This window comes from Nicotiana sylvestris, chromosome 3 (assembly GCF_000393655.2).
Source record: "Nicotiana sylvestris chromosome 3, ASM39365v2, whole genome shotgun sequence".
In the NCBI taxonomy this organism is placed as follows: domain Eukaryota; kingdom Viridiplantae; phylum Streptophyta; class Magnoliopsida; order Solanales; family Solanaceae; genus Nicotiana; species Nicotiana sylvestris.
In genome coordinates, this window is record NC_091059.1 from 14863182 (window position 1) to 14935270 (window position 72089).

Here is a 72089-nt window from a genome sequence, read left to right on the forward strand (position 1 = left end):
TAGTTCAACAGATGTTATACAAGTTCATATCTTAAACACATGCTTAGGGGTGTTTGACAGGTAGGACTCATGCACCCGTCGCGACCCATCGGTTTGGGTCGTGACAGAATCTCTGAAGATTGCTCTATTTTTTGGGGTATTTTTCGGTTGAGAATCTTTTCTATAATTGGAAATATAAATTTTGTGTGTTATAATTAAGTTTGTTGAGTTATATTAGGAGTCTATCGCATTAATTGATTCACTTACCGTTTTTAAACAACTGAAAACCTTTTTTCGCAAATTTTGTTATTGTATTCACGAATATAGCTCGCGAATACAATCGATTACATTCTCTGGTTAGCTGGACTCCCCTATTTTTTCTCCGAGTGTTGCTACTGTATTCATGAATACAGTAGCAAAAGTACATCGAATACAGTCTATAATAACTGAAAATATAGCTATATGAAGTAATTTAGTAAATGGTAGCTATAGCAAGCTAATAATCACTAAAACATAGTGGTTTCTGAAAATATCTCATAAAATTATTACATTCATGAAATACATGGGTCAGCACAACAATGGACTCAATCAAGTTCGAATTTAGTGGGCTACCACGACAGTTTGGCCCATTATTTATAAGGAATTTTTACATTCCTATGCCACATAGGAAACCTTATTACCCTCAAAGTTTAAGGTTTGACTTAATTACACTTAGTATACCAAATTACCAATTCTATACCATAATTAATTAAGGGTATAATTAATTGTACGTTTTTTACTCCTTAATTAAAGGAATCTGTATATCCCAGTATCCCCACTCATCCCATATTTCTCTCTCCTAACCTCTCAACCCCACCCACATTTTACCCATACCCACGTTCTTTTTACCATTTCCATCTTCTGAAACCAAATTCTCCCTCTAAATTCACAGAAAATTGAAGAAACCCTTCAACAAAATTGGTTCCCCATTTTACTCCAGTTGAAGTTCATCAACGAAGAAGTAACAAAGCTTCGAAACAAAGTCCTAAAAAATCAGCAGTAGCTGATATACCCTCATTTGATTTGGGTGTTTTATCACCAAAATCACCCAAAAAGCAAAACAAATCTCCACATGCAATTGCAGAGACTACTCATAGTTCCTCTCCCCGACAAATCAGAGCTGAGATGAGAACCAAACAAAAACATGATGTAGATGCTGGAGAAACTTCTACACCAGGCAAACAAGTCAAACGAAAAGGAAAAGAGCTTTTGGTAGATGACGACTTTGTAGAAGAGGTCCCTAATCTTCGAACAGGAAAGAAAGGAAAGGTGTCTCGTGGTTCAAAAAATCCAAAAATAAAGAAACATTAAAAAAACACCCTAAAATTGTTTGCAACCAATCATTGGTGAAGGTAAACATTTATTAGTTTCGTTTCTAATTTTTTAGTTTGGTTTATGATGGTAAAATCTATGTTATACGTGTTTTAGACAAGTGTAGAGTAATTGTCTTAATTTTGAAGATTATTTGTAGTTGTGATGTTCTGCCTTTATAGTTGTAGATATTTTGTAGTTTTTTTGTAGTTATATTGTTAGGTAACTTGTACTATTTGAAGCAGAATTGTAGTTATCTTTTGTTGCTGCCTTTTTGTAGAAAATACTTTAAATTGTAGATCTTATGTAATCATTTGTAGTTATGTTGTAGATAAAATTTAGATGAATGTATCCTTTTTATGCATTTTATTAATGTGAAATAATTTATTATTTATGCGGAATGGACACTTTTTTGCCCCACATAATATTGATTATGGGGTGCTTAGCATTCCTAGTCAGATTAAAGAGTTTCTTTCCTCAAATGGGTTGAAGCTTTTCAAAAAGACGTGTTTTGGATACTTACTGTCCCTTCCCACCATATGCATGCAAAACCAAGCCATTCATCTTCTGATGAAGTATGAATTGACCAAATCCAATGCATCATATTTTTCTATACAATTAAGGGTAAAACATTAATTTTGGATTGAGTGAGTTTGCATTAATTACTGGTCTAAGATGTGTTACCCAGGTTACTGATTTTGGTTATACTCCCACTTATGTTAGCAAAATAATGAGCAGTTATTTTCCTAACAAATTAAAAGTGGAGAAGTCTTATTTGAAACAGATAGTAACCACTGGATCCTCGGTAAACGATGAGGATGCGGTAAAGTTGTGCATCCTTTATCTTTTAGAATTTTTCATTTGTCCTTCAGACAAAGATCATATTTCTTTTGTAGATCACTTTAGGTTCTATTTGGTAGAATCTGGGCAGTATGAGTCATATCCATGGGGTATTAAATCTTTCACCCAGATGATGGAATCTGTTAGGCACAGACTAAATCCGTATGTACATTCTTATCTCATACGGGGATGCTCACTAGCATTGCAAGTATGGCTTTATGAGTGTTGCTCTATTGTCAGCACTGATCTAGCTACGAGGTGTTCTAACTCAATACCTCGCATACTAAGATGGTCAGCTAATAAGGGCAGATTTGGTTAGCTACCTTTGAAGAGAAGATGATAAAGCCTGAGTGGATAAAGGTAGAGTTTTTTTTTATGATTATACACTTACCTTCAAAATATCTACAATTATTCTACATTTTCTGTCTTGATCAAACTAATTTATTTTTCCTCATTCAGTTTACCAACATAGGTGAATCTGGAGAAGAGATTGCAGTACTGAATTTGTCCGACAAAATTGAGTACAAAGTTCAAGAAGGTGAACAAACATCTGAGGTTCTCAATGTTGATCCTCCTACATTGGAACCCAAACAAATAGATAGAGAAGAGGACAAGGAGTCCATTGCTAAAAAGATCATAAAATTAGAAAAAGGAATTGAGCAGGTAATACATATAAACTACAATATATTTACAACATATCTACATTTCATAAACTGTCTACAAAATATTTACAAATTTGTAAATTCTGATATATATATGCATATGTTTTTGAATGTATGTTAGGACATATTATGAAGTTAACAACTTACTATATTGTAACTTGTAGGTTGATGGAAAACTTGAAGATTTTAGGAAAGCTGTCTTTGTAGAACTCGATAGCCTTCGAGGGTTTATAAATGAGTTTGTGCAGACTGTTTTGCAAATGATAAACAGTAGAAATGTGCAAGATGATGCAAAGGTAAGATCTGACTTTTATTTTTATAGCAAAACAATTTAGACATATGAAAAAATATATACAAACTAACATAAAACATTCAGTTTGTTGGTAGTTCAACAAAAAACAATGACCAACAAAAAGACTTGAAAAATCAGCATTTTCAGTTCAATATTGGGGAACAAGTGCAGGTCAGCACTAGCAAAATAGGTATCTACAAAATACCTACAAAGTATCTACAATTTGTGTCAGTGTATATACAACATATCTACATTTATCCACAAATTATCTACAATTTTGATACACATATGCTACAACTTTCAAGCCATCATTATCCAGTATTATTTACCATTTTTAATTATAAAACAGAGCATGTTGAAGGTGCAGTTGGTCAAGAAAATCTTCCAGCACATGGTGATTTATATACACATTTTCAAGTTGCAGCTCATAAAGACAAAACAGGTATCATACTTTCATTCAGAGATATTTTCTTGTTGTTTATAAATTTTAACATTCATGTTAAGTAAGATAAGAATTGTGTTACAGTGATGGAAGATATCAATGCGCAGTCCCCAATTCATGGAGTGACAGTAGCAGCTCAGACAGAAGAGGTCATTGAGGAACATGACAATGAAGGTGCAGATGCACAGTATGTGGATCTAGGTGATTCAGAAGGATCAGGAGTTGAGAAGAAGGGGGTCACACTAGATGATTTTGAGTTGTCTGACAACTTATCCCAGTTGGTTAAGTTTGGCGAGCCCATACAAGATGATGTAACACCTATGCATCCGGGGAGAACAAGGCATCCGGGAAAGCATGCCCGATCACCATTTATCCCTCTATACAGTTCTGGGGGCAGCAGCTCGGTTGGACCTAAAATTTTCTACCTCAAGCACCCTTTTACTACTGTTATTGGTGAAGATGTAGATTCGGAGGTTTTAGATAACTTCAACAAGTGGTTATACCACTGTAGCGACAAAGGTTCAAAGAGGTATAAATGCATAATTTGACACTTGCATTTCAGCATTTATCTTTTACATATTTAATTCAATCTACAATTTTTTTTGACATTTATTTGTTGTTACGTGAGGAAGACTCTGTTTTCCACAAAGGATAACCAAATTAAGCCTTTGTTAGACCTTGGAGTGAAAAAAGTTGATAAGAAGGAATGGTTCTTTTCCCTGGCTCACCCTGGACAAGTCCTCAATGACTCGGTAAGTATCAATGAGTCTATTCCCAAGATATGATTTGTAGATATTTTGTCTTCTGTTTTGTAGTTTAATTGTAGTTATGTTATAAATATTTATAATATATGAAGATGACTTGTAGTATAAATTGTAGATATGATTGTAAATATTGTCTTTCTTGTATCTAGTGTAATTGTATTTAGGTTTCAAATTATGTATCATATTTGAAGATTATTTATAGTATAAATTCTATATTTATTTTGTGGACAGAATAGTTTGTTGTTGTATTTCATGTTTGTAATGTAATTGTAGTTATTTCGTAGTTTATGTAGAACATTACAAGATTAATTGTAGTATAAAATGTAGATATAATGTAGACATGATTGTAGATGTTGTGTTACATGTTTGCCCAGTAACTATAGATAAATTGAAGTTAATCTGAAGTTGACTTTGTAGTTTAAATTGTAGAGCTGTTTTTAGACATCATTGTAGATTTTTTGTTTCTGTTTTATAGTAAATTGTAGTTTTATGTAGATTATTTGAAGTTGACTTGCTGTTTATATGCCAACTATTTTTGGTTGCAGCACATTGACGTTTTAATGTATTACTTGAGGAAAAGAGGCAAGTATGGCACCAATAACAAGACCGGGTTTACCACAATGAATTGTTTGTTCAAGACTAGGATATAACAAATTTATGAAAAGTTCATAAATTCACCTCCACAAAAGAAGTATTCGGCTGTTAAACCCCAAGATGTTGTTGCAGAATATATTTTGGGGTATAGACTACTTGCCAATATTTCATGGGATGAAATTGACTATGTCATCATGCCCGTCAATTTTGTAGAAATATTCCATTGGGTGTTGGTCGTTTTCGACATTGCAGACAGGCAACTTTATGCCATGGTCTCTTCATGCAACCATCAAGTTGTTGAATCCTGTGTCAAAAAGTTCTCTGTTATTATCCCTTTGAATTTGTCATGCACTGATTTTTATGGGAAGCGTAAAGACATTAACTTCAAGAATACAAAGGCATATATCGAGAAACCTGTTACCGACCCTCTTAACATTCAGTGGATCGTTGGAGAGATTCCACAACAAAAAGAAGGGTCACTGTAAAAAATATATTCTCTCTTTCTATGCATTTAATTCTTTTTTTATTTCTAATCATTTGGTAAATATTTAAAAAAAATTGTGTTTTGCAGCGATTGTGGTGTATTTGTTGCTGCCTTTGCGGAGTATGTTAGCCTTGGAGATTTGTCAATTCCCGCAGAAGACCTTTCTGATATTGACCAACATCGTAGACGCTATGGAGCGCTCCTATGGGACTATGCTACAAAGAAGCAGGAAGATGGGTCAATCAGTGAAAGTGAGGTTACACGCATACTAGCAAGGAGGAAGGGTGCACCTGCATTGAATGAGAAAACAAGAGTCCACAGAAAGAAGAAGTAGTGTCATGTATATGTAATTTAGTTGATGGTAGTTTGTAGGAGAAGTATAGTACACAACTTTCTGAACAATTCATTTGTGTTTTTATTGTAGCAGACCTTTTGTTTTGTTAATTTCTATCTAGTGTAATAGTTCACTTGAAAATAACTTGGTGTTTTTATATCCAGTTGTTTAATATTTACAACACTTGTTCTTCATTATCTTAAACGTAGTTATTATGTTATTAGAATACAATTTATCAACAAAAAACTTCAAATTATCTACAATCTGGAAACATTGAATGTTGAGATTGTATATAATTTTATAGTTGAATATGTATATAATTTGTAGGGAATACCTCCAGTTGTATTTAATTTCTGTATATAACTGTCAGTTCAAGTTAAATTATTATTTTTTAACTTGTAGTTATATTGTAGATAATAAATATTAACTGTTATGAACAGAATGTCAAAAATGGAGGTAGATGTTTGACACAATACAAAAAAATATGTTAAAAAACACAGAAACAAATTGAAATTAACTACATTATGATCTTTAATAACTTAAACGATTACACTCAAAATTCTGTTAACTTGAACACACTAACAATTATTTTGAAATACTATTGTAACTACATGATATTTATTTCTTTTTGGGCGCATTCTTGCAAGATCTTTTGTTATGCCCTTCACCTCCACAGTTGCCACATAACACCTTGTACTTCTTTGACTTTAGTTTATCATATATTTTGTATCTTTTCTTTTGAGGTCTTCCTGGCTGCCTTTTCTCTCCCGTAGGTGGATTTACTACTTCATCAAATATATGTTGTGACACATTTCACTTGCTTTCATCAGGAAGGGAATTTACTGGTATTTCATATGTACGCAACAGACTCTCCTTTGTGTAATACGGAGAGCAATAGTTTTCATAAGTTTCATTCCTATGCCTTAAAGCTGCCAAAGCATGCACACATGGAAGTTCATCAAGTTGGAACTGGCCACAACTACATTTCTTGCTTTCAAAACACACAATGTACCGCTTCACACAATCTATCACAATATGGATATGATCTGTCAAAGCACTCACCTACAATTATATAACAAACAGAAAGAAAAATATTTACAATCATAAAAATAGATTATTTACAATTTATGAACAACTTATCTACAATTTATCTACAATCTACAAATTAACTACAATTTGTATACAATTTATATACAATATGGAAATATTGTATATTAAAATATTATTTTTCTGCACCAAATAAACAGATTAAGTTTCTTAGATAATATTCTGTTGTTCTCCAATTCTTTGTTGAATTCGGACCCAAGGAATGTGAAAGTACCCTTTGCCTTCAATAACTTCTCGTTCGTCCAACGTTCAAGAAGTGTCCTCATATACTCTAATAGGTCAAATATTGGCAGCTCTCTTGCATCTTTTGTTACAGCATTCAACGACTCTGCAATGTTTGATGTCATAGTCCAAGTTCTATTCACCGTTGCATATACTCTTGACCATCTATGATAGTCAATATCATAGAGGTATGATTTAACACGTAGGGTCTATCTCTTCAATTTACGACATCCTTTCATTAAACTCATCCAGAGTGTATGACCGTGCTGTAGCAAAGTACAATTCATTTAATTGTAGATGACCCTTCTTGAACTTTGCCCTTATATTTGTCCAAATATGCCACATGCAAGAGTAGTGTGGCACGCACGGATAGACAATTGATGTTGCCTTCATGATACTCTCATTCCTATCTTAAACAACATACATTGAAGTTCTTTCACCATATGCTTGCTTGAATTGCTCAAAAACCACTTCCACGATGCGTCATTTTCTGAATCAACCACAGCATATGCCAAAGGCAATATTGTACCTACATTATTAGTTAAAAAATAATTAACTTGTAGCTTTGAAAATGCATATAAAAACACAAATACATATAAACTTGTCACGACCCAATTCCCGAACCTGGTCGTGATGGCGCTTCTCATGAAGACAAGGCCAGCCATTCAACCCAATTCATCCTTTTAAGACAATTAATTAACACAATTATAGTATAAACATGGTTTAATAATATCCAATAGCGGAAAGTATAGATAAAATACGGAAATCCAACCCAACTCAGCCCTAACCGGAGTGTCACAAGTCATGAGCTACTACAGAGTTTACTAAAATTCTACAAAGTATGGAATTAGGAACAAAGTTTGAAGATATCATAAATAACAGAAGATAAGGGAGAAAACAGGTCTGCGAACGCCATGCAGCTACCTCGATAACTCCGATGAAAACTGAACAGCAGAAAACTCGCTCTATGCCTCAGGAATACATGTACCTGCACACATGGTGCAGGCAGTAATGTGAGTACTCCGACCCAGTGAGTAATAAATATAAATAATGACTGAAGGTAAGAAAACACGTTAAGGCACATAACATTCTATACAAAAGCAGTGAAATCATTTAAAATAACAATTCAGTGAAACATCATGTGAAATTTCTTTTAAACCAGTAAAACTGGTAATTTGGCAGTAAAATGACGAGTAGAAATCTGCCCCTCGGGTTCAATATCAAAACAACAAGTAGAAATCTGCCCCTCGGGCTTAGTATCAAAATAATAACTAGAAATCTGCCCCTCGGGCTCAGTATCAAAATAATAACTAAAAATCTGCCCCTCGAGCTCAGTATCAAAATAATAAGTAGAAATCTGCCCCTCAGGCTCAGTATCAAAATAATAATTAGAAATCTGCCCCTCGGGCTCAGTATCTCAGAACAGTATCATCCCCTCAGGCTCAGAACAGTATAAAGCAACCAGTCAATGAAATAAGAGCACATAATTATTATGGCAGATAATGCAGATAAAGAATAAATGCATGAGTGCAATGCAATGCATATGACAGTACCCTCTGGTACCCACTGCGGCGTGCAGCCCAAGCAATCCATATTTATTTATCGTCAACGACGCTCACTGGGGGGTGTACAGACTCCGGAGGGGCTCCTACAGCCCAAGCGCAATATCAAGCCATCTCGTAGCATCAAATCTAGGCCCTCGGCCTCATATCAATCTCAGTATAATCACCCAAGCTCTCAGCCTCAATATCAATGTAATCAACCAGGCTCTCGGCCTCAATATCAATATAACACTGCTGCGGCACGCAACCCGATCCATGCTCAGTCCAGAAATCATCATAAGCCCATTGGGCATTTATAAAACAGTAGTTCTCAGCCCGAAATATCATTTAAGTTTTCAAATCTTAGAAAGATGGCTGAGTTTGCAAAACAGTATTTAAAACCTTGGACTGAGGTCAAAGGATATGCAAAATATGCGAAAGCAGTGATATCAATCCCTGAAGGATTCAAATAATTGGCAAGAAGCCTACAATTGGAAACATGACTGAGGATATAAATTCTTTAACAAAATAAGTGAGGAAAACCAGTCAAAAATCCCCTAAGGGTTCTACAGGTCGGCACAAGGCCCCAAGCATGGCAACAAGCCCAATTCACAATAATAAAGTATACGTCTCAACCAAAAATGTAGTAAAATATCTCTCGGGACGGACCAAGTCACAATCCCCAACGGTGCTCTACCCCACGCCCGTTATCCGGCGTGCAAGTCACCTTAGTATAGCGTTACGATGTGAAATTCCGGGGTTTCAAACCCTCATGACATCATTTACATCTATTACTCAACTCTAGCCGGCCAAATACTACTCCGCGATGCCCTTTCCTTACGTATCGACCTCCTCGCGCGTCGAATCTGGCCAAAACCACAACGAATACATCACAATAGGATAAGGGAATATAACCCAATCGAAAAGACTCGAAAAATATCAAAAATCACGAAATTTGCAAAACCCGAGCCCCGGGCCCACGTCTTGAAATCCAGAAATTTTTACATCAAAATGTTCCTTATCTCGCCACGAGTCTATACATACCAAATTCACAAGAATCGGAGTCCATTTGACCCCTCAAATCCCAAATTTCTTATAATTTGGCTATGTTTTCATGGATTTCTAGGATGATTCTTCAATAAAATCATGTATTTAACTCATAAAACTTACCTCCAATCGATCTTAGTTGAAACTCTCTTCAATCCCCGTCCAAAAGCTCTCAAAATGACTAAAAATGGTGGAGAAATGGGGTGTTTTTCGCGAATGAATGTAAACATTCTGCCCAGAATTTTTCGGAATTACTGTTCACTCCGTGTTACTGTTCACGGATAATGTTACGGGGTACTGTTCACGGATACTATTATGGGGTACTGTTCACGGGACTATTCACTGATACTGTTACGGGCACTGTTCATGGGCACTGTTCATAACTACTGTTCATAGTGCTGTAAAAAAAATGCAACAACTTTATTTTTTTCATGCCTAAATCGATCCGTTAACCTTACGAAATACCGAGACCTCAACTAAAAGCACCAACATGTCTTAAAACATTATCCAAACTTGCTCCAATCGTCAAAACACCTCAACTAACGCCAAAATCATCAAATTATATCGAATTCAAGCCTAAGTTCTTTTAAAACTTCTAAAACACACATTCGATCAAAAACCCGACCAAACGATGTCCGAATGACCTGAAATTTTGCACACATATCCCAAATGACACAATGAAGCTACAACAACTCTCGGAATTTTATTCCGACACCCGGATCAAAATCTCACCTATCAACCGGAATTCGTCAAAATACTAACTTCGCCAATTCAAGTCTAATTCAACACCGGACCTCCAAAATTACTTCTGGTCCTGCTCCTAAGTCACAAATCACCTCCCGAAACTAACCGAACTGTCGAAATTTACATCCGAGCCCTCTAACTCATAAGTCAACGTCCGATTGACTTTTCCAACTTAAACCTTCTTAAAAGAGACTAAATGTCTCATTTCTTATCAAAATCGCTCCAAATAAATTCTAATGCACCCAATACCGATAATGAAACATGAGGAAGCAGAAAATGGGACGAACGAGACAATAACTTATGAGACGACGGGTCGGGTCGTCACAAAACTACAATATATCTACAAAGTATCTACAATTTATAAACTGCCTACAAAATAACTACAATTTTACCTGCTGCATCCATTGTGCTTGTTGTTCGCATAATCTCCCTGTAGGCTGACTTTAAGAATGTCCCATCAACCACTACTACTAGTCTACAATATTTCTAACCACGTATTGATGTACAAAGAGCAACAAATGCATATAAGAAGCATTCATCTGCTATATTCTTCAATTTAACAACTGAACCAGGATACGTCTTCTCAAGAATATAAAAATATTTTGGTAATTTGCTGTAGGAGTCAGCCGGATGACCTCCCAAAAACTGTAAAGCCTTTTCCTTTGCTCTTCATGCTTGCATGTAGCTTAGGTTCATTCCGTGTTGGGACAACATGTCAGTTTGTATGTCCTTTCGTGTGTAAACTGTCTTAGGATCACAATACTTTGGAATGATCATGCTACCAACTACAACTGCAATATGTTTGCGCTGTATGAATGTGTCGTCCATTAAGGTGCATGTGTGTTGTCGGTTGAAACTCCTGACCTTGAACATTGTCGAATCATTAATTGATGTTGCCTTGAAGTGCCAATTACAGTTTTCTCCAACGCATATAAGCCAGTAGCTACAAAAAAAATATATTTATAATACATGTTATCAATGTAGATGTAACAAAAGGACTGTTTTAACATAAAGTAACACACTATACAATATAACTACTTTTCATCTACAATGTTTGAAAAACACATATCACAAGGAAAATACTGTTTATAATGATCTATTCACCATTTATATATTCATACCTTATGTGGCTAGATCTTTTAACCCTGAACTGGTACTTGTGCATGACAGAATAGTGCTTCATTGCAGTTGCAATTGTTTGCTTGTCTTGATACAATTGTCCCTCTTCGATAACACTTTGTGTACCTTCAGTTATTATTTCACTTTGATATTCCTCTATGACGGGAGAGGCTAGCATATCAAGTAACTTTATTGTCCCAGACGAACCTGCATGAAAATAAAGATAAACAGTATTATTTCAATTTTGTAGAATCTTTGTAGATATATTGTAGATGAGAGAAAATTTTGTAGTCAACATTTTTTTTCACGTAGATTGTAGTTTAATTGTAATATAAATGTAGTAATTATGTAGATACCCTTACAATAATACTGCTTTATAAACACTTAAACTTATTTGTAGTATATTTGTAGAATTTTTGTAGAAAATTTGTAGATGAAGAGAAATTTTTTGTAGTCAACAAGCATAGATTGTAGTTTAATTGTAGTGTAAATATAGTAATTTTGTAGATAATCATGAAAATAATATTGATTTATACATCCTAAAACTGATGTGTAGTTTATTTGTAGATAAATATAGGAATTTTATAGATATTACCGTAAAATCAGACTTCCATAGAATTTGAAACATAACAAACCTGCACTTGTGTTCTCATTGGTAATAGTCAATTCCATATTGAAATCTCGTACACTTACACATAGCAGATACGATCCTAAGTTTTTATTCTCCTTTTTTTGTCTCCATATACACACGAACCCCATATCGTTCCTAATCTCCATTGGAGGACAATTCTCATTCACAATGTATTTGATTTCTACAATTTTTTTCGAAGTATCAATCATTAATTGCTCTGCAATTGTAGAAATCAATATATTGTAACTTGCATCCTCATCGAGCACAATGCCATCAACTTGAAAATCTCTAAATCTGCAATAGCTATCCCAATTCCTATTTAATTGTAGCATGATTGAGATTTTGGACATGATTGCGTGTCGTTGCTGAGGTATTGTTCAATATTTTTTTATTTTTTTTTGATTTTTTGAATTAAGAAAAAAAGATGAAGAACAGAGTATCGACATAATTGATTTCTACAATTTGACTTGGATTTGTTGAATATTTTGTCGCTTTTTTGATCAGTGGATTGAGGAAAAAAGTCGACAAACTGAGCTTTTGCAGAACTGATTTCTATAATTTGATTCGAATTTGTTGAAGATTTTGTCTTTTTTTTATTTGTGGTAGGAAAAATATCGAAGAACAAAGTTTTTGCAGAAAAGTGTCTATGCAATTTGATTTTAAATTGAAGATAAAGGATTTCCGTTTCAAATTTGATCTGAAGGTCGCTAAATCAATTAGAATATTCTGTTCCTGATTTGTAGCGCACCTAATTAGGAAGATTCAGCTACTAATAATTAGTATTTAATGAAATAATTGTAGAAAAAGTGTGAACATGGCAGATAAATTAGAAACTATGCACATATTTAATAATAAAGTTTCATATATGGTATAGGAAAGAAAAAATTCCTATTTATAATATACTTCGTGCTCATTTAGTTTGAGAATAAGAGAATATAATCATGGTATAAGTTTGGGTATTGGTTTATACAGTGTTTGATTTGTATGTTGAAACTTGACAATACATGAATTAAGTTATACGCATTAAACTAAGGGGTCGTTTGGTAGAGTGTATAAGAATAATGCTGAATATTGTGTATTAGTAATGCTTGCATTAGTTATGCTGAGATATTTCTTATCCATTGTTTAGTTTAATGTATTAATGCATTGCACAATTTCTATAAGAATTATTTGTTTCCAAAAATACCCTCATAATCAGTCCATTACTTTATCTTTTAAAAAAAACATATGTTGAGGAATGTTTTTATATAAAAAGGTTTGAAAAAATTATTTAGTTTGTCTACATATATTATAATGTAGAACTTAATATTTATTTATAAAAAAAATATGTTAAGTATTTATTTATTTACTGGGGACATAATTTTATTTATCACTTTCTTGGATTATTTCAAACTTGCTTTAATATAATAACATATTTTAATCAAGCATAAATTTTGAAGGACAAATTTATCTTTAACTAAGTTAATGCATTCATTAAAATCCATTGCATTGTTAATGTCATGGTTTCTTATGCATTAGTTATGCATAAGATAATACCAAATAGAGTGTATAACTAATATTTGCATAACTAATGTATATGTTCAAAAAGTGTACCAAACAAAGTATTACTAATACACAAAGTTAATGCATGCATTATTTTACCTAATGCATCGTACCAAACGACTAAAAGATAAAATTACATTTTATATGGTCCTCAAAACCATCATCATCAATACCTTTTATATCTCATTTTTTGTGCAAAGAACCAAATGTCTCATAAAGGATAATTTGTGCATTATAATCCTTGGATTAATAATCGTTATATTATAATCCCTGCCTAACTTATTTTTTCGACCAAATGACCCTTTCCTTATAAAGAGAAGAGGGCAAACTTAGAGTAAATTATTTTAAAAATTTCCTTAGAATATGTTAAAATACACTTTCGTATTTCTGGATAAAACACTTAATATATTTATGTCATAATTCACATTGTCAACAGTAGTATATTAAGAAGTCTATCTAAACTAAGCCTATAATAGTATATTGATTTTTCATATGTATGTCGTGTTACTAACGAGGGTGCAGAAAGAACAAAATAGATGAATACACCCCAAGATCCACAACAATAACGGAGAGAGACTTTCATTTGCTGAACTTATTAATTATAAATAAATAAGTCATCTTTATTTTCATAATAATAAAATAATTTATATGATTAAAAGATCATATCTATAATATTTATGAAAATTGTCCTTTTTTGGCAATGAATAGAGTTTAGATTATTTTTTTTTGGTTGTAATGATTCAATTGTCTTCTTTTTTTCTCTTCTAAATATAAAATATATTTGTCTATATTTCAATTTTGAACCATGCAACTTTGGTTAACTTACTTCATTAGTTTATGACATTAATCAGTACCATCTATATGAGACAATCGTTATTAATAATGATTAGTTCTGTAATTCTGAATTTTTTTATGTCTTAATTCATAATGAAATTTTCTCCGTTTACTTTAAGTTGTCCACTTTTGACTTTGCACTTATTTTACATCTTGTTTGGATAGTTGTTATATATTGTTTTATTATATATCATATTGTATTGTACTGTATCGTTTAATGTATACAATATTTAGATAGACATGTATTGTTTGTCGTCGTTTTATGATGTCATGGACCAACAATATGGAAAATAAACTTGATATTACCATGAAAAAGTGAGATATCAAGTATAATTATTATATATAAAGGTATGATAAAGAACAAAAAGAATTATTTAATAATATAGAAAGGCAAGAAGAGAGAAAAAATAGGTAATGAAGCGATAACATCAAATCGGTCATTACATAAAGTGATAGTTTTTGTCATTACGTAACGACAGATTTAACAATACGATACAATAAAATTTAAGTAACTATCAAAACAAACATTGTATGTAAAGTAATAATACGATATGACACAATAGGTAACAACCATCAAAACAAGTTGTTACGAAAAAAAATAAAGTATGTATTTTACAATTTGCCCATAATAATGATAGCATTTCCATAAAGTCTTGGTACATAATTTGGAGAATGAGTAGTTAATGACAAGGGTAAAACAAGAGAAAAAAGATTATCTTTCTCTAATTTAGTATAGCGAATAAGTAAAAGTGAAAATATATTTTTAGTATAATGGGCAAATAAAAGTGAATGGAGAGAATATATTATAAATACATAGAGATGGTTTTCAAATTATTTTTTTGAAAAAAGAAAAGAAAAGTTGTTCATGACCTATTTGGATTAGGGTCTAAATTATGAGACTTTAAAACCCTTATAAGATTTCCTTGATTTTCTTTTTTATATTTTCAAAAATATTGCAGGAGCTTTTTTCTTCACCCTCACTCTAAAGCAGACGCCGAACTCACTATCTCTTTTGCCGGCCCGGCAAAATCAATTTTGTAAGTTCTCCTCTATGTCTTCACCGCCACCAATCCCCAACCTTCTCTTGCTCTCTAGACAGAACTCTGTGGCAACTAGAACTGTTTTTTGGTATATGTTGTTAGTTTGAAGCTTGACAATTTTTGTCATTTTTGCTGATTAATGTTGTTGTGTCGTATTTTCGCTTTTCTTTTTTTTTTTGTTGGTTATATGGGTTTATAGCAAATTTGCAGTAGCTGATGTATTGATGCTATAAAAGAGCTTTCTTTTTATTATCTATTTCTATTTTTCTTAACACTCTGTTTGGATCATTGTTCCCGTCGTTTTACAATGTATTGTATTGTATTGTATTGTATCATATTAGAATTGAGTTAGAATTGAGTTAAAAGCAAATTAGGAGAAAAAAAACAGAACGCGGCAAAACACCTTTAACGATGGCAGCAGTTCCGGAAAAAAAACAAAGTAGGTTATAGGTTGGAGATTTGGAGTTAAAATAGAAAAAAAAGGTAAATGATAAAATAGAATTGTGGAGTAATAAGTTAGGGCATAATTGAAAAGAAAAATAGGAAACAATCTCAGCATACCAAATCGGTTGTTTAAAAAAAGGGAACTTTTCATTGTTCCGGAACAATGGATTTAACAATACAACACAACCAATTTTAATGAAACAATTTAACAATACAATACAACCAATTTTAATGAAACAATCAAAACAAATATTTTTTTGGGATATACATTACGATACAACGGGGAACAACCATCCAAACAAGCTTTAAGCCTTGGTCCGTAGAGTTACCCGTACCTGTATTGGTAGGAAGTAGGAGGTATCTGGTGGCAAAGGTGGAACTATGTTAAACATAAAGGGTTCACCGGCACCTGTAAACCTTGGCAAAAATTCTGTATATATATATGTGTATTTATCGTAAAACTTAAAATTTTGTATCTATATGTGTATTTATCATAGAACTTGACCCTCATCAACAAATGTGCTTGCTCAAGTGTTTTAGGGTTTCTGATAACCGGAGTTTGAACCCCAAGTCCAGCAGCTAATTTCTTTTTGACTTATGACAGTAAACAAAATCTAATTTCCTTTTTAAAGAAAAAAAATCTTTTTGCAGTCAACAAGTTAGTATAGTCAAGCTTCTTTTCCGCCTTTTCTTGTAATCAACAGAAATCCTTACCTAGGTCATGGTTCATAATCCACTCTTATCTCAGTCATATTCAACTACAGAAAGCAGTCGGCATCTGGCGAGACCCGACCTTCCTCACCCCTTGGCAGCGGCATTTGTTAGACCTATCCCTATAACTTTGTAAAGTTCTTTTCACCTCTTTCTAATGACTAATATGGATTCTACTTATTCAAGCATATTTTGACTTTGATTCTTTTATGATTTTTGTTTTTCACAAATTAGTAGGAACTAGAATTATTATTTAATTGAGTTGAATAATAAATATTACCACAATAACGAATTATTTATTTGTAAAATTGTATTAAACAAATAGTGAAGCATCTTTGTGTGGACTGTCATTGTTAGTTTTATGGGACTAATTTATTTAATAATTACATCCGATTAGTACTCAACCCTAGAACAAATACGGAAGCATCTTTGTGTGGACTGTCATTGACCAGTTTTAGAATATGAAAGCTTGTCGAGGCCAAGTATGAACAAATGCTGTATTTTTGTTATATATGTACTAAATTAATCTCATAAGTTATCATAATCTTTAAGTTTTCGGAGAGTTGCATGCCAAGCATTTTAGCTAGTAATTTCCAAAGGTAGATCTATGATTTTAACTTTGATAGGTTCGACGTTTAAGGTTCTTAGCATTTAACTAACCTATTCTTAAAATTATAGGTTTAGATCTAATATTTGTTGAAATTTTGGTTGGTTTTCACACAAAAACTATATTTTGCATCGATGGCGAAGCACTGGATCCACCCTGGTAATTGACTTGTCTAATATAAAGAAAGTGGTGCCCCGCTGCTTTCCACCTCTGCTTGGTGGAATAGTCCAGGTGAGCACAAGCTGGCCCGGATACCATACTCATAAAAAAAGTGTGATTTTTATCCTAGAGTAGATTTGAGATGGTTATAGCAGCTTCATGCCTTTTCATTTGGTTGATATTTATAACTTATGTGTTTTATTTGCTGTTCTAAGCTTACTTTAATGTTTCTTGAATTGGTCGTTTACTTCTTTGTTTCCTGACTCTGCATACTCTAGCTTTGTTATGCAAACCTCTGTTTTAAAAGGCAGAATTGGGACTCGTCCGGGGCTCGCCCCGGGGCGGAGCACTTGCAAAACGCCCCTGGGCTTATGTGTGGAGCTTAGTTCTGTGATACTTACGCCTCAGCCATCGGGGCTTATGCCCCGGGCACACCCAACGCCTAGTGTACTGGGCTCGCCTAATAGAACTTTATGCAATTGTGTGTAACTAACCTTGTAAATCCTCAAACTTTCTTAATAAATCGTTGACTATTCAAAATTACTTTTTTGTTAATCATATATCATTGAGTTGAGAGTATTTTATGTCATAATTGAAATAAAAATTATTGCACGTTATCCACTAAGACTGCTATGATAGTTAATTTTAAATAAATCTTTCATTTAAAAAGTATTTATTTTTTAACTTTTGTTACGTCTTTACTATATAATAGTCCATAATTTTTTTTATAATTATTTTTCTAAATATTAGTTTTTCCACGTTTACGAGATACAAAACTTATTAATTTAATAGCTTAGTATTAGCTAGTAACTATTTACAAGTAATTAGTTATCATGGTATTGTATGGTGACTTATGTGTCACTTTATTAACTTGTTGAAACTTAAAAATAAACGATGCTAGAGAATCATATTTAAATTAAATTGTGAATTATGTTTTTATATAAATTCTCTTTCAAATATAAAGCATATTAAATAAAAGGAGTATTTTAAGAAAAATATCAAATTATATTATCGAAATTCTTTCAAGATTCATTACTCCTTAAGAGATGCATATAAGATTTCGTATCGAATACATTACTTTTGATGTTTGAGTTGTAATGACGTTGTAGCTAATTTGCATATTATGATATATGTCATACTTTTCGTATTATTCATAGTTGAATTATAATTTATAAATATTTTAAAGAGATTATTTGTTATAATTTTGTGATTTTAATGTAATTTTTATAATTATTTTTTATTCTATACTATCTTAAATTCTTGAAATTAGTAAAATTTAATGATCCGTGGGACTTACGCCCCAGGCTTACGCCTCGCCTCATCAGAGGTAAAACGCCTCGGCTCACGCCCCCGCCTTTTAAAACATTGATGCAAACTTGATGTGGTGTCACATTTAACTGGTGTAGCTTCTAAATTAACCCTTTTTTTGTTGCAGGTGAGTGATCCTGATTATTGTTGATGGCTATTTCCTCAACATTTTCTTCACATGTATTCCATGGGAAAAGACTTGTGTCACCTCCGAGAATGAGTTATTCTAACTTTGGAGGCAATAATTTATGGTTAAAGCAACCTGTGCACTGTAAACCTACTTGTTTACTTGCCGACATGTCAAAATCACAGTTGCTACTCGCAGTTGAATTGTTTACAAAGTGCGGAAATCAATGCATTATGCCGACAAGTAGGGGAGGATTCCAATGCAGAGCATTGGAGGTGAAAAATAAGTCTTTAACTATGGTGGGGAGTAAGTTTCAACTTGATGATGTAATTGAAGCTCAGCAGTTTGATAGAGATACTCTCAGTGCCATATTTGAAGTGGCGCAGGAGATGGAGAAAATTGAGAAGAACTCGATGGGAAGCGAGATTCTTAAGGGTTATCTAATGGCCACTCTCTTCTATGAACCCTCAACTAGGACTAGGCTTTCATTTGAATCTGCCATGAAGCGTTTAGGTGGGGAAGTATTGACTACGGAAAATGCTCGCGAATTTTCATCTGCCGCAAAAGGAGAGACGCTTGAAGGTATCTCTTCATTAGTTTCCTTGAAGTAATTTTCCACTTTCAATAGGATGTTGGGTTATTACAATAGAATTTTGAATTGCAGATTCAATTAGAACTGTTGAAGGGTACTCTGACATCATTGTTATGAGACATTTTGAAAGTGGTGCTGCTAAAAGAGCTGCAGCCACTGCCAGTATTCCAATTATAAATGCTGGAGATGGCCCTGGACAACACCCAACTCAGGTTTGCTCCTATTGTAGATGCTTTCGTGGTAGGCCAGAGACTTTGAGGCTAGAATTACTTCAAGCTGTCTAGTTAAAATATATTTAACTGCAGTTATTCCTAATCTAACTTTCTTTTGGTGGATAAGCATTGGTACAACTTACAACTCAATCAATCATTTTCTTTGTCTCTTGAAACTGCATTTAAGTTGCAAACTCAATAATCTTAGGTGGCGTTTGTCCGTGATTTTGTTTTTCAAACTTGCAGAAAAATTTCCATTTGTTGTTGTTTAAGCTTAATACTTCTTATGTCCTCCTTGTACATATAAGTGCAGAGAGTTACTTTCTACTTTTTCTTCTCTTTTTATCTTTTCGTTATACCTTTTTTTTTTCCTTTTCCTTTCTACTTTTTGCTTCTCTTTTTTCTGCCATTCTCTTTTTCCTTCTCAATTTTTGTACTAGTTATTTGTTAGAATCTCTATGTCAGTGTTAAGTTTTCCTACTGTTAGGTAACTAGCCATAAGCTGTTGTGCGGGGGTGTTATTCTATCCTTTCCCCTTTGATAGATCTAGATTAGGAAACAATAACTTGTTTGGATTGTGTATTCCAGCTAAGTTTCTGGAGATAACTAAAAACTTGGGCTCTTAACTACATAGATGTGCCTGCCATGTGTTTTAGGCTGTTCTCCTGCTGTTATAACTTATAATTTATAACAAACTCTGAATAGCATATAGGGAATTAACTGGTGGAAACAACATAATAGAGTACAGAAGACATGACACGTGCGCATGCATTTGTTTGTACTGTAAGATTTTCTTTATCATATTATTCTTCTTAGACTATTTTTTTCTTGAACTGGTACAGTAATTTATCCTGATTTTATCTGAAACAGGCCCTTTTAGACGTGTATACCATTGAAAGAGAAATAGGAAAACTTGATGGTATTAAAGTTGCTCTTGTTGGTGATTTAGCTTATGGGAGGACAGTTCGTTCACTTGCTTACTTGCTCGCGAAGTACCAAGATGTGAAAATTTACTTTGTGTCCCCTGATGTAGTTAAAATGAAGGTATGACTGAGAAAAGATAAAACTTTGATTATCTTGAGCTGGTAATTAGCGTTACTTCTGATTCAGTGAAATGAACTTTTGTTCTTTAACCTCAAATGTAGTTACATAATGTTTTATTTTAGTTTGAGGAATTGTTGCAGATTAAATAAAAGATGTCTCTCTTGTTCTTAATTGTCATTTTAGGATGATATAAAGGATTATTTGACGTCAATGGGGGTTCAGTGGGAAGAAAGTGCTGATCTGGTGGATGTGGCTTCTAAATGTGATGTGGTATATCAAACTCGTATTCAAAGAGAAAGATTTGGAGAGAGGGTTGATTTGTATGAAGAAGCTCGAGGGAAGTATATCGTGGATCTAGCTGTCTTAAATGCTATGCAGAAACATGCAGTAGTGATGCATCCTTTGCCAAGACTTGATGAGGTTAATTCCGTTATATAGTTTGGCATGTGATTCCTTCTATTTTTATGTCACAATTACGCTATTTAATTTCCATGTTTAATCCTTGTAGATAACTGTTGATGTGGATGAAGATCCAAGGGCTGCTTATTTCAGACAAGCTAAGAATGGTCTTTATATTCGTATGGCACTTTTGAAGCTTCTACTTCTTGGTTGGTGACAGATGCAAAACATTTTATAACTCGAATATTGCAAACCATGTTTCTTATCCATGTGAGTGTGGATTCTGAGCTCATTGTAGAGTTTAAGAGTTTCGTTAACTTGTTTGAGCCAAAAAAATATTTGGACCTCTTTCTTTATTCATATTTTTTCCCTCAGAATGTTTACTTTTATATCTCTATGTTTTGGTACGTAAAATGGTTGGTCATTTCAATAGCCTCATTTCCTCTTCACACATTCATTGCCCTAAATACTGATAACCGTGTTGCTAATCATAGTCTATCGGAAACAACCTCTCTACCTCCCCAGGTAGGGGTAAGGTCTGCGTACACATTACCCTCCCAAGACCCCACTTGTGGGATTATACCGGATATGTTGTTGTTGTTGTTGTGTTGCTAATCATCCTGTTGGAACACAGTAATAGGTCAATTTTGTTAAGAGTCCACAGTCCATTTAGTTTGTTGTATACAGAACTATTTTGGCCCTTTCTTTTTTCTATTTCTTTTGTTTCGGTTTTCTATTGGTTAGTATTTCTGTGTGAGAAACTGTCTTAGTAGGTTGATAAAAACTTGCTGGAGATGTTCCAATGCTTTGGAACATGTCATATGAAGTGAATGGAGTTGAAGCATTTGTTGTACATCAAGTTCATTTCATAATTTCAAGCAAGTAAGGTCAAGGTTTGGCATCCTATAGGGGATTCTCGTTTAAAACATGAACTCAAAAATACTTCTAAAACTGTATACTTGAGAAGCCTATTGGGAATGTCAATGCTGTTAAAATCTTCTTTGCTGTGGGGATTAATGCTTTGCAACAGTGATGACCCCATGCCATCAGACCATGATTTAAGTGGTTTTGTTTGGTTAGAATGAAGGTTTGAAATCCCAAAAATGAAATGGTATCGCAGAGCTTATACAACAACAGGAACAACAGTCGAAAACAACTATTGCGCCTCAATCCCAAACAATTTGGGGTCAGCTATATGAATCCTCGTTATTCATGTCGCTTCATCTTATGGGAAAAAACCCAAAAATGTGAGATGGTATCACATAGCTTATCTTGTGGGAAAATGATAGCTTGTAGAGTTTCTTCTCTTTATGCAACGAATTTTAAGTGGGTATTTGTAGGCTGTGCAAGAATTCGGAAACGGCCTTTCTACCTTCAAAAGGTACGAATAAGATTTGCGTACGCACTATCCTCCTCAGATCCCACTTTGTGGGAACGGACTGAGTATGGTGTTGTTGTAAGCTTTGCAAGAATTGATGCCCATTGGTTCTTGGGTTCGTCTTCAATGCCAAAGCATTCAAATTTTATGCTAGCAGTTTAGTTGATATATATTTGGTACCTTCAGTTGTACCTTTTTCAGTTTTACATTGTATTTTATAAAATATTTTGTTAATTTATCTTTTCATTTTTTACGTTCTTCTTGATCAAATTTAAGTTGTATGCTATATAGATGTGATGAGTTTCATGACATCCTACTAGATACATACTTGTTTTTGTATTTTTTTCCTTTCTCCATAAAGGTGATTTTTTTCTTCCCTAAAAATAAATTATAATTTCAAGTAATAAACCAATCAACTTTCCAAAAGGATATTATAAAAGTTCATGGCATTCTAATTGAGATAGTATATTACTAGAGACATCTCGGACAAGTCAAAGTTTAGGAGAAAATTTGGATTATTTCGTATTGTTCAATGATAAATTTAATCCTTTCCCCTTGTACAAAAGGGCTGCGTTAGTCATTAAAGGCAAATCAAACCCATTTTTTATAACGACAAAAGTAGATTTGTCCTCAATTACAACAAGCAACATAGTAAAATAATTATTGAAACAAAGAAATTTCTACCTCCTGTAGCAAAGGTTAACACCTTATTTATTTTAAATAAATACCATTTAAAAAAATTATATTCTATAGATACCTTTTAAGGTTTATAACAAAATATCTAATTTTGGTACCTCCTAGCCCTAAGCCACTAAATACGCTATTCAGTTACACTATTTGATTTCTCTCTCTAATTTGATACATGTCATTCTCTCTTCCAAATAATACCGGATTCATTGACCGAAATCCAGTAACTATCAATTACTAGAGAATCGGCCATGGTATTCAACGTCGGAGCTTAAAAGGAAGAAGAGGGTGGCCAAATATAAGATATATTCCATGGAAGGAAAAGTCAAGAAATCATTAAAAAATGGTTATCGGTGGTTCAAACATGTGTTAGAAGCAATGTACAGGATGCGTGGGAAGTGAGATTCAGGGTTTTTGCTCGACGGCAGATTCGCCGGAAATTAGGGTTTGTTCTTGAACAAAGACAATGGATTTTGGGGCTGAGCAACTTGATTTTCTGTTAGTATATTTCAATGTATTTTCAACATATCACGCTGTATTTTCATGTATTTCATTGTATTCATTGTCTTTTTTTTCATTGTAATTCAATGTATCTCGCTGTATTTATGTATTTCATTGTATTCACTGTCTTTTTTTCTCATTGTATTTCAATGTATCCCGCTCTATTCTATGTATTTCATTGTATTCACTGCCTCGCTATATGCCATGAATGTATTCATATGTTTTTTTAATTAATATAATTTATGTATTCAGATGTATTATATAATTTCTCTGAAGACTGCTATGTTTTTGGGGTATTTTTCGGTTGAGAATCTTTTTTATAACTGAAAATAAAAAATTTGTGTTATAATTGAGTTTGTTGAGTTATATTAGGAGTCTATTATATTAATTGATTCACTTTCCGTTTTAAAAACATTGTAATCCCCTATTTCACGCCGTGAATACAGTCGAGTACAATTAAATACAATAATCTATCCAGTTGTAATCTCATGTTTCACTCCATGAATACAATCGAATACAACAACTGATTAGCTGGACTTCCCCAATTCACGCCTATTTGCTACTGTATTTATGAATACAATAGCTTAAATACATCAAATACATCTTATAACCACAGAAAAGGTATCTACAATCCGTAATATAACAAATAATATCTATAGATGGCTAATTACTACTAAAAGATAGTGCTTTATGAAAATTTCCCTTGAAATAATGGTTAGAAAGTTCCATCAACAGAAAAAAAATATCCTATATAAGGTTAAAATTGAATAAGTTAATGTATCAAAATTAACCTTGAATAATTTAATGTATCAAAGTTCTTGAATGATGTGAAAATTGCATATAAGTAGAATAATGTCAAATTTTTTTGATTACGTAGAATTGAAAGTGTCATCTAAATGGAGTATTAAGTGGTGGCAAAATCCATGATTAAAATTAACGAGGCAAATTACCACTGTATTATTTTGTTTAACATTACTTGTCTAAATTATTTACACTGTTTGATTAATTTTCCTTTTCCCCATATTTAGTGTATCGTATTCCGAAATACCTTCGGTTTCCTTAATTTGTATCCTTATAGAAGTAGGAAATACTTTTAAGGTTTCTTGATTTCTTTGTTTCCTAATTATTTCCCACGCTTTCTCTCTATATATAACAACGTATTCTCTTGCCCTCTTTCCACAGTCTTCTTACGCTCTCTTTTAGTATCTCTTCTTGCTTCTTTTCCCATTACTACTTCTTCTGTTCTTTTCGTTTAACCAGAAGAAGATGGAGCCGTCTTTTGATGATGAACATGTTATGAGCCATCTTTTGAAGTTTGTTTGTGGCATTCCTACGAGATGCCATCTTATTCGTCTTGTCGAATTGTATGCTAACAAAAAACCTTCTGAATTATTTCAACACTTGGAGGAGAAGAGTACTGATTATGTCTTTACGCAGTTAAAGAAAACATCAGCCCGTGGTAAGAACTACAAAAGGTCAATTGTTGGAGGTGGTGGCTCATGGAAAGTACTCGACAAGAGTAAACCTGTTTTCGACAAGAAAGGTTCTGTCATTGGTTTCAAGAAGAGTTTTCGTTTTGAGGATATTAATGATCATTGTTCGGATTCAAGAATTGTTTGGAGTATGAAAGAATATAGTCTTAGCGACACCATAGTGAAAATTTTAAGACAACGCCGTCAAATTCGTCACGAGGACTATGTTGTATGTCGCATTACGAAGACTGTGAATTTGTGTGCAAGTTCTCAGAATGTCCCTTTGGCCATTAGTGGGGAGAATTCTGTTGCCAATCTCATGTCCGAGGAGCCGCTAATGCTAGGTTATTTGAAAGATCAAAATTATGTCCCAAGTTGTTGTTTATCACAAGATCAAGAAAAGGCTTCTATAATTTCTTGGACTCCTTCCCCAGTTGATCAGTTTCAGTTTCAAGAAAATCAAGATTTTGAGTTGAGCAATTTTTGGAATGGGAACGAGTGCATAAGCTTAGATAGTTTACTCATAGAAGAATCAAATGCTGCTCCATTGATCCAATTGCCTCTAATCTCTACTGAAGAAGCAGAATGTTCAGCAGCTGTGGCACCTACATATACTGCATTGCCACCATTCAATGAACCGTTTGAGCCCTTAACTGAAGAAGATTTGGCCTTTTTTGATATTTTGTTTGTGCAAGCGCAGAAGGATCAAGAAACTGCCTCTGTTTGTGCCAATAATGATATTGCTTCTTACCACAATGAATTGGATGTCTATGCTGCAGAAATACTTAACTTAATCCCCCATTGGTTCCTGACATTCCACAGTATTTGGAGGATGAATGCCCTCTTTTCTCTGAAGATTTTTATATTGGTCCTACTGCTTTGTGGAGTTAAGAATTCAAAATTTGATACAACTGAAGTTTCTAACAATATTCTTTGTCCAGATTATATGTTTTAGCTTTATCAGTCATTGTATTCTGTTTTCATTTGTTTTCACTTCCATTGTAATGATTCTTAGCTATTGACATTTATTCCTGATAAAATTTAAACTGTGTTAATGAATTTTCGAGTTCAATGTTTATGCCTAGAGAAAAAAAAGAAGAAGAGAAATACAAGTAGCTTGCTCGTTAAATAAGCAGTGACATTCTAATTAATCAATCGAACACTTTCTTGTGTGCCTATTTATTGCTCATTAGTGTTATTTTATGTGAAGGTACTTGACTGAACACTAATTTGAAAAAAAATAAAAATACTTTTGACACGTAAGTCAAATATATGCAAAGTACCAAAATTATCCTTCTAAATGGGTTTGTCGTGAGAGTTCCACGGGTCTTTTATTTTTGCGCTCTTTATAAAAGAATGAACTGTCATATCAAGTGAATCCAAATAAGTTATGTCATTAAAGGTAAAAAAAATACTCCTATTAAAATATAACTCTAAAAAATAGAAATACACAAAGGTTAAATAATTTAAAAAGAAAAATATAAATTGCTTTTGGATAAAATAAAAAACAAAATATATCATATATAAAAGAAGACGTCATCTCTAACTTACGTTTACCCCGAGAGCAAGGTGGAGAATTCTTGGAGGGAAGGATGCCGAAGGTCTATTGGAAACAACCTCTCTATCCTACGGTAGGGGTAAGGTATGCGTACACACTATCCCTCCCAGACACCACTTGCGGGATTATACTAGGTTGTTGTTGTTAATATATCGTGTATTTTTTCAAAGCATTATTATTTTAAAGTGCAAGTTGAATGAATATATCAATGTCGGATGAGCAAATTAATCGAACGATGGAGGGGTTGCCTCGTAGTTCCCTAAACCTAAGATAGTTTTTTTGCAACTTTTTGAATCATATTTGTGGCAAACAATCATTTTTGAGAAAAGAACAAAACCTTTTCTAGGACCACATATATTACTTTTCATAGCCATGAGAAAAACTAATAGGATTACAAAAAGAAAACAAATACACAAAACTATTCAACAAAATAGAAACAAAGTAATCCAAATACCAAATTAAATAACAGCCACTCCTAAATATTAGCCTCTCACTTCAACAACATATAATACCCCAATCCTCAACTCTCTCCTTTGCTCTCCTCTTCTCACTTTCTGAGCCAAAACACAAAAAACAGAGAGAAAGTGAGTGAGTTAGGAAGCAGAAGAGAGCCAAAAATGGAGATGTCAATTGCTTCACCTTCTTCTACAACACCAACTTTCTCTATTCTCAACTCTAGCAATTGTAGCAAGAAAATTTCTTGTCTTTCAACTCATTTCCTTAAAAAACACTTCTTTGGTAGTACTTTGCCTTCTTGTTTATCTGCTAAAGTACCTTTTAAAGTAAACCCACTTCGTACTTCTATCAAATGCGCTGTTTCTGAGGCTACTGAAGCCCCCTCTGGTGAGAATTTCTTGTTTTCTTGATTCATTTTATTTATGGTTCAATTTTTTCATTATTATTTTGATGTTTGCTTTCTTGAAAGTTTTCAATAATTAATGTTTATGAGCTTATAACTGTACTTCAGAAAAGAAAATGGGCATTTTTGATTGAGAATTTAGCTTGAATTGCTGTTTCCCTAGTAGGTAAAAAATTCAAATAGTAGTTGCAACTTGGGGACATCTTTTAATGGAATTTTGTTTCTTGATAACCGAGAAATCCCCAGGGTCAATGTCACACGGGTCAAAACTCGGTGTGATAACGGGCCCACCCCTTTATCGTTTTCCACTTAAATAGGAGTAGGTTTTTGTATATAGAAGGTTTTGAAACCATGACTTGCGCCTAAGCCACACATCACGCTCCGTGCTTGTATCACTAGACCAAAGCCCTTTGGTTGATGCTAATGATATTTGAAAAAGAAATAAGAAACAAAAAAATCAAAGCTTACACTGTGCAGTACTTGCATGCTAATGTGAGGGGATAGGGGGAGAGAAGGCATATAAATGAAAGGAAAGGATGGTATTAGAAAAGAACTATAAATGAATGTTGTTGTACATGTACTTAACGATTGAATGTCTAACTTCATGTACTGTCTTAGAGAAGAAGAGCCAACTGATGAGGAGAAGTGATATACGGAATATAGCTATCGTTGCACATGTTGATCACGGGAAGACGACATTGGTTGATTCTATGTTGAAACAAGCAAAGGTTGGTAATGAGTTCTTGTATAGCACCTTGTTTGCACCTTTTTATCCCAGCTAGTATAAGTCAATGCTATGCAATTGAAAGAACTTTCCTGTCCTTATTACCCAACATGTTTTTTAAGTTAAAATTCTTCCAAAAAATATTGTTCTAAATTTCTTAGAGTTACTTTATCACAATGTTGACTGCCCTCCTCTTTAATCAACTTGATATACAAAACTGTTGAAATTCGCAAGATATATATTCAGGTCATAAAAAATTTCTTTATTGTCACGATGCAAACATTCTTCATATAGATATTCTATTAAAGGTTTAGCGTGTGAAAAGTTGATGTCTCTGAAGAAATGGTATTAAGCTCCCGTGCATTGGTAGTAACAGATTTTGCTTAAGAAGTTAAAGTAAGTTGTTAGCTATTTTGGTATTGTCTGTCTTTGCTGGTTTAGAGAATAGCAGTAAACAAAACGAACACTTTTTTTTAATGAAAAAAATGCTAACAGCTTCTTCCTCCCCTCAAAATGGCTATAGAACTTCCAAATTTTAATTTAGAAGTAGATATCATTGTTATGTTTTTCTGGATGATTTTTCTCTTTGAAGCCATTAGACTAAAGTATTGAAGCTTAATTTTATTGCAATTTTCTGTTGCAGGTTTTTCGTGATAACCAGTTTGTACAGGAAAGGATAATGGACTCCAATGATATAGAGCGTGAAAGGGGAATAACCATACTTAGCAAAAACACGTCAATTACTTACAAGGATACAAAAATCAACATAATTGACACTCCAGGGCACTCTGACTTTGGTGGTGAAGTAGAACGCATCCTCAACATGGTTGAAGGGGTTCTTTTAGTGGTACTTTGACTACTTTGATGTACAATTCAATTTGTTGTGGTAGATAGAGTTTTTAAGTGACAGTTGGACTTCTAGTATGAGTTTGATTCATAAGTAATATATTATTGTTTCTATTTTAGTTTGAAACTTAAAATGATGGTTAGATTATTGAAATTACTATACGTGCCTCGGTTATAATTGGAATAGTACAATATTCCTGACTGCCACAAAATTATAATGCTTTCATCTGTGATACACCTTCACTGTTTCACCTACTACGACACAAAAGAAGATGTGTGTAAAATGATTTTGTGTATGCTTCACTGTTTTATTTTCCAGTTGATAGAACTTTTTGCTTGCTTTCTATGAGCCTGAGAATATTACAGTACTTTCTTCTGTTGTTCACATTGGATTATATATTATCTTTCAGTACGTTTGTAGTCATATTGTAGCCTTGATCTTTTTACATCCTTAAATTGTTTCTTCTCTAATTGTACTGTTTCTCCTCTTTTGCTACTTATGCCTAAGTATCACTGTCTCTATATATTATTTTTCTGGCACATTCTCTTCATACAAAACCTACAAGTTTTTTTTTTTTTTCAATAACCACTTACAACTCTGTTCTTTTTGGATTCATCCTGCTAAAAGATATTTTCGGTATACTTTTAGGTAGACTCTGTTGAGGGTCCAATGCCCCAGACAAGATTTGTCTTGAAGAAGGCACTGGAGTTTGGCCATGCTGTAGTTGTTGTAGTCAATAAAATTGATAGACCTTCTGCTCGTCCAGAATTTGTCGTTAACTCTACGTTTGAACTCTTCATCGAATTAAATGCAACGGATGAACAGGTACATTTCTTGATCTGCTTTTTCAGTGTAAATGTCTGCTTATTACCTTTTTCATTTATCTTATATCAATTCAACTACTCTACTGCAAGCCTCCCCCTCCCCAAGAAAAAGAAAGGAAAAAGGCTAAAAAGTGAATAGCAATAAAACAATACCTCTCCATGCTCTTTCTGAGATTTTGTGAAAAGTATAATCCCTTGCTATAATGTTGAAAGGATAAAAGTATGAAACTACTGCTAGTCTCAGAAAAAACAGCAGAGCATGAGATAACTTAATTGTCAAAATCTTTATTAGTATCATTTTAGAGTTCTACAATGAACTCAAAAAACATTCTCTGGAGTTGTTTGGGTATTCTTGAAAGATGCACTTCCTAATTGAAGATGCCTGCCAGTCATTAGCATTAAGATCCAGTACTAACCGTTGAGCTTGATTTGATATCTATCCCATTGTCCTCCTTTTTGCAGTGTGATTTTCAGGTAATATATGCCAGTGGTATCAAGGGAAAGGCAGGGCTATCACCTGAAAATTTGGGCGATGATCTTGGCCCACTATTTGAGGCCGTCGTTAGATGCATTCCAGGACCCAAGATTAATAAAGATGGTGCACTTCAAATGCTTGTTAGTTGTTTCTTCACCCCTTATGTTTCTACATTTTTCCTCTTTTACATCGCTTATGATATAGCTGCTAGTCCACGTATTTTTGACGCAGTAAACTGTCTTTATTTTCTTTAATTGCTTTCTTTGTAAGATGCAAATTTGTTCCTTGTGTTATGGGTGCTTATATAAAGATGTATGCTGGAAGCTCTTTGTTGTGGGGAAATGTCGAAGGCTTTGGGAACAGTTGAAGCATTGAAAAATACTCTGATCGCAATTACATAGGAAAAAAAATCAAATGACTTTTGGTAATACTGTTTTCTCAATTCAAGGGGGTCTTTCGATAGTCACACATGTATGAAGTATCAGCCTTGTAGGTCAACAGTCCAGTGCAGAAACATCATCTATATATACAGAACTTAGAGTGGTGACAATGATTACTCAGATGTTGGCTCTTCTGCACCGTTACGTGCTTTGTAGTTTTTCTCGTGAAGGAGTGAAAACAAAATAACAGCTCTCATGGTTGACTTTCAAAGCAAACTATGAGTTTTATAGAAACAAACTATGGTTTCTTATCATGTGATATCATCTTGACACAGTTTGGACCTGCAAAAAGTACCTATGCTTTGATTAATTTGCTTAGGTATTTAAGGGCTTCCAGTTTATGTCTCAACTAACTCAAAGCAGGCATAATATCCATTTGCTTATCTAACTGCTATTTAAAAATTATAGGCTACAAATATTGATTACGAAGAACATAAAGGGCGCATAGCTATTGGACGTGTGCATGCTGGAAGTCTGCGCAGGGGAATGGATGTGAAGGTAGGTCACACTATCTTCTTTTATTTAGTGTTATTTATCCTATGAAAGCTCTTTTTAGATCATTATTCTCCCTATTCCCTTGCAAACTTCTCCTGTTGTTCCTGTTTGTACACACTACATACGAACTATTGTTTGAGATGTTAAGTATTATTCTTGAATAGATACCTGCTAGCTCAGTCAGCCCGATTAATGGAGCTCTACTCTCTTACTGCTTGAATGCAGCGTTTAATTTATGTTAACATAATTTTGTATCACTCACCAATTTCCTTCTGATAACAGATGATTCTGTAAGCGTATTATAATTGCCAGAGTCATACACACTTATGATAAGACATTTATTTCCTCCTATATTAGTATGCTTTGAAAACATGCGTAAAAGGAAGTCTTTGTTTTACTAGATGTTATGTCCTATGCTAGGTGCATTAATAGTATAGCGAATTAATCTTCTTCATAGTGGGAAGGCTAGGTTATAACACATGAGCAAAGATCTAAGTTCCAAAAATTCTATGCTGCCTTTCGTGTTTTATCATGAGATCAAAGAAGAAGTCCACACACACAGATACACCTTTTTTTAGTTAAGGTAAATAGTTTTTAATAATGGGAATATCTCCCTTATACAAGCTGTGTGTGTGTTTTGTATTTACAAACACACCCACTTACCAAGACAGATTTAATCTCTCCTATGGAAGTTCTCTAGTAGCCAAAAGCAAGGGTTTCTTTGACCTGATGGATGTGTAGCTGCTAAACTTAGGAGCATCAGCAGTTGAAATGACAAATGACAAACTAATCTTCGTCACTATCCGAAGGCAAGTCACGAGTCTCCATCCATTCTCTCACCTATAATTGTCAAATCTAGGACGAGAATTTGAGAATATAAGTTCAAAGGCTAGGATATCTTATGCTTTGATTGATATGTCATTCCACTATACCAGAGATTAATGGTTCATCTTAGGACCTCGTATAGAAGTGTCGACCAAAAGTAACTATGACAGTTGCTTGCCCTATTAGCTTATCAAACCTTTTGGGATGATAACTTTATGAAATTTCAATTTTTTTATGAAACTTGATATACATGCTAGTCCTTTGTCTGAAAAGGGTGTTTTCAGTTGTCAATTTCTTTTTGTTTTTTGTTTTTTTGAGAATGGTAACGTTTCATTAAGATCAGCAGCACAAAGATAGTGCTGGTAGAAGAAACAGAATACAATCTCCAGATCTGCAAAATATAAAATCCCCCCTACAAAGTTGTCAATTTCTTTTCTCGCCGAGTGATACAATAGCCTTTTACTCTTCTGTTTAATGTTTTCAGATATGTACAACAGAAGATGAATGCAGATTCGGCAGAGTAAGTGAGCTATTTGTGTATGAAAAATTCAGTAGAGTTCCCGCAGAAACTGTAGAAGCTGGAGATATCTGTGCTGTATGTGGTATTGATGATATTCAGGTATGATATTACTAGATACCTTGATGTTGGTTGGTTTACATACATTACTTGTCATTTGAGATAAATGCAAACATATGATGCAAGCCTAGCCTTTTATGAATTACTGATCTTTTTATTTTTATTTTGTAAATTTAGATTGGAGAGACTATCGCTGACAAAAGCGAGGGAAAACCATTACCTGCAATCAAGGTTGAAGAACCTACAGTGAAAATGTCATTTTCAGTCAATACCTCCCCTTTTGTTGGACGCGAGGTATAACATCTTTGTTCTAAACGTGTTTTGTCTTACAAAGGCATATGTCAAAGTGGTTTATTTCTTTAATTTTTGTTGTCTAGATCCCTCTTTTTTTTGGGGTGGGGGGTGGGGGGTGGGACAAGATGATCTCCGTCTTTTTAAAGTGCAATACTTTAAGGCAAATCTCACATCGGGAAAACACAAAAGAGATGCTGAGTGTATAAGGAAGCAAGCCGTAGACCACACTAAATCCTTTTAAATTGTGCGGGCCGAGAGTCAAAATAAAACATATGACTTGGTGATCTGGGCTGTTACATGTGATATCATAGCCACTTGCATGCAATCTTGTGTAATGGTAAGGCAAACTTCCGGAGGATGTTGAGTTCCTAAAGGTGTGTGTGTAACACCATAGGCAGTTCCTAAAGGGGTGTGTCTAACACCATAGGCAAATCTTATATTGACAAATGTCTTAGACCCTGATGACGCGTTTAAAATCGTGCAAACATAAGCCCAAACTAAACAATGACACTAGTTGATCGATCTGTAACATTTGGTATCAGAACCACTCTGCGTCCAATCTTGGAGGAAAGTTGGGCAAACCTCAGCAAGGATGCTAAGTCCTTAAGAGGGTATGTATATAACAACTTAGGCCAATGTTGGATATATAAGGAAGCAAGTATTAGAGCATAGATACGTTCCTAAGCCAGCAAGCAATATCACAATAGGTTAGGTTGTTACCTATGTAATCAGAGTCAATGTGTGGGCCTTAGTGAGGACATTACGTCCCTAAGAGGGAGGGTGTATTTAATGCTCTAGGCGAATTCCATATCAAAAGTACCTTAGGCCATGTTGGTGTGTTTTAAGTCCATGCAACCTAGGCCCAAGTCCTGATTACATGTACAGCCAAGACGCAAAGCGAACAATATTGGTAGTGGTCTTAGGTTGTACGGCTGTAAAACACGTCAGCAAAGTTTAGGACACGTGGATGTGGTATTCGCCTAGAGTATTGTATGCATTCCTTTCTCCAAATTCTATTGTTTTAATTTTTTTCTTCCAGTACCGTCAATTTATGGTACTTTATGTTGTTTTATTATGAGTCTATTGATAGTACTAATATAGTGTCTCTTGTTGCCTCTTTGAGCCGAGGGTCTCCTGGAAACAGCCTCTCTGCCCCTCGGGGTAGAGGTAAGGTCTGCGTACATATTACCCTCCCCAGACCCCACTTGTGGGATTACACTAGGTTGTTGTTGTTCCAGTACCGTCAATATAAGGCTGCGTACAATAGACCCTTGTGGTCCGTCCCTTCGGGAGCTTTGTGCACCGGACTGCCCTTTTAGTACCGTCAGTATGATACAGGAGTCTAAGTTAACAAGAGTTAAAAATCAAAACTTTTTTATGTTAAATGATGCGGAGGGAATAGAAGCTAAATGACAGTAGAAAGCCCCTGCAGTTGGACCCAAAAATGTGTAAACATGAGACAAATAATTCCGTTTTATTTATTAAAAGATGATCATGTAAATACCAGAAGCTAGTCAGTCTGAAGTTGTGCCAAACTTCTACCGCCCACATTTTTTGTTTCATTTTATCATAGTCCATTCGATATCTATGCACATAATTTCTTTTCCTTCTCTGTGCGTCATTTGTCTGTTATGCTTTAACATCAGCTCTAACGTAGATAGCAATTGAGATCTGAGAACATGATACATTGCGCATCCTGTGTTGAAATCGGAATTTGAGAACAACGCCTACTTTTAGTTGAAGAGGATTTCACCACCTTTAGCACAGATATAACTTGCTTTTTTGGGAAATGTTTGAACAATTTTCAGGGGAAGTATGTCACTAGCCGAAACCTAAGAGACAGGTTGTACCGTGAGCTGGAAAGAAATCTGGCAATGAAAGTTGAAGATGGTGAAACTGCAGATACATTCATTGTCAGTGGACGTGGTACTCTGCATATCACTATACTGATAGAGAACATGTAAGAAAGTACTATCGCATGCCTTGGACCATTCTATCTTACTCATACTAACGATCAGAAAATGTTCAGGCGAAGGGAAGGATATGAGTTCATGGTGGGACCTCCCAAAGTGATAAATAAGAAAGATGGTGACAAGTTGCTGGAACCTTATGAGGTAATCCTTGGCTGACTTTGCTTTGTTTGTGTATAACTGGCCGAAATGGAGAAGCACATAAGTGCAGATCATTTTCAGTATATTAAGATTATTTCCGCCCTGCCAACATTTCACCTATCCTAAGCCCCTCTTCCCCCACCCCATAGAGAAAACATTGGAGAAGCTGCACGTAGAATCTGACATATGTATTTCAAAATTGTCCAGTGGCAAGCATGCTCTTCTTGTCACTTGTGCTGAGGGAGAATTAGAAAGTCTTTTCTGCAATAACTGGATTAAACAGAATTTTGTTTTAAATTAAAATCACTATCCACTCATATACATCTCGAAGATGGTCATGTATTGCACTCTGGTACTGTCTACGAGTTATCTTGTATACTGGGAAAAGTAATGTTTAATCTCTATTAGTGGTTGGGGTTCTCCTTAGTCTTGACTTCTGGATTCCATATTTGCAGATTGCTACTGTTGAGGTTCCTGAGGAACACATGGGGTCTGTGGTTGAACTTCTGGGGAGAAGGCGTGGGCAAATGATTGATATGCAAGGGCTTGGGTAAGTGAAAATTGTCAGAATGACCGGATAATTTTCAGAATGATAAGTTGGTAAAAGAATTCTATTAGCTTACCAGAGAAAGTTTGGCATCTTCACATGCTGTAACAGGAGATAATTAAGATAAGTTCAATTTGAAGATTTGCGAAGAGTCATGAATCTTCCACTAGGAAATTAGGGAAGTAGTTGTTCTTTTGCCAACTTTATTCCAAGCATAGATTTAAAAAGTTGCTTGGGGGTATCTTACAATCGTACTGGTCCTTCAAATCAGATCCTTCCTATCTAGATCTGGCAATTCAATAGTTTGTTGTCTTCTGAGATAATTGTATGTTGCTAACCAGAACAAGGTCTTAGTTCTGTTGAAAGTTGTGGCTCTTTTAATTATTTTTATTTTATTGGTATTTGGCATTCTCATTACAGTGAGATTATGTTATATACCGGGCTCATTTTTGTGATATTTCTTAGTACCTCTACATTTCACTTCTTCAATTTTGGGTTTTTAAGAGGTATTGTAGTTTTGAGCTGCAGAGTTCTTTATAATTTTTATTTAATGAACAGAAGACGCTGATGCAATTTATCTATTAGGTCTGAAGGGACAACTTTGCTCAAATATAAAATACCAACCCGAGGTCTTCTTGGATTGCGGAATTCAATCTTGACAGCTTCTAGAGGCACAGCAATTCTCAACACAATATTTGATAGCTATGGACCATGGGGCGGTGATATTTCCACTCGTGATCTAGGTTCACTGGTAATTTCCCTCCTTGAGCGATCTACTTCTCAGTGTAGATCACATCTTCTATTGGTTTACGTCTTAGCAATCTTTGAATAGGTGATAGTCCGTGTTTTTCCAAATTTCTATAAAATAATTTTTAACTTTAAAAATGTGTTTTTAGTAATTTTATGTAATTTAAAATATGTAAATTTTATTTTAAAAACTTAAAGAAATTCATTGTGCAATTTCACACCAAAAATTAGATTGAGCGATCCTCATACTCTGAATCTCGCTCTTTTCTTTTTCTGGACAGAGTGATAATACATTCTAAATTTCACTTATATCATCATAGGTTGCATTCGAGGACGGAACGAGTACATCCTATGCTCTCATGAGTTCTCAGGATAGAGGGCAGTTGTTTATTGGCCCTGGAGTTGATGTTTATAAAGGTCAAATAGTTGGTATTCACCAACGGCCAGGTGACCTTGCCCTGAATGTCTGCAAGAAAAAAGCTGCGACAAATGTTCGTTCAAACAAAGAAGTAACAGGTAAAATCAGCACCAAAGATGTTGCTGAACTTCTCAACCTTTTCCTATAGAATGGAATAAATTGTTCAAGAAACAATTGTACACATTTCGGCCCCATATACGAAGTTAGCATATCAGAGAGCTTAAGATTCTTAAATTCGAGCTGTTAAGTAGAGGAAAATGATCCTTCTCCTTGAGACTAGCTTCTGCTTATAGTGTGGGAGTTCCTCACCTTTGGTTTCTAGTTAAATTCTGCTTCAAGGGACCCTAATATTATTCTGATAGCATGAGGAGAGAAAATAGTTTTTTTTTTCTTTCTGATTAGTTATGAAATCTTTCTTGTGAACTTAATATTCTGACATTACGTCTTTGCTTTTGTATGCCTCATACTAACTGAATTCCCTTATCGTTACATGCAGTGGTTCTTGATACTCCACTAGATTATAGTCTGGATGATTGCATAGAGTACATTCAAGAAGATGAGCTTGTTGAAGTTACTCCATCAAGTATCCGGATGTTGAAAAACCCAAAGTCTGCCAAAAAGACACGATGAATGTTTACATAGAACAAGGCGAAGAGATGCAATGAAGTATACATGGTACGAGAACGAGGCAAAGAGACATAATGAAGTATACATGGTACGTGCCAATATATATGTCATCCCAACTCCTTAATTCATTCCAAAGACCTCTCTTTTGGATAGAGCATTCCGCGATTTTTAACATGTTGATTATTTTCAACATGTGAAGTAAACTTTTGGTTAATGCAGAGCTATACAACATTCAAAGCCTCCAGTACAATAGGTTGAACCTTTTGGTAGTTGGATTTGGTTAGGCATACAAAGGTGTAGTATATTATTTCTCACAATTTGTGTAGATGACTGATGATATAATAGAGAGCATGTATCCAAAGCTGCAAAACAATATGCAATATTTGATTGTTTGTTATTGTAGTTACTAAAGACTTCAAATTCCATGTTTTCAAAAACATCTACTTGATAGGCTGCTCACTATTTATTCCACATGCAACTCAAAAATATGATTTTGTATCTGGCGTCCCAGATATTTTTTTGCTTAACTATTGTAGCCAGATATTTTCCTATTTACCAGTTTGATTGTAGATGCAAAAATATTAGGTCACAAATATTACAAGGAAACCCAGTCCACAGCAAAATGAGTCAATAAACCTATTGGATGGCATTCTATCAATCATTTTCCAATAACTAATAATCATCTGGAACCATTTAATTGACTTTTCTTATTCCTAGACTGTATAAAAATATTTAATTAACGTCCATTCTATCAATTTTATAAGACTTGTTCTTCCACTATGCAACAAATGTTGTACGATGTCTTTCTAATCTTTTTTTGGGTTAAATTATAAAGGTGTGTTTGGTATGATGGAAAGTGTTTTCCGTGAAAATTAATTTTTTTTAAAAATATTTTCTTGTTTCCTCTTCTTTTTTGTTTTGTTTGTTTTGTCCACAACTTAGTATATTATACATAAAGGGGGTGGGGGTAAGGTAAAGGGTTTCTAATACATCTGAAAAAATCGAAAACCAAGACTAGAAATTTTTAATAGAAAATAATTTTCTTAAAAAAAAAATTTTCAAAAAATAATTAATTTTCAACTTATTTTCTAGTGTTTGGCTAGTTAGCAGAAAATATTTTTCTTATAATTATATAATCTAGGCAAACACTATATGTAGGAGACGTCCTGGGTCGAGGTTCGAGGCAGGGTTGGGATCAGGTTCCAAGGTCGGGATCGAGTACGAGGTTCGTTGTTCGGAAACATGGTCGTGGTTGGGATTCAGGTCGGGTCAGGATTGGTGGTCGGTCAGGGTTGGGGGGGACCCAACCCCAAACTCTAAGCTTGACCCTAAACCACGATCTGGACCCCAAACTCTAAACACGACCTCGAACCCCAACCCAATTGTGATGACCCAAAAGGTCATCAATTGTTTTAGAAATAAATTCTTTGTTCCGAGGCCTTAAAAACCTCTTTCTGTCCTACCTCAATTTGTGCGCGCAGTCCGGGCGCATATTCGGAAAGCCATTATGTGAAAATCTGTGAAAAATGATAAATTTTGCTTTTAAAATGAATTTAAGTTGACTTCGGTCAACATTTTAGGTAAACGGGCCCGGACCCGTGATTTAACGGTCCCGGAGAGTCTGTAGGAAAATATGAGACTTGGGCGTATGCCCGGAATCGAATTCCGAGGTCCCAAGCCCGAGAAATAAATTTTTAAAGAAAATTATTTTCTGAAATATATATGAGTTTTTGAAAATGAAATATGTTTGAATTTGATGGTATCGAGCCCGTATTTTGGTTCTAAAGCCCGGTACAGGTCTTATATGTGATTTAAGTTGAGCCTGTAAAATTTGGTAAGAAACGGAGGTCATATGACGTGATTCGGAACCTTAGTTGTAAAATTTGAAACTTTGAAAGTTCTTGAGATTTTCTTTATTTTTGATGCTAAATTCATTGCTGTTGATGTTATTTTGATGATTTGATTGCACGAACAAGTTCGTATGATGTTTTTAGGTTAGTGTGCATGCTTGGTTTGGAGCCCCGAGGGCTCTGGTGAGTTTTGGATAGGTCACAGAGTGAAATTTGGACTTAGAAAATTGTTGGTGTGTTGCAGGCCTGCAAGCTTCGCAAGCCTGGCTCGCAAATGAGAACAATGTATCGCAAATGCGAATTATGGCCTAGGCTGCCCTTGTCGCAAATGCGATGTATTTATCGCAAATGCGTTATTGCAAATACGATATCGCAAATGCAAAGAGAATAAGAATCCTCAGGGTTCGCAGATGCGAACCCCTGTTCGCAAATACGAAGAAAGCAGGTTTCTTAAGGGTTCACAATTGCGAACCCTGGTCGCAATTGTGATATCTGCACCCTGCAAATTCATAACTTAGCCGAAAATCTTTCATTTTTTAAGCCTTTTCAAAACCTAAACACCTTTGGGCGATTCAAGACAAGTACTCTTCCAAATCGATTGTAAGTCATTTCTAACTCGTTTTTATTAATCTTTAACATCTTTTCACATGATTTTAACTCAAAATTAAGGGATTTTATGGGAAAAATTGGGTGTTTTGGGTAGAACCTAGGTTTTTCAAATTTTGGGGATTTGGACCTCGATTTGAGGTCCGCTTTCAAAACAAATTATATATTAGGGTTAGTGGGTGAATGAGTAATCGAGTTTTGGTTCGAACCTCGGGTTTTGACCATGTGGGCCCGGAGTCAATTTTTAACTTTTTGGGAAAAACTTTAGAAAACCTATTTTCATGCATTAGGATTGATTCATTTAGCATTTATTGATGTAGTTAAGTAATTTGTGGCTATATACAAGCGAATTGGTGGTGGAATCAAGAGGTAAAGTGATAGTTGAGGCTTGAATTGTGTTCGTGGCATCGAGGTAAATGTTTGGTCTAACCTTAGCTCGAGGGATTAAGAGTTGTGTCCTATTTGCTATGTGTTAACTGTTGAGTACGCATGGTGACGAGTATCTATATGTTGGTGTCAAGCATGCACATGAGTCTTATGCTATGATTAATATGACTCTGTTTTGTATTGTTCATGCCTTATGTGATATTTCTATTGTTGAACAAGGCTTGTGGAAGAAATCTTGGTAATTGAATATTGAAGAGCGTTGACTCAAATTGTGAAATGACTTGTGGAATTATTGTTGGAAATTGAACATTACAAAACATTGGTTCAAGTTGTGAATTGAGTTGTGAAGTAAATGTGAAAAAGAGAAGAGGATTATTATATTGTCTCCCTTGCGGGGATGTTGTTGCTTTTAATGCTATCTCCTTTGTCGGGATGTTGATGCTTTTGATGGTGTTCCCTTGCCGGGATTTTATTGTAATTTTATTTATTTCCTTGCCCTCATTGCTTGTGATTGTTGTTTGGTCGAGGAAGAGTGTTAAAGCACGAAGGGTGATGCCGTGCATTGTATTGGTGAGAAAGTGTTAAAGCACGAATGGTGATGCCGTATATGATTTTTGTGAGAGAGTGTTAATGCATGAAGGGTGATGCCGTGCCGCACGATGTACCATTACGTGCCCTTATATGAGTGATAATGCACGAAGGATCATTCCGTGCCATGATTTTGTGAGGTAAAAACACGAAGGATGATGTTGTGCTATTTATATTGATTTTATGGTGAGGACGAGAGTAAAAGCACAAAGAGTGATACCGTACACTTGTTTTTGATTTCCTGACTTTTACTGATAATTGAGTTATGGTGTTCTTTACATTTAACTGTTGTTTTCAGTTGTTACTGGTTGGTTCCTCGCAGCATGATTTCCCCTTCCCATCTTTAATTGTACAATTTTGCCTTTATTTTTTTTAACTGCACGTGTTTATTTGGTAGTCTGGTCCTAGCCTTGTCACTACTTCGCTGAAGTTAGGCTAGGCACTTACCAGCACATGTGGTCGGTTGTGCTGATACTACACTCTACACTGTGTGCAGATCCCGGTACTGGAGCATACAGACCGTAGCTTTGGGTTGCTGCCTTTAGTTCATTCGGAGATCCGAGGTAGTGGCGTCTCCTCCTATCCTTTCATTCTATTTCTTTTATGTATTTCAGAGACAGTATTGTAATAAATATTTCAGACCCTTATTTGTAGTAATCCTAGACAATCTGTGGAATTGTGACACCAGTTCTGGGTAGTTTATGTATGGATTGGTATTGGCATTTTTATTCAAATATTACATTTCAGCCTTCCGCTTATTAAGTTTCGCTGTTTATCTAATGTTGGTTATTAATTGTTAAAGGATTAAAATGGGAAAAAGGTAAATAACCCAAATGGTCGGCTTGTCTAGCTTTCACTAGTAGGCGCCATCACGATTCCCGAGGGTGGGAAATCGGGGTCGTGACAAGTTGGTATCAGAGCTCTAGGTTACATAGGTCTCACAATTCACGGACAAACTTAGTAGAGTTTGAGGGATCAGTATGGAGAAGTCTGTATTTATCCCCTAGAGGTTACAGAGTTAGGAAAAACTTCACATCTATTCTTTCCTGTCGTGCAGTTTGGTTTTTCAATGCTAATTAAATTTCTACTATGTTCTTTCGCAGATGGCGAGAACACGCACTTCCTCATCCACTGATCAGCAGCCCGAGCCCCCAGTAGCAGCTTCCATGAGGGGCAGAGGGCGAGACCGTGCTAGAGTCCGAGGCAGGGGCAGAACTCAGCCCAGAGCAGCAGCACCAGCGGCGATGCCTCAGGTTGAGCTTGATGATGAGGTTCCGGTGGGCCCAGCTCAGGTCCCAGAGGGGTTCATTATATTGCTACCCAGTACTCCAGGATGCTCTGGTCCGTCTAGTGGGCCTTATGGAGAGTGTCATTTGGACATGCTTGCTTCCTGTAGTACCAACTATCTCTCAGGCTGGAGGAGGAGTCCAGACTCCTGCTACCCGCACTCCGGAGCAGATGGTTGTAGTATATATGGATGTTTATTTTCGAAAGCCGTATTTGAGAAGGGAAATTAGAGAAAGACTATAACATGCCAACCTTGACTGAATTGGTCACCCAAATTAAATAAACACTCCTATAGCTTATTTCTTTCTTTATTATTTCTATTTCCTTTTTCAATGAGTGGAGGACTCTTTGGAAATTGGAAATATCTCCAATAACAATATCTTGACAGAAAGAAACACATTAGAGTACTTCATACTAAGTTTTTAGTTTTTTTTTAAATATGCTTTAGTCAGTGTTACTTTATACCATAAAATGCCTGAGTGTATGATATATAATTGTAATGTCAAAGAAACAAACTTTTCAAAGTGTAATTAATAATTAATTAATATTGCAACGATAAAAATACTTACATCATTTGGAAGGGGTACTGGTGATGTCATGTTAGTCAATATATCAAGTTTGACCTAAATGATATAGACTGATCCAACGTGCAGAATGAATTATCACCCACCTTTACAACTGTCTTCTATGCATGGAAATTGGTAATATTATTTATTTTTGTTTATATTTTCTAGCAAAGCAGCTTATTATTATCTTTGCTTACAGGGAAGGAGCTACGGATTCGACCGATTCAATATTTTTTGTATTAAAAATTTATTACTTATATATGTAGAAATATCAAATTTAAAATATAATATTAGCATTTAAAGTTATTATTTTAAAATCGAAAATTCATAAAGTTAAAATTCTGACACAGCTTTTTCTTTGCTTAGCCAGAAGTTAAAAAACCATTCATATATACAAGTAAGTAATCATAATTTGAATGGTGAAATGATTGTGGTTGGTCAAACCTCTCGATGCCCGTTGAATAAATCACATGAAAAAGATTTTTTTTTTTTAAAACTATGGTAATAATCATGTGTTTATAACAATTGTTACAATTTGCAATATCCATCATTTCTCATGTGAAACAACTTTGTTTTACAATTTTTCGAAGTTTGCTAAAGTTCGGACAGAGAAATGATCAAGTACTCTTGCTCTCAACGAAGCTTGCATTTAAAAAAAATTGTCGCTTATTCAGAAAAATAAAAGAAATTTAGAACTGTTACTTTAATTTTACCAATAGAATGCTCTCTAACATAGACTTTACTCTAAGAATTGGTCAAAATTCTTAAATTTCTCCTTTTTTAAAACTAATATAAGCAAGTTGATGTGAGAAAGATAAACTTGATCTTTTTTTCGACGATCACGTTATATAAGTCAGTTCAGAATTGAACAATATATTTGCTTAATTCTTTTTTTATTCTTAATTTGTTATCTACATTCATCCAGTAATTACATATATACGTACACACACACACACACACACATATATATATATATATATATATATATATATATATATGAAGGGAAAAGGATATTTCTTTAATTTGTATTCTTTGTTAAACTCCACTGTGATATTTTTTGCTTTTCGGGATTTCAACTTTTTATTTTGATCGTGTATTTGGACATAAAATCGTTAAGTTTTTCGAAATAAAATTTATATATTGACAAATTACGTAAAAAGTACTACTATTAGCCATAATAATTAATAATTTAAAATATTTAAAAGACAAAAAAAATTAGATCAAAGAACAACTCGTTTTACTCACGAAATTCGAGTACCCATATAAATTGGAACAAATAAAGTGAGTAATATTTATTAAGATATTAATACAATATAGATGGCCTAATTGAAAACGTTATACGCAAGGCCAAATTGCGTAGTTTGACTGAACAGCTAAAAGGAGGCGATGCTTCTTATGGTTTGGAAAACATTCCAAAAGGCTAAATTATTAGTTTTTCATTTTTCTCGACGTAAAAGGAAACCTTTTAGTAACAGGAAAATATGTATTTTATATGATTTTTGTCGTATAATCACAATGAATAATGTATCAGATTTTCAGTTTAATTCGTGACTCATAAAGTGAAAGTTACTTGATTTAGTTAGGCACATCATTGACCAGTCACCACCAACCCTTTAGCAAATGGAAAAAAAGACAGAAGATGGCTTTTTAGTTATTTTTTTATTTTTTATTTTACTTTTCTTGTTAAAAGCAAAAGAAAAGGAAAATAAGAAAAAAAGGCCCTAGTTAAAGATAATACTCCATTATAATGTATGTTACCACCAAATATGACATAGAAAATTACAATTGTATAGGTCCAAATTTGGCAATTCGGCAGCAACGAATAAATAAGGCAAAGAACGGGATCGACCATGGTGTGAAGACTAAAGGTCGCTCTTAAAAAGGCTAGTGCTAAAAACGGATAGCCAAGATGAAGAAATAACGGTAGAATAGATTCAAGATAGACATAAAGAATATTCAGTACTTTTTAAGGTTTTTGTGAAATGTCCCTTATAAATAGGAAGAGAAAGAAAACTAAGGGGGAGATCTTCACTTTTTGATAAGAACACGTTATAAAGATTGACAAAAGAGAATATACAAAAGTTGTTTTGTTTACTGATTATATTATTCAAGCACACGTTATTCTGTTTTTGTTCACAAGACCCAAAGATTCCACACTCATCTTCATCTCTCCCCTTTCCACATCGCTGACAGAAGAAAGTAACATTCCAATCATACAATAATTGGATAGATCCTTTCTTATTACATTTATTTGTTAACAATCCTGTGTGGAAACACAAAATTAGGAGGAAACTAAAGAAAAACTGTTAGAAGGAAAAACTGGAACAAAAAACAGTAAACATTAAGAAATATTCCGAGTTCACAATTTTCTTGTGCGTCCTTAAGGAATTTTAACCCCCTCACACGTTGCCAAGGTAATGGATTCAATCTTCCCAGGATAAAATGGAATAAACCTTCCTGCAATAGTGGCAATACAAACTGCAGGATACCAACGAACTCAAAGAACATAGCAAAATCATACTTACGAATTTGAGAGAGAGAGACTGCGAATTAGGATGCAGTGTATTCAGAAAAAAAAAAGTTCTGGAGTGTTTTTCGTATATAGAAAATGGAGCCTCGCCTCAGAATTTATAGGCAATTATCAGAAGAGGTGTCTGAAAAAGGTCCCTTTTCAGAAGAATACGCTGCCTGCCGCGGTTCTACCGCGACCGCGGCAGAACCGCGGTTAGAGAGGCTGTCTGAATCTACCTGCCGCGGTTCTACCGCGGCCAGAGCAGAACCGCGATTAGAGAGGCTCTCTGAATCTGCCTGTCGCGGTTCCACCGCGGCCAGAGAGACCCTCTGAATCTTCAGCAGGATTCTGGCGTATTTTCAGCAGTGATTTGGCATTTAATTAATTATTAAATAATCAAATAAATTTTGTCCAAAAAATAATCTTATCGATCGATCATTTGACAAATCCAAATCCAAATCCAAATCCAAAGCCAAAGCCGAGCCGAGCGAGCGACGACGACGACGACGCGAGGGTTCATTCTCTTCAACTCCTTTTAAGAGCTTTAACAAGTGATTCTATATATAAGCACACAAATGTGGTTGTCCCTCACCAATGAGGGACAAAGTACAAGACAAAAGTTCACTTCTTTAAATTTTCATTTTCCCTCTATTTTATTTCCCTCCATTTCCAATTCACACTTCTTCTACTTTAAAGCCCAATGGCTTAAAGTCCAACAATCCCCCACATGAATGGGAATAACTGTATCAAGAAAGATCATAGATGAAAGCTATGTGATTTTGCAAGTAAGGATTAGTTGCATCTGGATAAGTAGGTTTCCCTTTGAACTTTCCGTAGTGAACATATGTCGGATATACTCGGTCAATCGGTAGATTTGATATCTTTGAACCGTCGAACTTTAGTGTATACCTAGACAACCATATGTCACACAACCAACCCCTAACCGTCTTTTGGTTCTCATTTTTTGTTCGTTTTAGCCATGAACACCGCCTGGTCTCATAAGTACGTAGAGAATTGGCCTTACAGAATTCTCCTTGAAGCGGCTTACACTTCACACTTACGTAGGTAATTCCTAAACGTGTAATCCTTTAGATTGACACTATTTGATAGATACCTCATCAAACTTTGGTAATCATTAAAGAACGTGTAAAGTTTTATCCTTGTTACTGAACATTATCTTAATCACGAGAATGGACCAAAGATTTTATTTTGACAATGTTGAACCGGTCAATCACAACTTTGTTTGAGCTCCTTGAACCTAGATCTCAGAACATCCAAAATTCTAGGTAGAGTTACCGCCATGTTGACTTGTCCTCGGCCATAGTCCCATTCACTTAGATGATTTCTCAACTCCCTCTCTAGTTAAGCCTTTTGTAAGCGGATCCGCCACATTATCCTTTGATCTTACATAATCAATAGTGATAATTCCACTAGAAAGTAGTTGTCTAACGGTGTTATGTCTTCGTCGTATATGACGAGACTTTCCGTTGTACATAACACTCCCTGCCCGTCCTATGGCAGCCTCACTATCACAATGTATGCAAATAGGAGCCAAAGGCTTTGGCCAGAACATAATGTCTTCTAAGAAATTTTGAATCCATTCAGCTTCTTCACCGGCTTTATCCAAAGCTATAAACTCTGATTTCATTATAGAACGAGCGATACACGTCTGTTTGGAAGATTTCCAAGATACTGCTCCTCCACCAACAGTAAAAACATATCCACTTGTGGACTTTGTTTCTGTTGAGCCTGTTATCCAATTTGCATCACTATATCCTTCGATAACTGCAGGATATTTATTGTAGTGCAAAGCGTAGTCTTGGGTATACTCCAAGTATCCCAGAACTCGTTTCATTGCCACCCAGTGATGTTTGTTGGGATTACTTGTGAATCGACTAAGTTTACTTATTGCACAAGCTATATCAGGTCGTGTACAGTTCATGATGTACATTAAGCTTCCCAACACACGAGCATACTCCAATTGAGACGTACTTTCACCTTTATTCTTTATAAGATGATGGTTTAAGTCAATTGGAGTTCTTGCACTTCTAAATTCCAAGTGTTTGAATTTTTCCAGTACCATTTTCACGTAATGTGACAGAGACAAAGCTAGACCTTGAGGAGTCCTCTGGATTTTAATTCCTAGAATTACATCGGCAACTCCTAAGTCTTTCATATCAAACTTACTAGCAAACATACGTTTAGTTGCTTGAATGTCGGCAATGTCTTTGCTCATTATTAGCATATCATCAACATATAAGCAAACAATGACTATATGATTTGGAACGTTCTTAATGTAAACACATTTATCATATTCATTAATCTTAAAACCATTTGACAACATTGTTTGGTCAAATTTCGCATGCCATTGCTTGGGTGCTTGTTTTAGTCTATAAAGGGACTTGACAAGTCTACACACCTTCCTTTCTTTTTCCGGAACCACAAACCCTTCAGGTTGGTTCATGTAAATTTTTTCCTCAAGAACACCATTTAAGAATGCTGTTTTTACATCCATTTGATGGATTTGAAGACCATACAAGGCGGCTAACACTATTAGCATCCGAATGGATGTAATTCTTGTTACCGGCGAGTATGTATCAAAATAGTCAAGACCTTCTCGTTGTCTAAATCCTTTGACAAAAAGTCTTGCCTTGTATTTGTCAATAGTACCATCGTCCTTCATTTTCTTCTTGAAAATCCATTTAGAACCCAACATTTTGTTACCTGGAGGAAGATCAACCAATTCCCAGGTATGGTTGCTCAATATGGATTCCATTTCACTATTGACATCTTCTTTCCAATATTGTGCTTCTGAGGAAGATATTGCTTCCTTGAAGGTACGAGGCTCATTTTCTAACAGAAAAGTTAGAAAATCTGGACCGAATGAAGTAGATATCCTTTGACGTTTACTTCTTCTTGGATGTTCTTTATTAGGCATACCATCTGTTATTTCCTCCCGAGGTCGTTTTGACTTTTGGCAGGTCACTTCACTTTCCTTTTTATACGGATAAATAGTTTCAAAGAATTCAGCATTATCTGATTCTATTATCGTATTAATGTGAATCTCAGGATTTTCTGATTTATGAACCAGAAAACGATATGCCTTGCTATTGGTTACATATCCAATAAACACACAATCAACCATTTTTGGACCTATCTTAACCCTTTTAGGTTTAGGAACTTGTACCTTAGCTAAACACCCCCACACTTTGAAGTATTTCAAGCTAGGCTTCCTTCCTTTCCACTTTTCATAAGGAATGGACTGTGTTTTACTATGAGGTACACGATTGATTATCCGGTTAGCTGTAAGTATAGCTTCCCCCCACAAGTTCGGTGGTAAGCCAGAACTTATTAGCAATGCATTCATCATCTCCTTCAATGTTCGATTCTTCCTCTCCGCAATTCCATTAGATTGTGGAGAGTAAGGGGCAGTTGTTTGGTGAATAATGCCATTTTCCAAACAAATTTCTTCAAAAGGAGATTCATATTCGCCACCCCTATCACTTCTTATCATTTTGATCTTTTTGTTTAGTTGCGTTTCAACTTCACTCTTGTATTGCTTGAAAGCATCAATTGCCTCATCTTTACTATTAAGTAAATAAACATAGCAGTATCTCGTGCTATCGTCAATAAAAGTAATAAAATACTTTTTCCCACCGCGAGATGGTGTTGACTTCATGTCGCAAATATCTGTGTGAATTAAGTCTAAAGGACTTGAATTCCTTTCAACGGACTTATAAGGATGCTTAGCATACTTTGATTCCACACATATTTGACATTTGGAATTAATGCAATCAAATTTTGGCAATACTTCTAGATTTATCATCTTCCGCAATGTTTTGAAGTTTACGTGACCTAAACGCGAATGCCATAAAGTGTTTGACTCAAGTAAGTAAGAAGAAACATTCACTTTATTGATAGGAACTGCTATTACATTTAGCTTAAAAAGGCCCTCATTTAGGTAACCTTTTCCTACATATACATCGTTCTTACTAAGTACAACACTATTAGAAACAAAAATACATTTGAATCCATTCTTGACAAGAAGTGAGGTAGACACAAGATTCTTGCGAATTTCTGGAACATGGAGGACTTGATTTAGAGTCACTATTTTTCCCGACGTCATCTTCAACGCAATCTTGCCAACTCCTTCAATTTTGGCCGTAGATGAATTTCCCATGAAGATTGTCTCGTCGGGTCCTGCGGGGGCATAAGAAGAAAATAACTCCTTGTTAGCACAAACATGGCGGGTGGCTCCAGAATCTATCCACCATTCTTTTGGATTTCCTACCAAGTTGCATTCAGACAACAAAACACATAAGTCCTCCATTTCATCTTCAACCATGTTAGCTTGATTCTTTTTCTTCTTATCATTCTTTGGCGCACGACAATCCACGGCCTTATGCCCAGATTTTCCACAGTTGTGGCAATTACCCTTGAACTTTTTCTTGCTTGGGTAATTCTTTGGTCCAGAAGCCTTCTTCCTCTTCTTATTTTGTGGCGCCTCCTCAACAACGTTTGCCCCCATTATTGTCGAGTTTCCACGTGACTTTTTTTCAGCATTTTTGTTGTCTTCTTCTATCCTCAAACGAACAATCAAGTCTTCTAGTGTCATCTCCTTCCGCTTGTATTTAAGATAGTTCTTAAAATCCTTCCACAACGGAAGTAATTTCTCAATGAAAGCAGCGACTTGAAAGGCCTCATTTATGACCATACCTTCAATAACAAATTCATAATTAATAATAAGATAAATCTTATTAATAAAATTATTGATTCGGGTCATACCTTCAGCAAGGAGGTCATGCACAATGACTTGTAATTCTTGGACTTGAGTTATGACTGACCTAGTATCAATCATCTTGAAATCCAAAAACCTTGCAACCACGAACTTCTTAAGTCCGACATCCTCAGTCTTGTACTTCTTCTCAAGCGCATTCCATAACGCTTTTGAAGTTTCCATGACACTATAGACATTGTACAAGCCATCTTCCAAACAACTCAATATGTAGTTTTTGCACAAGAAATCAGAATGTTTCCATGCTTCAGTTACAACAAGTCATTTATCTTCCGGAGTATTTTCAGCCATGACCGGAGGATCCTCCTTGATGAAACGTTGCAAACTCAACGTAGTAAGATAGAAGAGCATCTTTATTTGCCAGCATTTGAAGTCAATACCGGAAAACTTTCCGGGTTTTTCTGTCGGTGCCATAGCATGAGCAGGAGTAGAACGGCTTGACGAGGCAGCAACACTCGTAACAGTAGCACCCGTTCCCGCAACACTTCCATTAGTTTGGTTTTCATTCGTCATATTTCTGTAAAGTTGAAAACAATACAGAACTTGTTAAATCAGTGAAGTTTTGATATCTTCAAACTGAATACCAAACCAAACATACAACACGTAACAATGGTGAAGTTTTTTTTATATACTTCAAACCCGTAAGTTTATTATTCCGGTAAAGTTTTTATGTACTTTAAACCGGACAGAAATAATTATTGGAGTAGAAAGCAACAAGGCTTTAGTCTCCAACAAAGTATATAGAAAACAGTTTAATAATCAACACAGAAACGTTAGTAATTGTTAAAATTCCTTAAGCTTGTTAACAATCCTGTGTGGAAACACAAAATTAGGAGAAAACTAAAGAAAAACTGTTAGAAGGAAACACTGGAACAAGAAACAGTAAACATTAAGAAATATTCTGAGTCCACAATTTTCTTGTGCGTCCTTAAGGAATTTTAACCCCCTCACATGTTGCCAAGGTAATGGATTAAATCCTTCCAGGATAAAACGGAGTAAACCTTCCTGCAACAGTGGCAATACAAACTGCAGGATACCAACGAACTCAAAGAACGGAGCAAAATCATACTTACGAATTTGAAAGAGAGAGACTGCGAATTAGGATGCAGTGTATTCAGAAAGAAAGAAGTTCTGGAGTGTTTCTCGTATATAGAAAATGGAGCCTTGCCTCAGAATTTATAGGCAATTATCAGAAGAGGTGTCTGGAAAAGGTGTCTTTTTAGAAGAATATGCTGCCTGTCGCGGTTCTACCGCGACCGTGGCAGAACCGCGGTCAGAGAGGCTCTCTGAATCTACCTGCCCCGGTTCTACCGCGATCGCGGCAGAACAGCGGTCAGAGAGGCTCTCTGAATCTGCCTGCCGCGGTTCCACCACGGCCAGAGAGACCCTCTGAATCTTCAGCAGGATTCTGGCGTATTTTCAGCAGTGATTTGGCATTTAATTAATTATTAAATAATCAAATAAATTTTGTCCAAAAAATAATCTTATCGATCATTTGACAAATCCAAATCGAAATCCATATCCAAATCCAAAGCCAAAGCCGAGCCGACCGAGCGACGCCGACGACGGCGTGAGGGTTCATTCTCTTCAACTCCTTTTAATCAAATAAATTTTGTCCAAAAAATAATCTTATCGATCATTTGACAAATCCAAATCCAAAGCCAAAGCCAAAGCCAAAGCCGAGCCGAGCTAGCGACGACGACGGCGACGGCGCGAGAGTTCATTCTCTTCAACTCCTTTTAATCAATTAAATTTTGTCCGAAAAATAATCTTATCGATCATTTGACAAATCCAAAGCCAAATCCAAATCCAAAGCCAAAGCCGAGCGACGACGACGACGCGGGGTTCATTCTCTTCAACTCCTTTTAAGAGCTTTAAGAAGTGATTATATATATAAGCACACAAATGTGGTTGTCCCTCACCAATGCGGGACAAAGTGCAAGACAAAAGTTCACTTCTTCAAATTTTTCATTTTCTCTCTATTTTATTTCTCTCTATTTCCAATTCACACTTCTTCTACTTTAAAGCCCAATGGCTTAAAGTCCAACAATATTGTCATCATCTACATTTATTACATATTCATGCTATCATATTTACTGCTAATCATTGAGCATTAAATTTGCTATTTAATGTTCTTGAGCATTAAATCTGCTATTGCAACAGAATACTCGCGAGACGAATACTGCTCAAGTACAAAGATTTAATTTTTTTCTAAGTAAAACGCATGCCAATATACAACTTAAAATTTTAAAAATTATTTTTTAACATAATTTATTTTTAAAAGTTTCAACCAAATTTAGCTAAATATTTTGCGAATACGACAACCATAGACTCGATCCCTACCTTGATTTGTGCAGTCGTGACAGATAGCCGTCAGCGCACGTCGTTGCCTTTTATGTGGGAGAATGTTATTTGTAATGACAAAAGAGGGCTCAACAGCGTCACCGGAGTTGACGTGTCTTTAGTCTAGTCACGGAGGGCAAATTTGTAACTACACTTATAGTTTCTAGATGGTCCTCTTTGACTTCTAGAACCATAACACCGTGGACAGAAAATCAACCAATGGGAAGTCTACACGTGGTGGACCCCGTGAGTTTTGGCGGGTGCTTCACCTAATAGTAGGCAACTTTTAATTTAACGGCAATTTCAACAATATTGAAGCCTGCAAATACTTTTATGTCCTTGCAAAAATATATATAGAAATTATATAGCTGACGTTTGACCATAGATCCTAAATTTGTTTTGAAAAATTTAATTTGGGTGAAGTTTGGTTTGAAGATAAAAATGTGTTTGGACATACGTTTTCAAAACATATTTTTCAACTTTATTTTGAAAAAACATGTATATAATTCCCGAGTTTTGGGATTTTGACCCAAAATCAATAATTGGGGTGATTTTAGGATTTGGGATTTTGCCAAAATATGGACAAAATTTATGGCCAAACATGAGTTTTGAAAATAAATCCCAAATTTATTTTGGCAAAACTCATGGCCAAACGGGTCCATAAAAAGTAGTATAAGTTAAGCAACAACAACAACAAACCTAGTATGTTTCCAATATGTGGCAAAAATTTAATAAGTTACAATAGTTAATAATTAATTCAAAATATTTAAAACTATTTGTAAGAAATATGGTCAAAGAAAATTTTGTTTAGCTCCTCAAATAGTAATAAGTTTATTCTTTTTGAAATAGAGGGAATAATAAGATATAGAATAGTAGTATTTTAACTTGATAAATATAAATGTGTATGGAATTCTTTTTAGTATGTCGTTAGAAATAAATGTAAAATAACAAAGGTCTTAGATGCATTATGCATACGTTCTAGAACCAAGTCAAATTCTTTCATAAAATCCAATTTCAATGACATTCTCAACTTTTAGGAATCTTCTGAAGATTCAAATGCACATAGCATATATTGTGTACTTCAATTCCTATTTTTTTTTCTAGAAGTGGATATATAGGACTTTTGCTAACTTCAAAATACAAAATTCCTACCACGCGCATATGTTATATAAATTCACATACATATATTTGCATCATTTTTTTGATTTGTCAAATGACTAATGACACTAAAGGGCACTCTTGTGCACTAAGCTTCCGCTATGCGCGGGGTCCGGAAAAAGACCGGATCACAAGGGTCTATTGTACGCAATCTTACCCTGCATTTCTGCAAAAGCCTATTTTCAAGGCTCGAACCCGTGACCTCTTGGTTATATGACAACAAATGACTAATGACACTGATAAATTAAAACATGTAAATTATGTTAAGGCTCAAGTTTCTCAGATGAATTAATTTTTAATTTCAACTTCCTAGTTATATACATTTTTAAATATTAATCATCGTAACAAAGCCCTTTGTTGACTAAATTTTTCTTGATCATCAAAAGTAGAGGCAGATGTAGTGTTAATATTATGGACTCATTCGAACTCACTAGTTCTAACAAATTTATTACATAAGTACAAATATTATATTCCGAACCCACTTAGTTCTTTGATTTCAAACTCGAACTATAAGTTTAAATTTTATATTCGCCTCTGACTAAAAACAAAAAAAGATACATAGCAAAGTTTACTTTGCTAAAACAACCAAACCAATTAAACTAATCAAGAACCAGCCAAATAACTTTCACCAAGATCCTAAACTAATGTTCATTTGCTACAAAAGAGTAGTAGTATTTTTCATAACATAAAAGATAAATAAGTGAATATAAATTATGATTATTACTATGTGATTCTGATTTGGACAATCTTGTAAAAATCAAGAATAGCCGAAATGAGTCAGTAAGTGCAGAGCTACAGTTGAATAAGAGGTTGCCACGAAACGGGGTTTTGACCTTTTGGGGGGTTATTTTTACACGCTAAATTCCTCTTCTCATCCTTAAATCACCCCCTCCATCTTCCAAATTCTACAACTCCCTCTAAATTTTCACATTCTTTTTTGGAAAATTCTACTTTTACTCCTTTCTGTTTCTTCTATTGTGGTTTTCTTGAGGAACTGAACATTGTTCTTTAGGAAATAGAACTCTCTTGGTGTTTCTTTGTGCCTTTACCTCAAAATTTAAAACCCCAACTGGGTGTTTTTAAGATCTCAGAATTTTCTGAGTTAGTTTTTGGAGTTGTTGAAAGATTCAAAAGGAACCCCACTTGCTGTTTTCTTGATATATTTGTGTTACCTTTGTCAAAATTAAATTTTGATTGCTTTTTACTAGTGTTTTGGTCAAATTCTTTGACCCTTTTGGGTGGAGATAAGGAGGGTCAAAACTGTTAGCTTTGTTCTTATTGATTAGTTGCATAAAGCTAAGATTTTGAGCTTCAAAAGTTGGGTTTTTGAAGGTATTTTTCATGGGAAATTGTTGTGCAGTACCAAGTACTACTGATATAGATGAGCAAAAAAGGGGAAAAAATAAGCCAAATCCATTTTCTACACATAATCATGGAAATGGTGGGTACAACTCCTATGTATTGGAAAATCCAACAGGTCATGATATTGAGACCACATATGAACTAGGACGTGAGCTTGGCAGAGGTGAATTTGGGGTTACATATTTATGTACTGAGAAAGCTACAGGTGAATTTTATGCTTGTAAATCAATATCCAAGAAGAAGCTAAGGACTAGAATAGATATTGAGGATGTAAGGAGAGAGGTCGAGATTATGAAGAATTTGCCTCAGCATCCTAATATTGTTACCTTAAAGGATACTTATGAGGATGATATTGCAGTTCATTTAGTGATGGAGTTGTGTGAGGGTGGTGAGCTCTTTGATCGGATTGTCGCGAGGGGGCATTATACTGAGAGGGCTGCTGCAGCTGTGACTCGTACTATTGTCGAAGTAATTCAGGTGAAAATTCAACATTCTTGGTTTGTTTGTGATATAATTTTGCTTCCTTTGCTGTTTACATGTCAATCTAAAGGGTCTTGGTTAGTTGTCAACCTTCTGTTATTGCTTCGTTCGGTCACAGTAAGAATATGCTAGATTGTGCACACATAATTTGACCAGTGATGCAAAGGTTGTAGCAGAAATTTTTTTCTTTAAGAAAGTGGGATACTTAAAGGACTTTTCCTTTTCAGTAGGTCTCTTTTTAGGGTGTTTAGAGTGATCTCAAAACTTGTTATGCCTCCTCCTACTCTTAGGGGTCGTTTGGTTTGAAGATAAGTTATGCTGGGATTAGTTATATTAAAGATTAGTTATGCTGGGATTAGTTATATTATGATTAGTTATGCTGGGATTAGTTATCCTGATATTATTTCTTATTGACTGTTTGGAATGTTGTACTAATCCTGGGATTGCCAATTTTACTGCTTTATCCTGGGATTACTATTCCACCCTCTGGCAGGTATAAGTTATCCCGTTACTATTTTTAATCCTGAGATAACTTATCCCAGGATTAGTAACCAAACAAGGGATAAGGCGGTACTAAATTTTATCCTAGGATTATTGTTGCTTATCCATCATACTAAACGACCCCTTAGTTGCTGGTTTCAGGTCAGTTATGTCATGCAAAGTTATCCCCCTCAATTTTTTGGAAAATCAATATCTTATGGATTAATTACACTGCTCCATTTATCTGAGTGATTCTCATTCTTTTATAGTAAACTGAGATTAAATGTCTTGACCCCTAGAATAAGGAAGTATTAGTTAACTAGCGGACAAGATGCGAGTTAATTATTGTTTTTGATTGGAGAAAAGTTCATGATTTTCTTTGCTTTCGTAATAGATGTGCCATAAGCATGGCGTCATGCATCGGGATCTCAAACCTGAAAATTTCTTGTTTGGAAACAAGAAGGAAACAGCACCATTGAAGGCAATTGATTTTGGGCTCTCAGTATTCTTTAAGCCTGGTAAAACTCCTAATATTTGTATGTTGCTGCTGGATTTGCATAGTTGAGCATTTTATTCACTGTTGTGCTGATTTTACAGGAGAGAGATTTAATGAGATTGTGGGAAGTCCCTATTACATGGCTCCTGAGGTGTTGAAGAGAAACTATGGTCCAGAAGTAGATGTATGGAGTGCTGGAGTCATTCTTTACATCTTGCTATGTGGTGTCCCACCCTTTTGGGCAGGTTGGTTTAGTTACATTGCCAAATGTTTTGTACTGCATTTCTAAGTAAAAGTTACCGAATGCCACGATAACAATCAAATGGAAGAGTATTATTTATGTGCAGTAAGGCGCTTTATCAATTAAGTAACTATTGCCGGGTTTTTAGCGGTCATATGTATGTAATTTCTATCTGTTCCTCATTGCAGAAACTGAACAAGGAGTTGCTCAAGCGATCATTCGATCTGTTGTGGATTTTAGAAGAGATCCTTGGCCAAAGGTCTCTGATAATGCAAAAGACCTTGTGAAGAAGATGCTCAACCCTGACCCGAGCAAGAGGCTTACTGCTCAGGAAGTGCTAGGTAAACTATGCTCTAGAACAAAGTTCATTTTCTCTACCAATTTAGAATTCATTATTCCCTTTTTTCAAAGTCCGTTGAAGTAGATTTACAACTCATTACCGAATATATTCTCTTTGCAGACCATCCTTGGATACAAAATGCTAAAAAGGCGCCAAATGTTTCTCTTGGTGAAACAGTGAAAGCAAGGCTCAAGCAATTTTCTATGATGAACAAGCTAAAGAAAAGAGCTTTAAGGGTGCGCAATTCTGCTCCTAGTGAAACAAGATTATTTGTTTCTCCGTCTTATTTTTTCTTCAATTCAAATATTTTTCTGAAACCAGGTGGCAAATTCTCTACATTTTGTTTTTAAATTGCTTTTTCTGCCTCGCAGGTTATTGCTGAGCATTTGTCTGTGGAGGAGGTGGCTGGAATAAAGGAGGGATTCAAATTGATGGACATAGGAAACAAAGGGAAGATTGACATGAATGAGTTGAAAGTTGGATTACAGAAGCTCGGACATCAAGTCCCTGATACTGACGTACAAATTCTAATGGATGCTGTAAGTGTTAATTTTTTCATGAATCATTATTTTCTTCGACTTGAAATGATTGCAGATGCTTAGCTAATATACTCCTGGCAAAATTTTAAGTTACATACTTCTTCTATCTTGGTAGCTTTGATGGAATCACCTTTTCTCATGCCCCCTTGCTAGACATCTGGTTATACATAGTATTAACTAAAAGAACTTATTACTATATCACCTATAGGTCACGGGTTTGAGCCGTAGAAGCAGCCACTACTGCTTCCGTTAGGGTAGAATGTCTATATCACACCCCTTTGGGGTGCGCCCCTTCCTCGGACCCTGCGTGAATAGGGATGCTTTGTGCACCAGGCTGCCCTTTAACTTATTACCGTAGAAGAATGGTAGCCATGGGCGTAGAAGCTTCTTACTCTCTCCGTCCCAATGTATGTAGCGATGTTTGACTAGGCACGATCTTTAAGAAAGAAAGGAAAACTTGTGGTCTAGAACATGCCATAGATATTAGTGTGGCTATAAATCATCTCATTAAAGTTAAGATAGGAAATTTAATGTTAAATTGTTTCTAAATAAGGAAGTATGACATTCTTTTTGGAACAACAAAAAAGGAAAGTATAAACACATAAATTGGGATAGAGACATCTTCTTTTTTGCCAAATCAGAAGAAAAACTAAACAATGATACTTCGACAGGGCGATGTTGATAAAGATGGATATCTGGACTATGGGGAGTTCGTGGCAATCTCCGTCCACCTTAGGAAGATGGGCAATGATGAGCACTTGGAGAAGGCATTTGAATTTTTTGATAAGAACCAAACTGGATATATAGAGATTGACGAGTTAAGGGAGGCATTATCTGACGAGATTGAAACCAACAGTGAAGAAGTTATTAGTACAATTATGCAAGACGTGGACACGGACAAGGTCAGTTATATCATCAGACTCATCTGACTTCTAAACCTTTCTGCTGCTGTACATTTGTTTGTACAGGCGTTATTCTGGATGATGCCCCAGTTAGTTTCTCAAGGTTTTTATGTGCTTGCATTTTATACTTTTGCAGGACGGACGCATCAGTTTTGAGGAGTTCACTGCGATGATGAAGGCTGGTACAGATTGGAGAAAGGCATCACGACAGTATTCACGAGAAAGATATAATAGTCTCAGCTTGAAATTGATGAGCGATGGATCCTTAAAAGGGAACAACGAGAGTAGATAGCTTGAGAAAGAGCAAAATCCTTGGCTCGGAGTAGTAAGAAATTTTAAACGTAAAAGCTCATCTTTTGGCTTTTCAACATTCTTTTTAACTTTGATTTTTCCCACCTTTTGTTGTTTGTCTGAGCCCCCTTCATGGTGGGGGTCAATGGATGCCAGGTCCCCAGTATTTTGTTCCTTTAAGTTGCAATTATATTGTTTATTTCTTCTTTTGTTTGTTTGGAAGGTTGAAGAAATGTGTATGCAGTATAGGAAGGTGATTATTTTCTGGTTGTAAATAGTCTGTAATGTACACTTTCAATTATTCAGTAATGAAAAATCAATTACTATTTGAGTATGTCATTTTCTGTTTAAAATTTCAAGTGGTTCATGTCTTTCTTACTTTCTTGTTATTTCCTAAAGAAAATCTGAATATCGTTTCTCATCCCATTATATATTAGAGAATAAAGTCTGGACAATTGTTTATCACAATAATATTACAATATTTTACATAAACCAATGCTGTAAAAGAGACAGAGAAACTTCCAAGTTAATGATAGAAACTCAAGTACTACTACAACAACAATAACAATCCAGTATAATCCCACTAGTGGAGTCTGAGGAGGGTAGTGTGTACGCAAATCTTACTCCTACCATGGGTAGAAAGACTGTTTCCAAATAGACCCTCGGCATCCTTCCCTCCAAGAATTCCCCTTGCTTACCATCAGAGCAACCCATCTTGTCCCGAAAAAGTACAAATGCGAGTATTTTGAAAATCATAAATGCGAGTATTATGATAGAAACTCAAGTACAAAAAAGTGATAAAAGAGATGAATGAAAATCATAAATGCGAGTATTTTGATACAGCAGCCTAGCAAAGTAATTTGAAAAATGAAAAAAGATGAGCTAAACTCCATTGAAAATCATAAATGCGGGTATTTTTTTTTACTTAGAAAAAATATTTCAAAAAAATATTATAAATTGAAAGATACTCATAATGCTCTTATTTGCAATATACTGCACTGTATGAATCAAAATCTATCTTTAGAATATTTAAGCCAAGATAATACTAAGGGAAGAGTTCCCAAGTTGTCGTTTGTCGAAATAGCCCAAAAAGCGGCGAAGTCAGTGGTCGAAGAGTCAACAAGGGCCCAAGCCGAAGAGTCAACAAGGGTCGAAGTCGAAGAGTCAACAAGGTCGAGTACCTTTGTCAGAGTTGTAACGACTAGTTTCAAAGTAGGATATCAAAGAGAATATTCTAGTGGATATTCTCTGCACTTGTATTATTAGGATTTCTTAGGAACATGTTCCCTAGAAATAGAAAAATACACAATGATAGGAGACATATGATATTCATTTGTAAAGAACACACTTTGACTTAAAAAATCAGATCTCACTTGCTAAGATACAAACATCACCTTTTCACTGAGATTTTTGTCTATACTTTCTCACTAGATCCGAGAATAACTCAAATATTCATGAGATTGTCAGAAAGAACATCCACTTATTCCATCCTTTCTTAGGTGACTTATTCCTTCTATTTACTTAAATGCCATTTATTGTTATTCATTATCATTGAATGCTATATTATTACTTCTGATTTCTGGAATATGTATTATATGCCATTGTCGATGTACGACCCGATCTACATAATATTTGTTGCTTTTTTAAGAGCTTCATCTAAGGATATTATTGTTAGCTAAGATTAATCCTTATTCATACAAATTTAATTATTCGAATCAAGATCTATATTTTTTGGTCAAACAAGTACAGATCGACCATGCAAAAGTGTTGGATTGAGTTGTTCAAAAATCTTCAGCAGAGCATAAGTTAAACAATATCAAATGTGTGGGTTGGAATAGTTTCACTAATCCTTGAGTCGTTTTTGTTCCATTTTGTCCAATCATTTAATTAAGCAAACAAGAATATTTAAAGTTCTTTCAGATAGTGAGCTTCTTTGCTTTCTATGTTTCAGTCGTGACTTTCTATCAACCTAAAAGTCCTATTCAATCTAAACTATAGTAATACTTTGTAATTAAAAGTTAAGTAATTAAACTTGCACACAAAATTTTCACTTCATGTGCAACCCCAACTTCAATAGAAAATCAAAGCAGAAGACACAAAGGGTACGACTTTTCAATTACAATGAGCAAAATGAGTGACTTTTTAGTTATAAAACAAAATAAAACAACTTTTTAAAATAATTTTCATTAGTTCAGTTACCATATTGTATACAGTGAAAATCGGGGCTACCCGATTTCGTTCTTCAATGAAAAAAGTGATACCACGTCGGAAGACCAGGACGTCGAGCTCGGGGTCGAAGTTCTTTTCCAAGGTCGGGGTCGAAGTTCTTTTCCAAGGTCAGAAGAAAGCATGCTTCTAGATGACGCCGGTATGATTCAGTAACGGAAAGAGCGAGATACCCGCGACGAGCCGGAGATCATGGCGTGAATTTTGGAATGGATTGGTCTTCGGAAGTTAAACAACAGTCAAATATGATTTCCTACTATAACTAGAATTTAGAAGTGTACCTTATTTAGGACTCCCCTACTATATAAAGGGGGATCCCATCCATTTGTGAGATTCAATCGTTCACCGAGAAGAAAATATATGCTCATTACTTTCTTGCCATTTCATTTACTGTTCATCAGAGTTGCTTTATAATTAGCTATTCTTACTAGGGAGAAATTCAAAAATAGCTAGATTTACAAGTGGTCATTCAAAAATAGCCACAGTTTCAAAAGTAATCGCAATTTAGCCACTTTTTATGTAAAAATAAATCTGAACGAAAATACTGGTCAAAATTCGGAAAAATACTCCAGTATATTATACCGGAGTTCCAGTATAAAATACCGATCCAGCATAACATAGTGGAACTTTTCGCGTGTTGGAGTTCCAAGATAATATGCTGGAAGTTCATACACAAGTGCACCGATCTCCAGTATATTATGACTTTCCGTGTTGCAGTAAAGTAGTGGCTATTTTTCAATAACTTTGCAAACGCTGGCTATTTTTGAATGATCAGTCCGAAAACTGTTCTTTTTGTTTCCTGTATAGTACTTCTTATCTGGTATAAATATGGAATGATGGAAGATCAAGTTTTAACTTTTCCACTCTTAGATATATATTACCTTCTTTATGAGCTACCTACAGCAGTAACATACGTAAATATAAATGATATAATTGAAACAAAAATTAATTCGAGCTCACTGAATTCACAGTGTTTTCTTAAGGAATTTAATCCCCTCCTAGTACCCAAGGTTATGGATTATTTCCTCCCAGGATAGAACGAATTACACACTGGTGTAGCGGTACTTCAAACCCCAGTATTTCAGCGAACACAAAGTTCGGCAGCAAATCACACTTACAGTTATTTTGTTTGTAGTTTTAAAACAATGCAGAACAAGGGAGGAGAACTCAGAAGTCGAATGGAAATTCTGAGAGGAAGGAATGCAATGTATAGCCGATGTTGAATTCTTACTGAAGAGGATATCAGATTGCAATTCGTTTTTCCAATGTATACACAGTGTATACAGAGTGTAGTTTGAGTGTATACAGAGTGTATATCAATTATATACAGAGTGTATATCAATTACATACAGAGTGTATATCAATTGTATACTGTGTGTTTCGAGTGTTTTTTTCCGGTGTGTTCTTCTTTCTCTACAACTTCTGCTCTATTTATAGCAGTCATGTGAGAGAAGTCCATCCCCTCCATGGTGGAACAAGCATTAGGATATCATGGAGGAAGCACTTACATGGTGGAATGAACACTTGCTTGGTGGGAGGAGCACTTGGCCATGGTGGGAGGTGCACTAGGCATCTTGTTGCTTTCTTGGTGCAACACAATACACGGATTGGAAAACATCCGTTACAAACACGGATTATATCACGTTAATATTCACTATTAACAAATAAATTTGGTTCAAATAATTAATCAATCGATCGATCATTTGATCAAATCCGAATCCAAATCCAAATCCCATTTCCCATTCACTCTCATTTTAAGACTATTTCATCTTAAACAAAAACTCAACAATCCAAAACTCAACAATCCCTTACATGAATGGGGAATGACTATATCACAGAAGTATGCATAAAAACCTTGTGTGATTTGCAAGCAAGGATTAATTGCATTTGGATAAGTAGGTTTCCCTTTGAACTTTCCATAGTGAACTTATGTCGGATATACTCGGTCAATCGGTAGATTTGATATCTTTGAACCGTCGAACTTTAGTGTATACCTAGACAACCATAAGTCACACAATCAATTCCTTAACCGTCTTTGGTTCTCATTGTTGTGTTCGTTTCAGCCATGAACACTGCCTGGTTTCATAAGTGCATAGAGAATTGGCCTTGCAAAATTCTCCTTGAAGCGGCTAACACTTCACACTTACATAGGTGATTCCTAAACGTGTCATCCCGTAGATACACTATTTGATATACCCTGTATCAAATTTAGAAATCATTAAAAAGCCTTAATACTTTATCCTTGGTACTGAACATTGTCTCATCACGAGAATGGACTAAATTTTTTTTTGTTGACAATGTTGAACCGTCATTAATGACTTTGTTTGATTTCCTTGAACCTAGATCTTGGGATCTCCAGTCTTCTAGGTAGAGTTACCGCCACAATGACTTGTTCTTGGCCATAGTCCCATTCCCCTCGATGATTTCTCAACTACCTCTCTAGTTAGGCCTTTTGTAAGTGGATCTGACACATTATCACTTGACTTTACATAGTCAATCGTGATAATTCCTCTAGAGAGAAGTTGCCTAACGGTTTTATGTCTTCGTCGTATATGACGAGATTTACCGTTATACATAACGCTCCCAGCCCTTCCAATTGCCGCTTGGCTATCACAGTGTATGCATATTGGTGCCAACGGTTTGGGCCAAAATGGAATATCTTCCAAGAAATTCCGGAGCCATTCAGCTTCTTCACCGGCTTTATCTAAGGCTATGAACTCAGCCTCCATTGTAGAGCGGGCAATACATGTTTGTTTGGACGACTTCCAAGATACCGCTCCTCCACCAATAGTGAATACATATCCACTTGTGGACTTCGAATCAGTTGAACCGGTGATCCAATTTGCATCACAATATCCTTCAATCACCGCAGGATATTTACTGTAGTGCAAATCAAAGTTTTGGGTATGTTCTAAGTATCCCAAAACTCGTTTCATTGCCATCCAGTGAGATTGGCCTGGATTGCTCGTGTATCGACTTAGTTTACTTATAGCACAAGCTATATCTGGTCGTGTACAATTCATGATATACATTAAGCATCCCAACACACGAGCATAATCCAATTGTGATATGCTTTGGCCTTTGTTCTTTGCTAATGCAAGATTCACGTCAATTGGAGTCTTTGCAACTTTAAAGCCTAAGTGCTTGAATTTTTCAAGTACTGTCTTAATATAATGAGATTGTGACAATGCCAGACCTTGAGGAGTCTTTTGGATCTTAATCCCCAGAATTAAATCCGCAATTCCCAAGTCCTTCATATCAAACTTGCTAGTTAGCATACGCTTAGTAGCATTTATGTTGGCAATGTTATTACTCATTATCAGCATATCATCCACATATAGGCAAACAATGACTATGTGATTTGGAACATTTTTAATGTACACACATTTATCACATTCATTTATCTTAAAACCATTTGACAACATTGTTTGGTCAAATTTCGCATGCCATTGTTTGGGTGCTTGTTTTAGTCCGTAAAGGGACTTAACAAGTCTACATACCTTATTTTCTTTACCTGGAACCACAAACCCTTCAGGTTGTTCCATGTAAATTTCTTCCTCCAACTCTCCATTTAAGAAGGCCGTTTTAACATCCATTTGATGAATTTCAAGACCATACACTGCAGCTAATGCTACTAACATCCGTATGGACGTAATCCTTGTAACTGGGGAGTATGTATCAAAGTAGTCAAGACCTTCTCGTTGTCTATACCCTTTGACAACAAGTCTTGCCTTAAATTTATCAATAGTGCCATCATCTTTCATTTTTCTCTTAAAAATCCATTTAGAACCCAAAGGTTTATTTCCAGGAGGAAGATCAACCAATTCCCATGTATGGTTGTTCAATATGGATTCTATTTCACTATTGACTGCCTCTTTCCAGAACAATGATTCCGAAGAAGACATAGCTTCTTTAAATGTTCGAGGCTCATTTTCCAATAAGAAAGTCACAAAATCTGGTCCAAACGAAGTAGACGTTCTTTGACGTTTACTACGTCTTGGATCCCCCTGATTAAATGTACTTTCTTTTGTTTCTTCTCGAGGTCGTTTAGATCCTTCACCAATTGACTCGCATTCCTTTTTATACGGATATATATTTTCAAAAAACTCATCATTATCTGATTCTATAACCGTATTATTATGAATGTCGGGATTTTCTGATTTATGAACCAAAAATCGATATGCTTTACTATTAGTCGCATATCCTATGAAAACACAATCAACTGTTTTCGGTCCTATTTTTACCCTTTTGGGTTTAGGAACTTGCACTTTTGCCAAACACCCCCACACTTTAAAATAATCCAAGTTGCGCTTCCTTCCTTTCCATTTTTCATATGGAATGGATTGTGTTTTGCTATGGGGTACTCGATTTAGTATTCGGCTGGACGTAAGAACGGCTTCCCCCACAAGTTCTGTGGCAAACCAGAACTTATCAACAATGCGTTCATCATCTCCTTTAATGAACGATTCTTTCTTTCCGCAATCCCATTGGATTGGGGCGTGTAAGGGGCTGTTGTTTGATGAATAATTCCATATTCTAAACATATTTGTTCAAAAGGAGATTCATATTCACCACCCCTATCACTTCTTATCATTTTGATTTTCTTGTTAAGTTGCGTTTCAACTTCATTTTTGTATTGCTTGAATGCGTCTATTGCTTCATCTTTACTATTAAGTAAGTAAACATAGCAATATCGAGTACTATCGTCAATAAAAGTTATGAAATACTTCTTTCCACCGCGAGATGGTATTGACTTCATGTCACAAATATCTGTGTGAATTAAGTCTAAAGGATTTGAATTCCTTTCAACCGACTTATAAGGATGTTTAACATACTTAGATTCCACACATATTTGACATTTTGATTTTTCGCATTCAAACTTAGGCAATACTTCCAGGTTAATCATTTTTCGCAAGGTTTTATAATTGACATGACCCAAACGTACATGCCATAAATCATTTGACTCAAGTAAGTAAGAAGAAGCTGAAGTTTTATTATTAGTTTCAACAACTATTACATTCAGCTTGAAAAGGCCCTCAGTAAGGTAACCTTTTCCTACAAACATTTCATTCTTACTAATCACTACCTTGTCAGATACAAAAATGCACTTGAAACCGTGCTTTACAAGAAGTCCAGTAGAGACTAAGTTCTTCCTAATCTCGGGAACATGAAGGACGTTGTTCAAAGTCATGACCTTGCCAGAAGTCATCTTGAGAAATATCTTACCGTATCCTTCAATGTTTGTTGTAGCAGCATTTCCCATAGAGAGCATCTTTTCGGGTCCAGCAGAAGCTTATGTAGAAAATGCTTCCCTCACAGCACAAACATGGCGAGTGGCTCTAGAATCAATCCACCACTCTTTTGGGTTTCCTACCAGGTTGCATTCAGAAAGCATGGCGCACAAGTCATCAACATCATCATGCTTTTCTACCATGTTTGCTTGACCCCTTTGCTTGTCTTTCTTCCGAGCACGACACTCCGTAGATTTGTGTCCGGTTTTCCCACAGTTGTAGCAGTTTCCACTGAACCGCTTCTTGCTTGGGTTGTATTTCGGACCAGAAGCCTTCTTTCTCTTTTTGTTATCTTCAACAATATTTGCTCCCATTATTGTTGAATTTCCACGGCCTCTCCTTTCAGCAGCTTTATTGTCCTCTTCGATTCTCAATCGAACAATGAGATCTTCAAGGGACATCTCCTTTCGTTTGTGTTTCAAATAATTTTTAAAGTCCTTCCACAATGGAGGCAACTTCTCAATTATTGCTGCTACTTGGAATGCCTCATTGATGACAAGACCTTCAATGAAAATTCCGTTAGTAAAATTACTAAAAATTTTACTTTCAACATTAGCATTCATTTGAAATATACCTTCAGCAAGTAGATCATTAATAATCACTTGTAACTCCTGGACTTGGGTAATAACAGACTTGCTATCTACCATTTTGTAGTCCAAAAATTTTGCAGCGACAAATTTCTTCATCCCGACATCTTCAGTTTTGTATTTCTTTTCAAGCGCATTCCACAATTCTTTTGACGTCTCCACGCCACTGTATACATTATACAGATTATCCTCCAGTCCGCTAAGAATATAATTCCTGCACAAGAAGTCAGAATGCTTCCACGCCTCAATCACGAGAAAGCTATCATTCTCTGGAGTTTCATCTGGAAGATCAGGAACATCTTCCTTGATGAACTTCTGTAGACATAACGTAGTCAAGTAGAAGAACATCTTTTGCTGCCAGCGCTTGAAATCCATCCCGGAAAATTTTTCGGGTTTCTCTGCCGGTGCCAACGCCAGAGTTCGACTTGTCGATGCGTTGGCAGTCATCATCGGAACAGCTTGATTTCCATCATTCGTCATTTTTACTGTAAAAATGACACAAACAAATGTTTAATAAACGTTTAAAACTGGAGTGAAAAATCACGTAGATTTTAATCTGCAACAAAACGTCACGAAGGCTTTACTCTCTAAATGGGAGTACACAAAACCACAAAGGTTTTAAGTTTACAGAATAATAAAAGTAACACAAATACAGAAATTAAAATTATTAAATTCCTTAAGCTTGTTCTTGTTGTTTTCTGTATAGTACTTCTTATCTGGTATAAATATGGAATGATGGAAGATCAAGTTTTAACTTTTCCACTCTTAGATATATATTACCTTCTTTATCAACTACCTACAGCAGTAACATACGTAAATATAAATGATATAACTGAAACAAAAATTAATTCGAGCTCACTGAATTCACAGTGTTTCCTTAAGGAATTTAATCCCCTCCTAGTACCCAAGGTTATGGATTATTTCCTCCCAGGATAGAGCGAATTACACACTGGTGTAGTGGTACTTCAAACCCCAGTATTTCAGCGAACGCAAAGTTCGGCAGCAAATCACACTTACAGTTGTTTTGTTTGTAGTTTTAAAACAATGCAGATCAAGGGAGGAGAACTTAAAAGTTGAATGGAAATTCTGAGAGGAAGGAATGCAATGTATAACCGATGTTGCATTCTTACTGAAGAGGATATCAGATTGCAATTCGTTTTTCCAGTGTATACACAGTGTATACAGAGTGTAGTTTGAGTGTATACAGAGTGTATATCAATTATATACAGAGTGTATATCAATTGTATACTGTGTGTTTCGAGTATTTTTTTTTCCGGTGTGTTCTTCTTTCTCTACAACTTCTGCTCTATTTATAGCAGTCATGTGAGAGAAATCCGTCCCCTCCATGGTGGAACAAGCATTAGGATATCATGGAGGAAGCACTTACATGGTGGAATGAACACTTGCTTGGTGGGAGGAGCACTTGGCCATGGTGGGAGGTGCACTAGGCATCTTGTTACTTTCTTGGTGCAACACAATACACGGATTGGAAAACATTCGTTACAAATACGGATTATATCACGTTAATATTCACTATTAATAAATAAATTTGGTCCAAATAATTAATCAATCGATCGATCATTTGATCAAATCCGAATCCAAATCCAAATCCAATCCCATTTCCCATTCACTCTCATTTTAAGACTATTTCATCTTAAACAAAAACTCAACAATTCAAAACTCAACAATCCAAAACTCAACAAAAACTGGCTAGCCCGTGCTATTTTTACTTCATACTATCATACCTCGAGACTATCATAGGTCGAGATTTGGCTTGCACATTGGTTTGGCTTACTTTGTTCTCTAATTTATCTATTTAATTCTTTGTTTATCAATTGGCGTTGAATTAAATCGCATATCCTAAAACCACAATATAAGTTTAATTGTTACTCGAATATTCGGGTAAACACATATAATTGAAACACCATGTCTAACATGCCCCCTTTCCTTCCTCTTAAGCAAATGAAGGTGCTAATAAAAGCAATGCCATATGGTTTTATAATGCTAGAGATCTTTTAGGTCAACCTACGAGACAATATATATTTTTTGGACATGGATCAAATTGCAAATTCTAGGATTAGGCAATCTAAAAAACCTTTTTGTATACATAGATGATGAACTGGCTATCAATATTTATGTTTTTTTTGTTGTTGCAAAGTGTATCATTAGTCCAGGGTTTATAGAAAGCAATCCTTTCTTCTTTAAGACAGAAACACCAATGTATGCACACACCACCGTTCAGAGCTTTGGCAATTCACACATGTATTATTTGTGGAGGTAAGGGTTTATGTCCTCCTTTTTGTATTCATTTTTTGAATTTTAATTTTTAAGTTAAGGGTGTAAGCCAAACTCTCGTCATTCGCCACTTCAAAGCGACTTTATTCAAAAAAATAATTGGGGATATAATAAATTTGGTTCAAATTTGGCAGCAATCGAGTGTAGGTTGCGTCTTGAGGTGGCAAAATGGTTAAAAGAAAATAGTTATCCATCAATTGTTGAAGTTTGGCAAATTCTTTGTCCCACATTGGTGGGCTCTTGAGTTTGGGGGGGATTTTCCCCCTATAAAAGAAGGCCTAATGTTTAGGATTTAAACACACCTCTCATTTGCCTTCTCATCTGTTTAAGGCATTTGTATCTTCTCTCTTTAGTATTATTTCACTTGTATTTTTGGAGTGGAATAAAATATTGGTTGTGTCCGAGGAGTAGGCAAAATTAGCCGAACCTCGTAAATTCTGGTGTTCCCTTTATTGTTGCTTTATTGTCTTATTTATTATTTGGTGGCTGTCATAATTTTTGGTATAGTAGTTGTGACTTATTCACACTATATACATTTGGCTTCCGCAACAATTGGTATCAGAGCCAAGGTACTGTCTAAGTATGCTCTGTGGTTGCAGCATAGTCTGATCTTCCACATCAGAAAAGATTTATCTTGGTAACTGAGTCAAGGTTCTGTCTGAGTATGCTCTGTGGTTGCAGCTTAGTCTGATCTTCTACATCAGAAAGGAAATAATCTTGATTTGTGTCGTCAGCTATTAAATAATATTTGTGTCAAATATGGGAGACAATAAACAAGAAGAATCTACATCAAGTGTCAACAATACGTCATCATTGGCATCTTCGCTTATGACAAGAATTGTGTCAAATGCGAAATTTGCGGTAGAAATTTTGATGGGTCCGGGCATTTTGGGATGTGGCAAGACGAAGTTCTAGATGTCCTTTTTCAACAAGGGCTAGATCTTGCCATTGAAGAAAAGAGACCAGATGTTATTGGAGAAGAAGATTGGAAAATTATCAACCGTGTTGCTTGCGGTACCATTCGATCCTTCCTTGCTAGAGAGCAGAAATATCCATACACAAAGGAAACTTCTGCAAGTAAATTATGGAAAGCACTGGAGGATAAATTTTTGAAGAAAAACAGTCAAAATAAATTGTACATGAAGAAGAGACTGTTTCACTTCACCTATGTTCCTGGTACCACGATGAATGAACATATCACCAGTTTCAATAAGTTGGTCACAGATTTGCAAAATATGGATACAACTTATGATGATGGTGACTTGGCCTTGATGTTGTTGGCGTCACTTCCTGATGAGTACGAGCACCTTGAAACTACTCTACTCCATGGAAATGACGAAGTTTCTCTCAGAGAAGTTTGTTCGGCTTTGTACAGCTATGAACAAAGAAAGCGAGAAAAACAGAAGGGCGGAGAAGGAGAAACACTATTTGTGAGGGGTCGTCCTCAAAATCAAACGAGGACAAAGAAGGGAAGATCCAAGTCAAGATCCAGACCCAGCAAAGATGAATGTGCCTTTTGTCGAGAAAAAGGGCACTGGAAGAAAGACTGTCCGAAGTTGAAGAATAAGGCCAAACATAACAATGGAAAGGCCATTATGGATTCAAATGTAGCTGATTGTGATGATTCAGACTTCTCATTAGTTACAACAGAGTCATCAACATCATCAGACATATGGTTGATGGACTCGGCTTGTAGCTATCATATGTGTCCCAACAGGGACTGGTTCGTGGAATTTCAAGAAGGAGAATATGGAGTCATCCACACAGCGGATAACAGCCCTCTTACCTCATATGGCATTGGTTCAATACGATTAAGGAACCATGATGGAATGATCAGAACATTGATAGATGTTCGATTTGTACGGGATTTGAAGAAGAATCTCATCTCTGTAGGAGCCCTAGAATCAAAAGGGTTCAAAATCATTGCAGAAAATGGAGTGATAAGAGTATGCTCCGGTGCACTAGTGGTAATGAAGGCTAATCGGAAGAATAATAATATGTACCGCTATCGTGGCAGTACAGTTATTGGGACAACGACAGTGACATCCAGTGACGACAAAGAGGCAGAAGCAACCAAGCTATGGCACATGCGCTTGGGACATGCTGGAGGAAAATCCTTGAAAACTCTATCAGATCAAGGATTGTTAAAAGGAGTAAAGACTTGCAACTTGGAGTTTTGTGAGCATTGTGTCAAAGGGAAATAGACAAGGGTTAAATTTAGTACATCGATCCATAATACTAAAGGTATTTTGGATTATGTACACTCTGATGTTTGGGGTCCTTCCAAAACACCTTCATTGGGTGGGAAGCACTATTTTGTAACTTTTGTTGTTGATTTTTCCCGAAGAGTGTGGGTGTATACAATGAAAAGCAAAGATGAAGTGTTGGGAATTTTTCTCAAATGGAAGACGATGGTGGAGAATCAAACAGGCAGGAGGATCAAGTGTATTCGCACAGACAATAGAGGTGAATACAAAAATGATCATTTCAATAAGGTCTGTGAAAATGATGGCATCGTACGACACTTCACTGTTAGACATACACCACAACAGAATGGAGTGGCAGAACGTATGAACCGAACCTTGCTGGAGAAGGTACGGTGTATGTTGTCCAATGCTGGCTTGGGCAAATAATTTTGAGCTGAGGCAATTACATATGCATGCCACCTTATTAATCGTCTACCATCTGATGCTATTGATGGCAAGACACCATTTGAAAAATGATATGGAAAGCCTGCTGTAGATTATGACTCTTTGCACGTGTTTGGCTCAACTGCATATTATCATGTGACAGAGTCAAAATTGGATTCAAGGGCAAAGAAGGATATTTTTATGGGAATTACTTCTGGAGTCAAAGGATATCGCTTATGGTGTCCTATGACAAAGAAAGT

General features: G+C 35.3%; 3 protein-coding genes across 4 annotated transcripts; all 3 read left to right on the forward strand.

Annotated features, from left to right (window-relative positions):
* Positions 1-15461: 15461 nt before the first annotated feature.
* LOC104218778 (aspartate carbamoyltransferase, chloroplastic) lies at positions 15462-21560 on the forward strand. Of its 2 annotated transcripts, XM_009769370.2 has the most exons (7): positions 15492-15565; positions 17402-17561; positions 18925-19506; positions 19589-19728; positions 20599-20772; positions 20956-21192; positions 21281-21560. In XM_009769370.2, the coding sequence occupies exons 3-7, from the start codon at positions 18948-18950 to the stop codon at positions 21386-21388; spliced, it is 1218 nt and encodes a 405-aa protein (XP_009767672.1). In that variant the 5' UTR covers positions 15492-15565; positions 17402-17561; positions 18925-18947; the 3' UTR covers positions 21389-21560. The 2 variants fall into 2 exon arrangements, with proteins under 2 accessions (XP_009767665.1, XP_009767672.1); XM_009769363.2 differs by lacking the exon at positions 17402-17561 and having other exon boundaries at positions 15462-15565.
* Positions 21561-27274: 5714 nt separating this feature from the next.
* Positions 27275-38000, forward strand: LOC104218790 (putative elongation factor TypA-like SVR3, chloroplastic). The gene is made up of 14 exons (XM_009769381.2): positions 27275-27610; positions 28245-28354; positions 28994-29197; positions 29846-30022; positions 30484-30636; positions 31345-31434; positions 32741-32875; positions 33011-33127; positions 34936-35087; positions 35157-35241; positions 35694-35788; positions 36371-36536; positions 36853-37048; positions 37447-38000. The coding sequence occupies exons 1-14, from the start codon at positions 27385-27387 to the stop codon at positions 37578-37580; spliced, it is 2040 nt and encodes a 679-aa protein (XP_009767683.1). The 5' UTR covers positions 27275-27384; the 3' UTR covers positions 37581-38000.
* Positions 38001-54499: 16499 nt separating this feature from the next.
* LOC104211424 (calcium-dependent protein kinase 7-like) lies at positions 54500-59134 on the forward strand. The gene is made up of 8 exons (XM_009760470.2): positions 54500-55508; positions 56386-56509; positions 56589-56732; positions 56917-57069; positions 57189-57304; positions 57440-57607; positions 58279-58509; positions 58646-59134. Exons 1-8 carry the CDS (start codon positions 55011-55013, stop codon positions 58799-58801), a joined length of 1590 nt encoding a protein of 529 aa, XP_009758772.1. The 5' UTR covers positions 54500-55010; the 3' UTR covers positions 58802-59134.
* The last annotated feature ends 12955 nt before the right edge of the window (positions 59135-72089 follow it).

Bases quoted from the DNA above. Each gene is read 5' to 3' on its own strand.
- LOC104218778 (XM_009769363.2), top strand. From the start codon at position 18,948: ATGGCTATTTCCTCAACATTTTCTTCACATGTATTCCATGGGAAAAGA. The intron at 20,773-20,955 runs GTATGACTGAGA...TTGTCATTTTAG, and splicing joins CTGATGTAGTTAAAATGAAG to GATGATATAAAGGATTATTT. The intron at 21,193-21,280 runs GTTAATTCCGTT...TAATCCTTGTAG, and splicing joins CTTTGCCAAGACTTGATGAG to ATAACTGTTGATGTGGATGA.
- LOC104218790 (XM_009769381.2), top strand. From the start codon at position 27,385: ATGGAGATGTCAATTGCTTCACCTTCTTCTACAACACCAACTTTCTCT. The intron at 29,198-29,845 runs GTACTTTGACTA...GTATACTTTTAG, and splicing joins TTGAAGGGGTTCTTTTAGTG to GTAGACTCTGTTGAGGGTCC. The intron at 35,088-35,156 runs GTAAGAAAGTAC...GAAAATGTTCAG, and splicing joins ACTATACTGATAGAGAACAT to GCGAAGGGAAGGATATGAGT.
- LOC104211424 (XM_009760470.2), top strand. From the start codon at position 55,011: ATGGGAAATTGTTGTGCAGTACCAAGTACTACTGATATAGATGAGCAA. The intron at 56,733-56,916 runs GTTGGTTTAGTT...TCCTCATTGCAG, and splicing joins TGTCCCACCCTTTTGGGCAG to AAACTGAACAAGGAGTTGCT. The intron at 57,608-58,278 runs GTAAGTGTTAAT...ATACTTCGACAG, and splicing joins TACAAATTCTAATGGATGCT to GGCGATGTTGATAAAGATGG.